The following is a 72,089-nucleotide window of genomic DNA, read 5'->3' as shown; positions in this document are numbered from 1 at the left end:
ATTCAGAGAAAAGCAGGTGTAGCTATTCTGATATCAGGTGAAACAGACTTCAGGATAAAAAAGGTAACAAGAGACAAAGATGGACATTTCATAGTGATAAAGGAGACTTTACAAAAAGAGACGAGACAATACTTCCTAACTCATTTTATGAGGCCAACATTACCCTGATACCAAAATCTGGTAAGAATAACACAAAAAAAAGAAAACTACGGACCAGTATTTCTTATGAACACAGATGTAAAATTCCTAAACAAAATTCTAGCAAATTGAATGCAACAATACATTAAAATTACTATACATCACGACCAAGTGGGGTTCATCCAAGGGGCCTAAGGATGGTTCAACATAGGGAAATTGATCAATGTGATACACCGCAAAAACAAAATAAAGGAAAAAGATCATATGACAATATCAATAGATGCAGGAAAAGGGTTTGACAAGATACAACATCCATTTATGATTAAAACACTTATTAAAATAGATACAGAAGGAAAATACCTTGACATAAGAAAGACCATATATGACAAACCCACAGCTAATATCATAATTAATGGTGAAAAACTAAAGCACTTTGCTCTATGTTCAGGAACATGACAGGGCTGTCCCGTATCACCTCTGCTTTTCAACATAGTATTGGAAGTCCTAGTCAGAGCAATCATGCAAGGGATATAAATAAAGAAATAAAAGGCACCTAAATTGGAACAAAGAAGTTAAATTGTCACTTTTTGCAGACGACATGATGCTATATATGGAAAACCTGAAATACTTCACCAAGAAGTTATTAGAAACAATAAACAAATATAGTAAAGTTGCTGGCTACAAAATCAACCTACAAAATTCTATTGCATTCCTATATACTAAAAATGAAACCTCAGAAAAAGAATGTAAAATAAATTCCTTTTGCAATTGCAACAAAAAATTACAAAACCTAGGTATTAACCAAAAATATGAAAGACCTATATGCTGAAAACCATACAACATTTTTAAAGAAAATGAAAAAGACACAAAGAAATAGAAAAACATTCCATGTTCACGGATTGGAAGAGTCAACATAGTTAAAATGGCTATATCACGCAAAGCAATATACAGATTTAATGCAATCCCCAGTAAAATCCCAAGGGCATTTTTTAAAGAAGTGGAACAAGAGGTCATCAGATTTGTATGGAACCACAAAAGACCCCAAATAGTAAAGCAATCCTAAGAACAAAGAACAATGATGGAGGTATCACACACCCTGACTTCAGCTTCTACTACAGGACAACTATCGTTAAAACAATATGGTGTTGGCAGAAAAACAGACACACAGACCAATGGAATAGAATTGAGGACACAGAAATAAACCCACATGAATATGGACATAGAATTTTTGATAAAAGCCAAAAACATACAATGGAGAAAAGACAGCCTCTTAAATAAATGGTGCTGGCAGAATTGGATAGCCATATGCAAAATAATGAAACTAGACAGCTATCTGTCACCATGTACCAAAATTAACCCAAAATACATTAAAGACCTAAACAAGACCTGAAACAAAATACTGCATAGAAGAAAACATAGACACTAGACTTACGGACCTAGGGTTCAAAGAGCATTTTTTGAATTTTACTCGAAAGGCAAGGAAAGTAAAAGGTAAAATAAATGAATGGAACGATATCAAACTAAAAAGCTCTGCACAGCAAAAGACACTATCAACAAAGCGATGAGTCAACTAACTTAAAGGGAGAATATTTTTGCAAACAATGCCTCCAATAAGGAGCTAATATCCAAAATACATAAGGAACTCATAACTCAAGAAGAAAAACGAAACAATCCAATTAAAAAATGAGCCTGAAGAGACATTTCTTCAAAGAGGACATACACATGGCCAAGAGACATTTGAAAATATGGTCAATATAACTAATCATCAGAGAAATGCAAATAAAAACCAGAATGAGGTTTCACCTCACCCCAGATAGAATGGCTATCATCAACATGACAAATTGTAACAAGTGTTGGAGAGGCTGTGGAGAAAAAGGAACACTCATAAACTGTTGGTGGGAATGCAGACTGGTGCAGCTGTTATGGAAGGCAGTATGGAGGTTCCTCAAAAAATTACGAACATAATTACCAGATGACCCAGCAATTCCTCTCTTGGGTATCTCCCCAGAAAATCTGAAAACATTTTTACATAAAGATATATGTGCTCTAATGTTCATTGCAGCTTTATTTACAGTGGCCAACACATGGAAACAACCAAAGTGTCCTTCGATAGATGAATGGATAAAGAAGTTGTGGTACATATATACCCAATGGAATACTATTCTGCCATAACCAAAGTTGAAATAGCGCCATTTGCAACAACATGGATGGATCTTGAGATTTTTATACTGAGCGAAATAAGTCAGACAGAAAAAGTCGAGAACCATACGATTTCACTGATATGTGGTATATAAAACTGAAAACAACAAAAGAACAAGACAAACAACTGAAGAAACAAAAACTCATAGATGTAGACAGTGGTTTAGTGGTTACCAGAGGTTAAGAGGGGATGAGCATGGTAGATGAGAGTAAAGGGAATCCAATGTGTGGTGATGGAAAGAGAACTCACTCTGGGTGGTGAACACACTATGTGAGGTATAGATGATGTATTACACAATTGTATACCCGAAATCCATGTAACTTTACTAACAATTGTCACCCCAACAAACTTTAATTAGAAGAAAAAGTCACTAAAAATAGAAGGAACAGGTTGATAAACAGCATGTATAATATAATCCATGTTGATGAATATATCTATGTATATATGTAAAGAACAAAGCAAAAAAGGCCATACACATAAATGTTAAGAGTGGGTTAATTCAGCATGGTGGGATCACAGATGATTTTTTATTGATTTTATTTTTGCTTAGTGATATTTTGTAGTTTCATAACTAAAATAAAAGAAAGTCACTTCAGAAATTAAAAAAACAATTTAAATTCATTTACACTGAAATGTTAGTGATTTCTCCAATTCACTTTTCTTTAAGTAGTTGAAACTTAGTCAGCATAAGAAGAGAAGTACTGGATGTCTGGACAGCAGTAAAGAAAGAAAAAAAGAGATCTGTAATTAAAAGACAAGTCAAGAGGGACTCACTTCATTTATTCTCTAATTTTCTTCAAGGCTGACACTGCTAGACTGACAAGTTTAGTGTCAATTTTACATGTTTGGCAGATAAACCATTCTCCCAAGAAAACATACACAGTGTGGAAAGGGCTTTCTAGATTTCTAGTTCCTGACTGGCTCTCCTGAGTACCTACTAAATACAACAAGACTGTCTGACACACTCTTAAAATTTGAAAGGAGGCAACAGTTATGCAAAGTGGAGTACTTATTTATATATTATGCTATCAGTAATTCCTGCTTAAAACACGAAGAAAAGGACTGACAGTTTACCCAAAATGAGTAAAATGAGGAGGACTCCTTATCTCAGAAAAAAAAAGACAGACTACATCTACCATTTTGACTGTTCCTGATGACTGTTTTACTTTGCTTTTTTGTTTGTTTGTTTGTTTGTTTGTTTGTTTGAAGAATACTGGACTCAAGGCAGCTTGGGGATTGAATAGTTATCAGGTTCCAAAATGTGCTTCATGTAGTTATCAAAGTGAACGTTAGAATCATTTCAGAGAAGGGAGGACACCAATCATATCTTTATACAAAAGAGAAAGTTCAACATTCTCCAACACAAGCATTTGAAAACCAACACTAAGCTAATAATAAGTAATGATCTCAGACATTTTTAATGCATTCCCATTTTCTCTGTTTTTTTATTATTAAATTTATTGGGGTGACAATTGTTAGTAAATTTACATAGATTTCAGGTGTACAATTCTGTATTACATCATCTATAAATCCCATTGTGTGTTCACCAGACAGAGTCAGTTCTCCTTCCATCACCATATATTTGATCCCCCTTACCCTCATCACCCACCCCCCACCCCCTTACCCTCTGGTAACCACTAAATTATTGTCTGTGTCTATGAGTTTTTCTTTCTCATTTGTTTGTCTTGTTCTTTTGTTGTTTTTAGTTTATATACCACATATCAGTGAAATCATAGGGTTCTCTGCTTTCTTTGTCTGACTTATTTCACTTAGCATTATACTCTCAAGATCCATCCATGTTGTCACAAATGCTCCTATATCATCTTTCCTAAACGCCGAATAGTATTCCATTGTGTATATATACCACAACTTCTTTATCCATTCATCTATCGAGGGACATTTTGGTTGTTTCCATGTCTTGGCCACCGTAAACAAAGCTGCAATGAACATTGGAGTACACGTGTCTTTATAGAGAAATGTTTTCAGGTTTTTGGGGTAGATACCCAGGAGACCGATTGCTGGGTCCTATGGTAATTCTATTCGTAATTTCTTGAGGAACCTCTACACTGCCTTCCATAAAGGCTGAACCAGTCTGCATTCCCACCAACAGTGTATGAGGGTTCCTTTTTCTCCACAGCCTCTCCAACACTTGTTACTATTTGTCTTGTTGATGAAAGCCATTCTGACTGGGGTGAGGTGATATCTCATTGTGGTTTTTATTTGCATTTCTCTGATGATTAGCGATGTTGAGCATTTTTTCATATGTCTATTTGCCATTTGTATGTCCTCTTTGGAGAAATGTCTCTTCAGGTCCTCTGTCCATTTTTCAATTGGGATGTTTGTTTTTTTGTTGTTGAGTTTCATGAGTTCCTTGTATATTTTGGATATTAGCCCCTTATCAGAGGCGCTGTTTGCAAAAATCTTCTCCCTTTCAGTTGGTTGTCTCATTATTTTGTCAATATTTCTTTTGCTGTGCAGAAGCTTTTAAGTTTCATATAATCCCATTCGTTTATTTTAGTTTTTACTTCCATTGCCTTTGGAGTCAAATTCATAAAATGCTCTTTGAACCCAAGGTCCATAAATTTAGTACCTATTTTAGTACCTGTTTTCTTCGATGCAGTTTATCGTGTCAGGCCTTATGCTTAAGTCTTTGATCCATTTTGAATTAATTTTGGTACATGGTGACAGATAGCAGTCCAGTTTCATTCTTTTGCACATAGCTATCCAATTCTGCCAGCACCATTTATTGAAGAGGATGTCTTTCCTCCATTGCATGTTTTTAGCTTCTTTGTCAATAATTATCTGTCCATATTTATGTGGTTGTATTTCTAGGTTCTCAATTCTATTCCATTGGTCTATGTGTCTGTTTTTCCGCCAATACCAAGCTGTTTTCATTATTGTAGCCGTGTAGTACAAGCAAAAATCAGGGAGTGTGATACCTCCAGTATTGTTCTTTTTTTTTTTTTTTTTAATATTGCTTTGGCTCTTCGGGGTCTTTTGTGGTTCCAAACAAATCTGATGATTTTTTGTTCTTTTTCTTTAAAACATGCCATTGGGATTTTGATGAGGATTGCATTATACCTGTATATGGCTTTCGGTAATATGGCCATTTTAACTATGTTGATTCTTCCAATCCATGAGCACGGAATGTCTTTCCATTTCTTTGTGTCTTCTTCAATTTCTTTCAAAAATGTCTTATAGTTTTCAGCATATAAATCCGTCACATCCTTGGTTAAGTTTATTCCTAGGTATTTTACTCTTTTTGCTGCAATTGCAAAAGGTATTGTTTTTTCTATTTCTTTTTCTGAGATTTCATTGTTGGTATATAGGAAAGCAATGGATTTTTGTACATTGATTTTGTAGCCAGCAAATTTACTGTATTCATTGATTGTTTCTAATAGCTTTTCGTTGGAGTCTTTAGGGTTTTCTATATGTAGCATCATGTCATCTGCAAAGATTGATAATTTAACTTCTTCATTCCCAATTTGGATGCCTTTTATTTCTTTCTCTTGCCTGATGGTTCTGGCAAGGACTTCCAACACTATGTTGAAAAGCAGAGGTGATAGGGGACAACCTTGTCGTGTTCCTGAACGTAGAGCAAAGGGCTTCAGCTTTTCACCATTAATTATGAGATTAGCTGAGGGTTTGTAGTATATGGCCTTTATTATGTTGAGGTATTTTCCTTCTATACCAATTTTAGTAAGTGTTTTAATCATAAATGGATGTTGTATCTTATCAAATGCTTTTTCTGCGTCAATTGATAGAATCATATGATTTTTGTTTTTTATTTTGTTTATGTGATGTATCACATTGATGTATTTGTGAATGTTGAACCATCCTTGTGCCCCGGGGATGAACCCCACTTGGTCGTGATGAATAATCTTTTTAATGCATTGTTGTATTCCATTTGCTAGAATTTTGTTTAGGATTTTGGTATCTGTATTCATCAGAGATATAGGTCTGTAGTTTTTTTTTTTTTTGTGTTGTCCTTACCAGGTTTTGGTATCAGGGTAATGTTGGCCTCATAAAATGAGTTAGGGAGTACTGACTCTTCTTCAATTTTTTGGAAGAGTTTGAGCAGGATTGGTATTAGATACTCTTTGAAGGTTTGGTAGAATTCACTAGTGAAGCCAACTGACCTGGACTTTTGATTTAGGGAAGGTTTTTGATGACTGATTCAATTTCGTTACTGGTGATCGGCCTGTTTAGATTTTCCAGTTCTTCATGATTCAGCCTTGGAAGGCTATACGTTTCTAAGAACTTGTCCATTTCTTCTAAGTTATTAAATTTGGTGGTATATAGTCCTTCATAGTATTCTTGGATAATCCTTTGTATTTCTGTGGTGTCCGTGATAACTTCCCCTTTTTCACTTCGGATTTTGTTAATTAGTGTCTTCTCTCTTTTTATCTTAGTGAGTCTAGCCAAGGGTTTGTCAATTTTGTTAATCTTTTCAAAGAACCAGCTCTTTGTCACATTAATTTTTTCTGTTGTCTTTTTGTTCTCTATTTCATTTAGTTCTGCTCTGATTTTGTTATTTCCTTTCTTCTGCTGACCTTGGGTTTCGCTTGTTCTTCTTTTTCTAGTTCTTTAAGGTGTAACATGAGGTTATTTATTTGGGATTTTTCTTGTTTCTTGAGATAGGCCTGTAATGATATAAATTTCCCTATTAAAACTGCTTTTGCGGCATCCCCCAAATTTTGGTAGGATGTATTTTCATTCTCATTTGTTTCTATGTATCTTTTGAGCACTCCTCTAATTTCTTCTTTGACCCAGTCGTTCTTTAAAAGTATGTTGTTTAATCTCCATGTATTTGTGTTTTTTCCTGCTTTCTTTTTGCAGTTGATATCCAATTTCAAAGCTTTGTGATCAGAGAATATGCTTGGTATGATTTCAATCTTCTTAAATTTGCTGAGGCTGATTTTGTGTCCCAATATATGGTCTATCATTGAGAATATTCCATGTACACTAGGAAAGAATGTATATAGCCAAAGAAATATTAAAGAAAAAGAACAATACTGGAGGTATCACACTCCCTGATTTTTGCTTGTACTACACGGCTACAATAATGAAAACAGCTTGGTATTGGCGGAAAAACAGACACTTAGACCAATGGAATAGAATTGAGAACCCAGAAATAAAACCACATAAATATGGACAGATAATTATTGACAAAGAAGCTAAAAAATACAATGGAGGAAAGACAGCCTCTTCAATAAATGGTGCTGGCAGAATTGGATAGCTACGTGCAAAAGAATGAAACTGGAGTGCTATCTGTCACCATGTACCAAAATTAATTCAAAATGGATCAAAGACTTTAGCATAAGACCGGACACAATAAACTGCATAGAAGAAAACATAGGTACTAAACTTATGGACCTTGGGTTCAAAGAGCATTTTATGAATTTGACTCCAAAGGCAATGGAAGTAAAAACTAAAATAAACGAATGGGATTATATGAAACTGAAAAGCTTCTGCACAGCAAAAGAAACTATTGACAAAATAATGGGGCAACCAACTGAATGGGAGAAGATTTTTGCAAACAGCGCCTCTGATAAGGGGCTAATATCCAAAATATACAAGGAACTCATGAAACTCAACAACAAAAAAACAAACAACCCAATTGAAAAATGGACAGAGGACCTGAAGAGACATTTCTCCAAAGAGGATATACAAATGGCAAATAGACATATGAAAAAATGCTCAACATCGCTAATCATCAGAGAAATGCAAATGAAAACCACAATGAGATATCACCTCACCCCAGGCAGAATGGCTTTCATCAATAAGACAAACAGTAACAAGTGTTGGAGAGGCTGTGGAGAAAAAGGAACCCTCATACACTGTTGGTGGGAATGCAGACTGGTGCAGCCGTTATGGAAGGCAGTGTGGAGGTTTCTCAAGAAATTACGAATAGAATTACCATATGACCCAGCAATCGCTCTCCTGGGTATCTACCCAAAAAATCTGAAAGCATTCCTCTATAGAGACACGTGTACTCCAATGTTCATTGCAGCTTTGTTTACGGTGGCCAAGACATGGAAACAACCAAAATGTCCTTCGATAGATGAATGGATAAAGAAGTTGTGGTATATATACACAATGTAATACTATTCGGCGTTTAGGAAAGATGATATAGGAGCATTTGTGACAACATGGATGGATCTTGAGAGTATAATGCTAAGTGAAATAAGTCAGACATACAAAGCAGAGAACCCTATGATTTCACTGATATGTGGTATATAAACCAAAAAGAAGAAGACAAACAAATGAGAAAGAAAAACTCATAGACACAGACAATAATTTAGTGGTTACTAGAGGGTAAGGGGGTGGGGGGTGGGAGATGAGGGTAAACGGGATCAAATATATGGTGATGGAAGGAGAACTGACTCTGGGTGGTGAACACACAATGGGATTTATAGATGATGTAATACAGAATTGTACACCTGAAATCTATGTAAATTTACTAACAATTGTCACCCCAATAAATTTAATAAAAAAAAAAGAATGTATAGTCTGATGTTTTAGGATGAAGTGCTCTATATATGTCAATTATTTCCATTTCATCTAATGTGTCCTTTAGGGCTGCTATTTTGTTATTTATCTTCTGTTTGGATGATCTATCCATAGCTGTCAATGATGTATTTAAGTCCCCTAGTATAATTGTGTTTTGGTCAATTTCTCCCTTTAGTTCTGTTAGTAGTTGCTTGGTATATTTCGGTGCTCCCTGATTGGGGGATAAATATTGATGACTGTTATGTCTTCTTGTTGTATAGTCCTCTTTACCATTATGAAATGTCCATCTTTGTCTCTTGTTATCTTTTTCACCCTGAAGTCTGTTTCATCGGAAATCATTATGGCTACACCTGATTTTCTCTGGGTACCATTTGCTTGGAGTGTCAATTTTCACCCTTTCACTTTGAGTCTATGCTTGTCCTTGTAGCTGAGATGTGTCTCTTGTTGACAGCTTATGGTTGGGTTTGATTTTTTGATCCAATCTGGTACTCTGTGTCTGTTTATTGGTGAGTTCAGTCCATTTACATTTAGGGTGATTATTGATATGTGAGGAATTCCTGTCATTCTATCTTTAGTTTTCTGGTAAGGCTGTGTCTCCATTGTTTCTTTGCCTTTTTGTTGTTGTCTATTATTTCTGTGTGTTGTTATTCTATGATGTTTCCCTCTGTTTCTTCTTTTATTACAGTATTTATTTCAGTTCTGGATGATTTTTGAGTAGTTATCATTAAGTTTATGTAAAAGAAAGTTTGATATTTAGAGTATTCCTGTTTCTTCAGTACGCTTACTTTCTCTATTCCCATATTCCAGTTCAGGCCTTTATGCTCCCCCTTTTTATGTTTCGGTTGCCACAAGTTGTCCCTGTTGATGGTGGTCTAATAGCCTCCTTTAGTATGTATGTTGTTCTTAGATCGTGTTTCTGAGTTCATTAAACTGCCTTTCTGTGTTTTCTTGCGTCTCGTTTTTTCAGAACTGCAATATTGAATTCTCTCTAATTTAAGTCACATATTTCCATATCTTTAATTCCTTTTCTGGAGACTTTTCATTTTCTTTCTGAGTTGTCTTGTTGTCTTGGTTATTCATTGCAATTATTGATTTATTATTTCTCTTCCTGGACATCTGCAGGAGTGGCTTCTGCAACAGGTTGGTAGGAAGAGATCTTTCTTTTGTTTTCCAGTACTTGTTGGTAGATGTTTTATTTTCTCTCCGACTGTAGCCTTTTTTTCTCTCTCACAATGTAGTGCTATGTGTTCTCTGCACTATTCCAGCTTCTCACACAATGGGGGGATTTCCTGGGGATGGGCTTCTCCTCTGTTAATAGTTCTCCTGGGTGACAAGGTGCAGTGTCTGTGTGGGTATTTGGAAAGCTTCTGAATTTCCAAAGTTCTTCCTGCACCATATTCTGAGCCCGTGAGTTTCAGCAGTTGTGTTAGTCCTGCCGTGTCCTCCCAGATATGTGGGGCCAGGAGTGGGGTGATTTGTGAGAGGTAGCCCAGAGCAATGGCAGCAACCACCACCACAACTAGTCCTGCTTCCACAGCTCCCTCCTCTTTGCTGAAAGTAGTTGGGCTGCAAATCTGTGTCTGCGGTCCATAGTTCTTAGAACAGCAAATATTCTGTTCTTTTGGTCTGACACTGCTACTGTTCCATTTCTGGCACTAGTCAGGTTGAGGCGGGGTGAGCTCTGGGAGGGTAGGGAGAGGGCAGCTAGTCTCACTGCCTAAGGCTTCCCTTCTCTGCAGTGGTGAGGCCTTAAATCACCATTTTCAGTCTTCTTTTTTCAGTCTTTTCCCTGAGGTCTCTGCCATGAGCGTTGGGTTCAGCCGTGTTATATGCTGTCTCCTCAGCCCTGTGGGCCATAAACGGAGCCTTAGGAGTCCAAGTTCTTCCCTGTTCCACAGCTGCAGTACCTCCAGGATGCAGCAAGCGCACTAAGAGCACTGAGCTAGGTCTGAGTCCTGAGCCCATGTCGCTCCATCTTTGTACTTCTCCCTTCCCTCGTCCCCCACTTGCCTGATTCACCCACCTTTAGGTTAATTTAGTAGTGGGCCTCTGCGTCTTACCTGTCTGCTGTGCAGGGAGTCCTTTGTGGAGTTATAGTTGTTCTATTTGTGTAAATTCAAGGGGAGTTTTACAGAGGGTCACCTCACGCTGCCATTTTGATCAACAGAGTCCCCAGACACTTCTGATTATGGCAGAAGTGTCAAACTACTGCTTGAACAACGTTGACCAAAGTGTCCCCTTGCATACTTTTTTTGGCACGTCCTGTATTTTCCTCGTATAAAGAAAATATTCTTGAGCTGTTACCTCACACCAGTTAGAATGGCAATCATCAACAAGACAAATAATAACATGTGTTGGAGAGGCTGTGGAGAAGATCCCTCATACACTGTTGGTGGAAATGCAGGTTGGTGCAGCTGCTATGCAAAACAGTATAGATAATCCTGAAAAATTAAGAATAGATGTACGATATGACCCAGCAATCTCTCTGCTGAGTATGTACCCCCAAAATCTGGAAACATTTATCCGTAAAGATGTATGTCCTCTGTGCGATGTTCATTGCCATTTTATTTAGCATGGTCAAGACACGGAAATAACCAGTGTCCTTTGATGATTGGATAAAGAAGTTGTGGTATATATACACAATGGAATACTACTCTGTCATCAGAAAAGATGAAATGCTGCCATTTGTTACAACATGGATGGATCTTGAGATTATTATGCTAAGCGAAATGTCACGTAGAAAGGGTCAAGAGCCATATGACTTTACTCAAATGTGGGATATAAAACTGAAAGAAACAATGTACAAGACAAACAAAGAAACAAAAAGTCATTGACACAGAGAATAGTTTAGTGATTACCATAGAGTATGGGGGGAGGGAGGATTGTAGCAGAAGTAAAGGGGTCAAATATATGGTGATGGAAGAACTGACTCTGGGTGGTGAGCACACAAGGTTATATATAGATGATGTATTGTAGAATTATACACTTGAAACCTATGTAGTTTTACTAGCCATTGTCACCCCAATAAATTTAATTTGAAAAATTAAAAAATAAAAAATAAACAAAAAGAAAAAATAGTTGAGTCGCCTTTTTATTGGCATGTTAGTGGGTAGGATTGACCCTCAGGCTGAGTGTCTGTGAGGTTTGGCCAAGTCCACAGCTTACGGACTGCTGCATGGGGGGAGTGGGGCTTACCTCACTGATTAGGGTTCATCCCAGTGGTCTTTGGTGCTTGTTGAGACTGTCCTTTGGGTGTGCCACAAATGGTTTTATTTGGGCAGTGCTCTGTTGTGGTCTGAAAGCAACCTCCAAGTATGTCAGTTCTGGGACCTCTTGTTAGGGTTTCTGGTGCAGACCCAGTTCACCCACTGCCTGTGACCAGCTGGAGACTACCTGGTAAAATTTATAAGGTGATTGGCTGTTATTCAATGCCTGTGCTATTCCTGGAGGCGGGTGGGAGAGGCCAGGCTGTGAACCAAGGAAGTCTGCCACCAGTTTTGTGCCTGGGGTAGCTCTGCAAAAGTTCAGGGCATCCTGAGGCCTGCTGCCACCTGCCAGTTTTCTTAAGGTTCAGCCACTGGTAAAGCCTTGTGCAGTATGGAAGTGGGTGAGGCAGTCTCAGGGAGTCAGTATAGTGGGAAGAGTTATGGCCACCAGGTTAATGTAAATTCTTGTTTGGTGCCAGTGCTAAGCCTGAAGCTACTCAGCAAATGTGTCAGAGTACACTGAGGCCAGTCCCCACTCGCATGTTATTTGTTTTCCAAGGAAGCGTGCATGGGGCTGGATGCTCTTGGAGAAAGTTCCTCTATCATTGGGGGAGTTGGGTGTGGTAGGGCTGCAGTGAGTCAGCAGGGTGGAGCTGCAGAGCTCACCAGACCAATCAGATTCAGATTTTGCCATAAGTGTAGGGGGCGGGCTCAACACAGGAAAGATGGGCTCAACACAGGAAATATGGCACCAGCCTACCTGCTGCACTGGAGAAGGACTCCTCATAGAGCCAATGCCAACTGTCCTCCAGCCCTCATTTTGAAGCCACACATTTCAGTCTGCCCCCATGTATGTCTGTGACACTCCCCAAGTTACTCTCTCTCCGCTGGAGCCCAAGGTGATTGTTTGGGTGTTAGAGAGTCTGTTTGCAGGCCCTTTAAGAGGATGCTTGGGATTCCCGCAGTCTTCCATCCTACCCAGATTGTCAGAATCCCCAGTTTTTCACAGCCAGATGTTGTGTGGGGTCCTCTTCCTGGCACAAGTATTCTGGGCTGGGGAGATCAGTGTTGGGCTGGGGTTTCTCACTCTTCTGGGGGGAATGTCTGTGGCCAAGATATCCCTCCTAGTTCTCAACCACCACAGGGAGGATTGGGGTTAGCCAGTTCCATGTCTGCACCCTTCCTACAAGTCTCAACATGGCTTCTTCTTTATATCCTTAGTTCAAAAACTTCTGTCCAGCCAGACTTCAGATGGTTCTCCAGGTTGATTGTTCTATAATTTAGTTATAATTTTAATTTGTTCTTGGAAGGAATCAGGCACAGAGTTTATCTACTCCGCCATCTTGGATTCCCTTAGACATTATTTATTTATTTTTAAATTTTTATTTATTTATTTTTTTGGTCACTGCAACAACACTTTTTTTTTAATTAGTTTCAGGTGCACAAGATAAAGTAATACTTAGACATTTATCATTTATATCCCTCACACTGTGTGAACCCCCTCCCCCATCCAATATCCATCTGAAATCGCACCGAGCCATCACATTTCCACTGTCTCCACTCCCAATGCTGTACTCAGCCTCTTGTAAGTATATACATACATATGTATACATATATGTATATAAAATTATAGCTGGCATTCATTATTGTTCAGCTTCAGGTATATAGTGCAGTGATCAAGCATCTACATCGTCCCTGAGGTGGTCTCCCAAATGGGACACGCGTCCATCGGATACCCTACACAATCTTTACAACATTTTTGATTACGTTCCTCAAATTAATTTTCAAAACCCTGTGGCTATCTTGTGGTTACCGACTGTTTTCTAATCCCCTCACCTTCCCCCTTATCCCCACCCCCCGCCCATCTAACAACCCTCAGTTTTTCTTCTTTGTCTCCAAAACTGTTTCTGATTAGTTCATTCACTTATTCTCTTCTTTAGATTCTGCATATAAGTGAGATCATATGGTACTTGTCTTTCTCCGTCTGACTTATTTCACTTAACATAATGTTCTCTAGGTCCATCCATGTTCTTGCAAATGGTAAGATTTCTTTCTTCTTTATGGCTGTGTAATACTCCATTGTATAAATGTACCACAATCTCTTAATCCAGTTATCTACCGATGGGCATTTCGGTTGTTTCCAAACCTTGGCTATTGTGTCTAGTGCTGTAATAAACATAGGAATGCATAAAGATTTTTGAATTGGAGTTTTGGGTGTCTCCCAATAGATACCTAGGAGTGGAATTACTGGATCATAGGGTAGTTCCATTTTCAGATTTTTGAGATACCTCCATACTGTTTTCCATAGTGGCAGCACCAATCTGCAATCCCACCAACAATGCACAAGCATTCCTTTTTCTCCACATCCGCGCCAGCACTTGTTGTTTGTTGATTTATTGATGATAGCCATTTTGACTGGGGTGAGATGGTATCTCATTGTGGTTTTTATTTGCATTTCTCTGATGGTTAGTGAGGTTGAGCATTTCTTCATATAGACATTATTTTTTAATCTTTAATTTTCATGTTTGTCAGTTTCTTTCAAGTTAGCAAGGTGAAAAAAAGCCACCACACCAAAACAAAAGTAGTTATGTTTAGGAGGACTGAAAATTGTCATTTTTCTCTACGTAGAGGGCAATGAGACAAATGAGAAAATAGAAAACCTTTATTTACCATTTTGTATAGTTAATAATACACTTTCTTTGCCAAAGGACAGTTTTCCATAAGGATAATTTAGTTGTGTTAAATTTTAAAGATAGTGCTAGTGAGATGCAAAACATTTCCTAGATTAAGTAACTAATTATCAAGAGAAACTGTAAAGGTCAGATGCTTGGGAATACCAATTTAAATGTCAATTGAGCAAACATTTACAATTTACATGTAAATGTTTGATAAAATTTAAGTTATGCTTTTGTAATTTAGAATAGGAATATATTCTGGGATTCAATAAAATTATCATGAAGGAGATTATATCAAGGAATTATGTATAGTTCAGAAAAAAAGAGATGTAGTGAACAGATGAATGAGGAGTTAGAATTTGTCTTTTGATTTATCTGGGGTAACAGAGCTCTAGGATGGATCAAAGAAAATGTTTTAGATTTGGCCTTTCAGAAATATTTTGCTGTTTTTGATCAAGAAAAGGCAATCTAACACAGGTTGTGCCCATGAAGTAGAATAGAATAAGTGAGCTTTGCTTCCTAACTCTTTACTAAAAAAGGCCCAGAAATTTAATCTGTTTTGAGATCTAATCTCACCTTTCAAGCTTCTGAACTTTCCATCACTAGAGTCACAAGGGTTATAAGAGGAAAATACAGAGATATATATTTAATAATCTCAAAAGGCCATTCAAAAGTCAATTAAACATACAAAGTCATGTCACTAGAGTGAAAAGCCAGGAGATTTTGACAATAACAACAAAAAACCCAAAGTTTATATTCTGAGATGAGTTCAGAAAGCAATTTGTTTAATCTGCAGACTAAAATACAAAGCATTGCTTTAAGATCTGAAGTTATTTTTTGAGATACAGAAACCACATTGACTGAACAAAATAAAAAGCCAATTGTATAATGAAAGAGAGCTTTCATAGTTAATGCAATTTGAAAGGATTGTTAAAGACTGGAGGAATGTGTATGATGACTGTGGCATGTTAATGCCACAGGTTACTATACAGTTATTAGGAATTGTAAACATGAAGGATTTTCTAACGTCAACGTTCTAGGATAGTGTATAATATTCATAAGTTGTTCTTCCAAATAAAATCGTAAGGTTTATGTCATGATTCATGTGTTCATTAAAAACTTTAAGCATGTAGTTTAAATAAACCTGGTTTTTAAAGTGAAAAAATAAACGATTTTAAAAAATCTTTGCCTCTACTCCTTATATTTTGAAGATGGAAAATGGTCCAGAAGGACAGCATAGCAAATTAAGAAATTTCGTTCTGGAGTCGGATTGCCTAAATTGGAACCCTGGTTCTCATGCTTGACATTTGACAAATTACTTAATTTCCTTGCACCTCAGTTTTTAAATCAGCAAAACAGGGATAATAATGATACCTACCTCACAGGGCAATTTTAAGCATTAAATGAATTGATACAGATAAAGCCCTTAAAACAGAGTAAAAGCTCAATAGATATTAGGCAAATATATACTTAAAAATTTAAATGTAGTCCCATTTGTTTATTTTAGCTTTTACTTCCATTGCCTTTGGAGTCAAGTTCATAAAATGCTCTTTGAACCCAAGGTCCATAAGTTTAGTACCTATGTTTTCTTCTATGCAGTTTATTGTGTCCGGTCTTATGCTTAAGTCTTTGATCCATTTTGAATTAATTTTGGTACATGGTGACAGATAGCAGTCCAGTTTCATTCTTTTGCACGTGGCTATCCAATTCTCCCAGCACCATTTATTGAAGAGGCTGTCTTTCCTCCATTGTATGTTTTTAGCTTCTTTGTCAAAAATTATCTTTCCATATTTATGTGGTTTTATTTTGGGGTTCTCGATTCTATTCCATTGGTCTATGTGTCTGTTTTTCTGCCAATACCATGCTGTTTTGATTTTTGTAGCCCTGTAGTACAAGCTAAAGTCAGGCAGTGTGATACTTCCAGCATTGTTCTTTTTTCTTAAGATTGCTTTGGCTATTCGGGGTCTTTTGCGGTTCCAAACAAAAAAGTTTCTGCACAGCAAAAGAAACCATCGGCAAAATAAAGAGGCAATCGATTGAATGGGAGAAGATATTTGCAAACAGTTCCTCCAATAAGGGTCTAATATCCAAAATATACAAGGAACTCATGAAACTGAACAACAAAAAAACAAACAACCCAATTGAAAAATGGGCAGAGGACCCGAAGAGACATTTCTCCAAAGAGGACTTATAAATGGCAAGTAGATATATGAAAAAATGCTCAACATCACTAATCATCAGAGAAATGCAAATAAAAACCACAATGAGATATCACCTCACCCCAGTCAGAATGGCTATCATCAACAAGACAAATAGCAAAAAGTGTTGGAGAGGCTGTGGAGAAAAAGGAACCCTCATACACTGTTGGTGGGAATGCAGACTGGTGCAGCCGTTATGGAAGGCAGTGTGGAGGTTCCTCAAAAAATTACAAATAGAATTACCATATGACCCAGCAATCCCTCTCCTGGGTATCTACCCAAAGAATTTGAAAACATTTATACATAAAGACACGTGTGCTCCAATGTTCATTGCAGCTTTGTTTACGGTAGCCAAGACATGGAAACAACCAAAATGTCCTTCGATAGATGAATGGATAAAGAAGTTGTGGTATATATACACAATGGAATACTATTCGGCGCTAAGGAAAGATGATATAGGAGCATTTGTGACAACATGGATGGATCTTGAGAGTATAATCCTAAGCGAAATAAGTCAGACAGAAAAAGCAGAGAACCCTATGATTTCACTGATATGTGGTATATAAACCAAAAACAACGAAAGAACAAGACAAACAAATGAGAAACAAAAACTCATAGACACAGACAGTAATTTAGTGGTTACCAGAGGGTAAGGTGGGTGGGAGGAGGGAGGTGAGGGTAAGGGGGATCAAATATATGGTGATGGAAGGAGATCTGACTCTGGGTGGTGAACACACAATGGGATTTATAGATGATGTAATACAGAATTGTACACCTGAAATTATGTAATTTCATTAACAATTGTCACCCCAATAAATAAATTTAAAAAAAAATTAAATGTATACTTTTCAACAAGAAATTCTGCGAAGTAATGATTCCACTTTGGGAGAAAAATACTAACACATATAGAAAAGTTGGGGAAAAAAATTAAGAACTAACCAGTGTGGTATTGGTCATAAATTCATGTGACATTAAAGAACAACTCCATGGTGAGCTTATAGGTGATTGAAGTATGGTATGTTTCTGTGTTGGAAGAAGTGGGATTGTCAGTGAAAGTGAGAATGTAGGCAAAATTCTGGGGGTAAGAATAAATAAGCAACGAGATTCTTTACTGTGGAATAGAATTTAATTATAGCCATATTTTGTTCTAATTCTTTCAAAATTGAAAATTCATGTAGTAAATATGAAGCAGTATATTTAAGTACAAATTCATCTCTAAATACTTTAAAATTATTCACATACATTTTAAGGTAAAAATTTAACATATGTATGTTAACATATTTATGTATATTATGATCACATTTGAATTTCAAAAATGCCCTGTAAGAAAGGCAGGACAAGTATTATTATTACCATTTTACAAATAGAAGCTGAGGATCAGAGTTTATGTCACATGCTTAAAGTTATACCGCTAATAAATAATAGAGACTAGATTAGCATCCAGGTCTTCTGGCTCTTCTACCACACGATTCTTATTGAATAGCAGAAAGCTTAGTAAATGAGAAATTAGGACTGACTTTTATGATGAATATTCCATTTGATCTTCGTCTCAAGCAAGGAAAAAATGGATAGGGTAAAAGTATAGGTACTGCCAAATTTTAGGTATGTTAAAAATAAATGGACGTCAGTTATTACTAGGCCTTAGAAGTCCTCTCTCTTTATGTTCTGAGTATTTTCCCCCTAAAGGTTTGCAACATTTGAGGTGAAATAGAAATAACATACACATGGCAGATTCAGAAATAACTTCTTTCATAACTTTCCTTTTTCTTTTCTATTATTATTTGTTTCCTCTGAGGTAATGTGCCTTTTGAAATACAGAATTAAGGAGCAGACCACACTTCAGCAAAAGCTTTTCCATGAATATCATATTTTAGCCATAATCAAGTTGTTTTTGTTGGTTTAAGAACAAAGCTAACACTGTAATATATAATCCATTGTAAACATTTCTTTGATATTCCTGTCAACATGCCAATACAAAAGTACAAAGTATAAAACAATAAAAAAGTTTATAAGTAACTTCCATTCATAAATGCATATCATAGAGCAAAATATCTTACATATAGTTATACACATATGCATAAATATAAGTACTTTTTGAAACAATTTTTAATATCAATATTCAATTTTTTATTTAGAAACTCATTTTAATTAATTTTGATCCCAGTAATAAGCATGTAGAAAAGTGGACCCCTTTTTATCTTCTTTAGATTAATTTTTAATTACTTCTGTTCAAATATAGGAATGCCAGTTGTCTGGTTTCCTAAGGAAGGTCTGTGTGTCGTGTAGGGAGAGAATTCCCTACAAGAACCTCAATAAGCAAGAAAAATTCCACCATTCTCCTTTGGGGGCCTGAGTCAGAAGCAGAAGAAAATTGGACACAAACTGAACTTTGACCAGGGTTATCTTCCTCAGTTTCCAGACTGTACATTGCATGGAGCCTTTAGGGCCATTTGGCTGAATGCTAGGCTGTTCTGGCACTTGCACATTCTCTTCTGGAAGAAATAGCCCTATTTCGCCTAGCCAGTCAATACTACAAAGGAATAGGGTAATGGTACATTTTATGTAGTTCCTGGGTCATTCTAGTTCTCATCTGATGACATGTATACAAAGGGATATGCTTGTATGATTGAGAACTATTTACTAATTTTATGTCTTAAAAGGCTAGTTCTTATCCTTTTATAGCTTTTGTTTCAGGGTGAAAACCTTGATCTTGGACCCATTTTTTTTACAGTGACAATACACAATTATTCTCCACCTTTTGGTGAATGGTCAAAAAACATTTATAATTTATTTAATAGTTGTGGACTGAATTTTTAACACTTAAAAATATCTTTAGGACCTCTAATAATGTGGATGCATAAATAAGATAGATTTGTAAGCACACCTTCAGTTAAGTACTTATAAATTATTAATGGAAATTCTTATTTTTGTTGTGAATGATTTGAGATAATGCTTGGGAAACTTTCATTGATTTACATTGGAGATGGGTTTACACTATTCTTTTAATATTTCCTCTCCTTTTTCTGGCAAAGAGGTCTTCTTCTTGGGTACATAAGTCATGCTGGACAATGAATGCTTTCTAAATGTAGACAGCCTTCTCCTAAAGTTTCCCCCTGAAAAGAAGTATAAGAGAGGATCAAAGCAACAATTTGATGCAGCCAGAGACAAGGTTATGACCACTGACTTTTGCATTCTAAGGACAGAATCACAGGGTTTAGTTTCATTGTGTAAAAAGTGAAGGTGGATGGTGCGTTGAATATGATATGGCATGAAGCTGATCAAAAAGGCAGCTGTCACGACTATAATCATCCCTATCGCCTTTTTACGACTTGACAGATTTTTCTTCATTGAATTTTTTAGTAAGGTCAAAATGATCATTGTGTAACAGACAATTATAATAATAAAAGGGATGATAAATCCGACAAACAATGAAACATAATGCAAGATTAAAACATGATTTTTAGCTTGATTGTCCTGTGGAGGCTCAAAGCACTTGGTGTTGTTTCTCTCATCTTTGTAAGATGTGGACATTAAAAATGGAGAACTGGTCAAAATCACAAAAATCCAAATGCCAGCACACACAAATCTGGCTTTTTTCTGTGTAACCGCATTAATGTTCTGGACTGGGAAAACAATTGCAATGCACCGGAAAAAGCTCATGGCTGTCATAAAGAAGATGCTACAATAGAGGTTGACATACAAGGCATAGGTGCTGAGGCGGCACAAAAAGTCACCAAAGAACCAAATGCCTTTGTGAACATAGTAGACCACGCGGAGAGGCAGTGTACACACGCACAGTAGATCTGCAACTGCTAAATTAATCATGTATATTTGGAAGGCTGACTTCTCATGATATGTTTTTATGAGGACATAGAGCACAAAGCCATTACCAAAGAAACCCACAACAGAGATCATAGAGTACAAGGTGGAATATACTTGATTGCGGAAGTCATCGATAGTGTCATTGCATATGTTATTACTGGCAGAAGATACTGTCAGATTTCCAACTCCATCCATGTTTCTCTAGGAATGTCTGCTTGGTGCCTACAATATATATTAAAAAATTTTGTCAATTTTTACCAGACCATAAATTACAGGAGGTACTAAGGTTTCATTTTATAGTGTCACTATGTATACTTTTTTGACCACAGCAGGAAGCAAGGATGGTGTGGCAATGAGGAGGGATTCAGGTGCACCTTGTCTCTAGAAGGGTTTGGGTCCTACAGGCACTCTTTTATCCCTCCTTTTCCACCCATGTTTGCTGATAGACTTTCTTTTAATTTTTAAGACCTAGCTAAAACAGCTTTGCCTTATTTTAAGTCAAATCTCTCCAGTACTGTTCTGTAAATCTTCCTTTTAATTGAGTTTGTTTTTTGATGAGAGAAAAGCTCTAAAGATGATAGTGGTTTTTGTTTTTGAAGAAAAAAATGTTTCTAATAATGAAAAATATAACAAAAAATGATTTAAAAAGGTCTAATGAATTAAATTGAAGGGAAATAGCCAGAAAAAGAAAGCCAATCTGTGTAACCAAAATGATATAGATTTATACAATTTATACTTTTATATGAATTTTCCTGAAATTGTCCCAGATCCTCTTCTTTGTCATTTAAACCATTGTTACTGTTAAGATAGTAGTTTCATAAATGTGAATCAATCAATCTATCTATCTATCTATCTATCTATCTATCTATCTATCATCTATCTATCTATTGGCAGAAAACTGAATTCTCTTGGAAAATAAAATCTGGGTGAGAATGCATGGTTTCCCCAAAAAGAGGGCCTCCTAGGTAACGTTTGTTGGATGATACTCCTACCTAGGGAAAATAATCGGATTTGTTATCAATGGAACTCACTCCCCTGGGAGATAATCTTAATCTAGAACATGGTTGACTTTATTTAGAACCACAGAACACCAAGGCTGGACTAATTATAGAAGTCATCCAGTTATTTTAATGAGGAAAATAGTATAAACAGGTGAAATGCATTTCTAAAATCTGTGCCATAAGTTAAGGCTCTGAGGAAAAATGCAGCATAACTAGTTGGAATATACTTTCTGGGAGAAGATATTGTAGCTGTTCATCCTTGTTCTCTTCCTAGACTCATACTCAAAGGCTTACTGTTCAACACTACATGTCCATTTCTCTTATAGCAAGAAGGTGTCACTTGGTCTAGCCTAGTTCAACTATATCAGGTCAGTCAATTAGGGCACCCAACAAGCTCTGATCAGAGAGAAATGGGGATAAGATAGTGTGAAAGTAGTGATATCTTTAGTGTTCCTCCAAATTCTTTTCCTTTATTCTTTAAGAAGGTGGGAGCAACTCATCCATATATAATATGAGGAACAACCCTTGATTGAAGTCTGAATTTTTTGCCCTTTAACACAGCTCTTGTTCCCTAGTAAGAGAGGAGTTGGGATTTGTAAAGTGAGAAGACTGAACATGCAACAACTGTCAGAAATGGAGGAGACACATCTTGTCTCTGCCTTTGAGACATAGAAACAGATAGCTACGATAGTGATTGTAGTTGGGATGTAACTTCCTAGGCTTAGTACTACTAGCAGTTATATTTGCTGTGAAAAGGTTTCATCCATCCATCCTGGCTAGTTGTTCCATTTTTTCCCTTTCATTGAAAAAATGCCATTATTTTCGTAAGAACTGTTGGTATATGATAAAAAAAAATTGAAGATGAATCATTCTGAGGGTATATCTAGGATCATAGAGAAAAATTAGTTCACTATTCCCAATCTCTGCATTATTTCTTAGTTTGCTTTCCTGTTACCTGCCTCTTTCACCATTTGTTCTCTGAATGCAGGTGAAATTGCGCAAGAAAGAGAAACCACCTAAACTTAATCTAGTCTTTTTTGTTAGCCTTGTCTTGGGTTTTCCCCAAATCGGGCAGTGTTATGTTGTGAGGCACTAGATGGTGCTGTTGAGATTTTTGATACAGCCTTTGTTTTAAGACCTACACTTGAAAGGTATTAGGTAATTACCACCTGTCCTGCTTACCATCACCAACTCTCACTATACCCTGCCACAAACTCTTTCCAGAATAATTTTCCATACATTATAGCTTCCAATTATGTCATGTCCTTGCTCTAAAACCTTCAGTGTTTCCTGAATGCCTTCAGAATAAAATCCAGATTTCTTGGCTTGATATTTAAGGCTCTCTACAGTCTGGTTGCAGCTGAAGTTTCCTAGCTTCTTTCTCATTTCTCCTCTTTGCACACCTTAAAGTTCAATGAAACAACTATTTTACTATACCAGGGGCTTGTTTTCCCACCTGCCTGTCTTTTAAAATGGATTTCCTCTTCCTGAAATACCCTTTCCTCCATCTATGTGCGAAAACTATCCATCCTTCAGCCTTCTCAGCCTCCATCCAAAGTAATTTCTATTGTTTTCACTTCTAGGAAACTTTAAATATATCTTGCAGATAAATAATTTGTATGTATATGTTATCTTCCCTCACAGACTATCTGGTTGATATATAAGAAGGTGTCACACACAGGGATAACACATATGTACCTTGCCTATAAATACTCATAAATGTTAATTGAATCAATGAGTAAATGAATAATGGAAAAAATTTATCATTTGAAAGTATTATTTATCATTTAAAATCACTTAGAGTTATTTTTCCATTCCGATATAATTAAAAACCTTTCCAGGGGCAGCTGAATGGCTCAGTTGGATAGAGCGTGAGCTCTGAACAAGAGTTGCCAGTTTGATTCCCACATGGGCCAGTGAGCTGAGCCCTCCATTACTAGATTGAAGACAACAAGCTGCCACTGAGCTTCTGGAGGCGTGGCCGGATGGCTCAGTCAGAGCGTAAGCTCGCAACAACAAGGTTGCCAGTTCAATTCCCTCATGGGATGGTGAGCTGTGCCCCTTGCAACTAACTAAAGAATGAAGATGGCAACTGGACTTGGAGCTGAGCTGCGCCCTCCACAACTAGATTGAAGGACTACTACTTGGAGCTGATGGGCCCTGGAGAAACACACTGTCCCCCAATGTTCCCCAATAAAATTAAACAAAACAAAACAAACAAACAAACAAACAAAAAACCTTTCCAGATTCAGAACCTAAAGTGGCTCTGTTAAAGTGGCTCTGTTAAGTTGCTTCCCAAAGTATTAAGGAATGCACTAAATCAACCTTAAGATTGTCAGATTTAAAAAATCTGTATCTTGACACACATTAATCATTTATTTATTTGTCTGTTAAATACCATAAATTAAATAAACTTGAAATTCCCATATCTCTGAGTGAAAGATGTCAAATAAAACTGATAATAAAAACAGACAAAAACAAACAAACAAAACAAAACAGATGATCTTTAGTCCCATTAATAAGTTACCAGTCCTTCCAGACCAAAATAAGCCTTCCTAGTAATTTCTGTATTTAGGTTCAATTGTTTATTTATAACTAAGTCAAGTCAATGATCTATATTAGGCTATTAAAAACAAGACTGTAAGACTTTCAAACAAATAGTAAATCCTGGGGTAGGGATCATTTAGTTCAGCCAGTCATTTTACAGATGATGGCTTTGCTTATCTCAAACAGCATTTAATTAATTTTTATAGAATTTACTGTGATCTTCCAATAATGAGACCCATGCTATATGGAGATGGCTAAGATCTCATTCCTGTGTTTAAGCAGCTCACAGTCTGGTGGGGGAAGGAATGATGTCTCAGAAGTGTGGAGAGGTTACAATACAATATGGTAAGAGCCATCTTAACCCAAAACAAATGGTCATTAATTGATTAATATAAAGAAGCAATAAACATAAATGAAATTAATTTTTAGTGCAGATGATGAAGAAAGTTAATCTGTTAAGATAATTTGCAAGTTGATAAAAATAAGAATCATTTAGAAAATGGAGCCATACCTCCTTGTGATGCTGCAGTACTCTTCACAAATGTTCTGGTTAGTGGTCAGTTCCTCTTATGATACACTGGCAGAAGAAGCCTAAGCTGAAATCATAAGATTGAAAAGGAAGTTAATGACCTTAGAAGCAGTCCAGAAGGGTCATGGGAGCTTAACAGCCTTCAGCACAGATCCAGGGTGTGTGATGGAATATCAAAGCTCTACTGACAGACTGAGGAATAGTTATTGCATTCTGTGCCTCATTCTTTTCTCTCCATTCATGTTTACATCCCCAGGGGCGAAACTTGGAATACAGAACAGAGCTGATCACAGATGTTTGCTGCTGTGTGCACATAGCTTCTGTATCTAAAGAGGAAAACATTATTATAAAAATACTTCTTTCTCTATGAAACCATATTTTCCATTTTCTCTTCTAAACAGTTTGTTACAAAGTTCAAAGGTAAAATAATTTGGAAAATCATATCCAAGGATCTAGTTTACTAGGAAGAAGAGTTACAACATTAAAAATATCAAGTATATCTGTCTGGGATAGATTAGGAACAGTTTTCCCTGAAGGAAGGATGGCTTAGAGGACCTTGGACTCTTCTCCCTAAAAATTCATAGTAGCAGTTATTGTTTACATCACTAATTTGGCATACATACCCTTGGAGATCAACTGTTTTGTAGTTTGTATAGTTAACTTTTCATGACTGTATATCTCTTCTCTTCAATTAAACTATATCAGAAAAATCTACCAAAGTATAACAAATCTTCAAGAAATGAGCGAAGAAGAGCTTTCTCGGACCAGTAGCAACTTGAACACTTTTGTTCTAAATTTGTGTTGCCCTATGGCAACTTTCATCCCTGTCTGCAAGGATCCCAGAGGCTTGCCACTTTTCATTTATCTGTGGTCTAAGTGCCAACAAAATAAACATCTTCTTCCAGGTTTTTCTTAACAAGTATAAATAGGCTGGAACTTTCCAAAGGAACTCTACTGAAAAAAAAATAAACAAGAAAATGCAAAAAATATAAAACAGACAAGTTTTAAAAGTAAGACCTGAACCTACAGCTACGATATTGCTGTTTCCGTCCACCCTGTATTCACATAATCATTTTTCAGATCTTCTTCAATTTATTCTCGCTCTCTAAATTTCCCCTTTTTCTACAGGTAAGGAGTTGATATAGATAACCTATTACGAGCAGTCTGGGTGAAGTATGCGTTGCAGGTGGGGAATTACTCAGACAGACTTGGTTTTTATATTTTGTTATTCAAGCAGTAAACTTTTTTTTTCTTGGTTTAGCTTGTCCTAGGTCTCTAATCAATAAAGATATTCTAACTGAATACTGAACGAAAAAAGTCCTTTCTTTTTACCACTTTACACAATAATATTGTTTTTATTTTAAAATAATTATAGATTTATTGGAAGTTAGTATGGAGGGAGATTCCACTCAGTTCTTCCCAATTGTAGTATATTACATAACTGTAGTACACTATTAAAATTAGGAAATTGATTGGTACAATCCATAGACGTTATTCAGATTTCAACACTTCTGCATGCAGTCGAAAAGAATCTGTTCTAATATTGAAATTATGATCATACTCATCTTATATATGGATAAAATTAACTTTGGCTCTTTCACAGTTTTGTGCTTAGACAAAACTTACATTTCTCCCTCATGTGGAAAGAGAAAGCAAGTTAATGAATTTCTAAGACCCATCTATGAAAAGTTTAATATTATCAGACTAATATACTAGTTATCCATTTCCACGGTAGCTGTGTAATTAAAATTTAGCCCACTTGTTACATGCACAAGTGAGTAAATGTTGCATTGGCTGTGTAACAGTGTAGTGTGTTCTCAAGTTTGGGATTCTGAGGTGTCTTCTATGCTTGCTTTAGTGACATGAACTTTTTACCTAGTAAGTAATCAAAACTTTTACTCCTTGCCTCTCTTTCCTTTTCAGTTTGAGAACTCTTGTCTCTGACAGCAGCTTCAGTAGGATTCCACTATTCTTATATCGGTGATTGGGTGGGTGAAGGAGAAGTGTTAAACTGAAAGTGTAGATATATGCATATGACTTTTTACTTCAATTATTTAATTCAGGAGTTACTCAGAACTTTTATTTGATTATATATGTGGCGACAAAGCCCCAAAAAGCAGTTTCCAGGCTCTCGGCCTCACATAGAAAGGTGCTGGCTCGGGTAGTAAATGGCCATCAACTGTGATCAGACGGCCAGCAGCTGTGGCTAGTTGGCTGTCAGCTGTAACCCGTAGGCCATTGGCCACTAATATAACGGCTGTGGCTACGCTAGCAGAAAGGAATGGGGGCTAGCAAGAAGATGGTGGCTGGCAAGCGCGGACTGCTGTTAGGCAGATTATGTAGATCCTGCTTCCTGTGTCTCCAGCCCAGCAGCCAGCGAGAATATATTGGTTTGACTCCCCTATCTATGGCTCCGTGGGTGTTCCTTTTTGGCCTTACCGTGTCCTGCATTCTTATGAGGGGAGCGGGACCAGGGACCCCACCGGACGCCCCGCACGACAAATGGCACAGCGAGCAGGGTCCCCCGCCCGACAATATATATCATATCATATTACAGTACAATATAATATAACACTACCATGTTTCCCCGAAAATAAGACCAGGTCTTTTTTTTTTTTGCTTTGTGTACGTCATTTAATTCTCGTAAAAATACCATGAGATATACACTGTTATCAATTCCCATTTACCAATTGAGAATCTGAGGTACAGAGAGATTGAATAACTTCCCCAGGATCACTAAATTAACAGGTGAAGACCAGGTCTTATATTAAGTTGTGCTCCAAAATAAGCACATTAGGGCTTATGTTCAAGGGAAGTCATCCTGAAAAATCATGCTAGGTCTTATTTTCTGGTTAGGTCTTATTTTCAGGGAAACAGCATATATAATTATATAATGCATTGCATTGTATCATATTGTATCATATTATATATATTCTCTTATATATATTATTATATATATTCTCTTTCCCTCAGCCCTTAGCCTCCATTGAACATGTAACCTGGTATGGGTTGAACCTGGTTTGGATTCCAGTGAACGAGGTAACTGAGAGCCCTGAAACAATCTAAGAATATAACGTCCCAGTTCTTATACAGTGCTCTTTATTCTTGCTGCACTAGAATTACCTATGAACGCGAATGACTGTTGTGCTCTCTAAGTAGAGCTGATGACCTACAAGTGACCCAAGGTAGTCCCCAGGCCATGTTTTCTATTAAGTGAAGATAGCAGTGCCTCTTGTGTGCTTTTTTTGTTTGTTTCTAGTCAAACAAAAAGCCATTCCTGAGCCACTCAACCTAATTTAATATGCCTCTCCTTTGAAGTCCAGTAGGATTTTGTTTGTACTTTCCTTTTTTAAAAATGAATTATTTATTTATTTCAGTTACAATTAAATATTGTTTTATGTTAGTTTCAGGTGTATAGCATAGTGGTTAGACAATTATACAATTTATGTAGTGATCCACACGATTAGTCTAGGACCCACCTGGCACTATGCATAGCTGTTGCAACATTATTGACTATGTTCTCTATGCTGTACTTTACATCCCTGTGACTGTTCTGTAACTACCAATTTGTATTTCTTAATCCCGTTCACCTTTTTCACCCAGTCCTCAAGCCCTCCTACACTCTGGCCACCATCAATTTGTTTTCTGTATCTGTGAGTCTGTTTCTGTTGTGTGTGTTTGTTTATTTTGTTCTTTAGATTTCAAATGTAAATGAGATCATATGGTATTTGTCTTTCTCTGTCTGACTTATTTCACTTAGCACAATACCCTCTAGGTCCATCCATGTTGTGGCAAATGGGAAGATTTCATTCTTTTTTATGGTTGAGTAATATTCCATTGTATATATGTACCACCTCTTCTTTATCGAATTGTCTGTTGCTGGGTACTCAGGTTGCTTCTGTATCTTGGCTATTGTAAATGGCACTGCAGTGAAGATAGGCATGCATATATCTTTTCAAATTAGTTTTTTGGATTCCAAAAGATAAATAACAAGAAGTGGAATTGCCGGGTCATAAAGTGGTTTTATTTTCAGTTTTTTAAGGAACCTCCAAACTGTTTTCCATAGTGGCTGTACCAATTTGCAATCCCACCAACAGTTCATGAGGTTTCTCTTTTCTCCACATCCTCGCCAACCTTTGTTGATTTATTGATGATAGCCATTCTGACAGTTGTGAGATGATATCTCATTGTGGTTTTAATTTGCATTTTTTGATGATTAGTGACATTGAATATCTTTTCGTATGTCTATTTGCCATCTGTATGTCCTCTTTGGAGAAATGTCTCATCAGGTTCTCTGCCCATATTTTTATATTGGATTGTTTGTTTTTTTGGTGTTGAGTTGTATGAGTTCTTCATACATTTTGGATATTAATCCTTTATCAGATGTATCATTGGTGAATATCTTTTCCTTTTCAGGAGGCTCTCTTTTCTTTTGTTGGTGGTTTTCTTTGCTGTGCAAAAACTTGATAGTTTTACATAGTCCCATTTGTTTATTTTTTCTTTTGTTTTCTTTCCCCACGAAGGTAGGTCAGAAAAAAAATATTACTAAGATCAATGTCAGAGAGTTCACTGCCTATGTTTTATTCTAGGAGTCCTGTGGTTTTGGGTCTTACATTTAAGATTTTAATCCATTGTGAGTATATTCTTGTATATGGTGTAAGAAGGTGGTGCCATTTCATTGTTTTTGTTTGTTTGTTTTTGTTTTTGCATGTATCTGTCCAGTTTCCCCAACACTGTTTATTGAATAGACTGTGTCATGCAGGGTGGCATGAGGGATCTCTAGTCCCGCCCCCCACATAAGAATGCACGATATGGTGAGGCCAAAAAGGAATACCCACGGATACCCAAAAAGGAATTCCCCATAGATAGGGGAGTCACTATACTCTCGCTGGCGGATGGGTTGGAGACACAGGAAGCAGGAGCCACACTATCCATAACCTGCTGTCCACTTCTCTCTGCCAACCCACCTCACTTGTTAGCTGTAGTCCACCATGTTAACTGCAATCCACTCTTGCTAGCTCAGCCACCAACTTCTTGCTAACTCCCATTTTCTGCTAGCATAGCCACAGCAGTTATATTAGTGGCCAATGGCTCACTGGTTACAGCTGACAGCCAACAAGCCACAGCTGATGGCCATCCAACCATAGTTGATGGCCATTTACTACGTGAGCCAGCACCTTTCCACGTGAGGCTGAGAACCTGGAAACTGCACTCCTGGCTCTGTCCCTACAGACTGTTTTTATCCCACTGTGTATTCCTGTTTCCTTTGTCATAGATGAAATGATCATATAGGCATGGATTTACTTTTGAGTTCTCTATTCTGTTGCTCTATGTGTCTGTTTTTATGCCAGTACCATGCTTTTTTGATTACGATAGCCTTGTAGTATAGTTTTCTATCAGGTAGTGTGATACCTCTAATTTTGTTCTTCCTTTTCAATATTGCTGTGGCTATTTGTGGTCTTTTGTGATTCCATATAAATTTTAAGATTATTTGTTCGATGAAAAATGCCATTGGTATTTTGATAGGGATTGCATTGAATCTACAGATTTCTTTGGGTGGTATGGACTTTTAAATGATGTTAATTCTTCCTATCCACAAGCACAGTATATGCTTCCATTTATGTTATCTTTAATTTCTTTCTTCAGTGTCTCATAGTTTTCCAAATACAGGTCTTTTACCTCTTTGATTAAATTTATTCCTAGGTATTTTATTTTTTGATTCAATTGTAAATGGGATTGTTTTCTTAATTTCTTACTCTGATAGTTCATTATTCATGTATAAAAATGCAACTGATTTCTGAATATTATTTTTGTATTCCTCTACTGAATTCATTTATCATTTCTAATAGTTTTTTTGGTGGAACTTTTAGGGTTCTGTTTATATAGCATCATGTCATCGGCAAATAATGACAGTTTTGTTTCTTCCTTTCTAATTTGGATGCCTTTTAATTAATTTTCTCAATTGTTGTGGCTAGGGCTTCCAATACTATGTTGAACATTGCTGGTGAAAATGGGCATCCTTGACTTGTTCCTGATATTAAAGAGGACACTTTTAGCCCTTCTCTGTTGAGTGTGATGTTAGCTGTGGGTTTGTCATATATGGCCTTTATTATGTTGAGATACATTCCCTCTTTTCCCACTTTGCTGAGTTTTTATCATAAATCGATGCTGAATTTTGTCAAATGCTTTTTCTGCATCTGTTGATATGACCATAAGATTTTTATTTTTCATTTTGTTTATGTGGTCTATCATGTTAATTCATTTGCAGATATTGAAACAACATTGCATCCTAGGAATAAATCCAACTTGATCATAGTGTATAGTCTTTTTCATGTATTACTGAACTCCATTTGTTAATATTTTGTTGAGGATTTTTGGATTTATGTTAATCAGGGATATTGGTTCATAATTTAATTTTTTGTAACGTCCTTTTCTGGTTTTGAAATCAGGGTATGTCAAAATGGTGGTGTGAGGTGAGCCTCTGTAAATTTTCCCTAGAATTTACAACTAATCGAACAACTATAATTCCACAAAGGACTCACTGCACAGCAGACAGGCAAGACGAAAAACTCACTACTGAATTCACCTAAAGGTGGACAAATTGCGTGAGCGGGGAAAGAGGGAAGGGAGAAGTGTGGAGACAGAGCCGTGCGGGTGCAGGACCCAAACCTAGCTCAGTGCTCTGAGCTCACTGCATCCCAGACTACTGCAGCTGCGGGAGAGGGAAGAACTCGGAATGCTAGGCTCCATTTATGGTACACAGGGCTGAAGGGACAGCATATAACACGGCTGAGCACAGCGCTCACAGCAGAGACCTCGGAGAAAAGACTGAGGGAAGAAGGCTATAAACGGTGGTTTAAGCCCTCTCTGCTGAGTGGAGAACGGAAGCCTCGGGCACTGAGACTAGCCGCCTCCTCCCTATGCTCCCAGAACTTGCCCAGTCCCCACCTGTCTGGTGCTAGAAGCAGAAGAGTAGCAGTGTCAGATCAAAGAACACAATCTTTAATGTTCTGAGAACTGTGGACTGCAGACAAAGATTTGCAGCCCAACTAGTTCCGGCAAAGGGAAGGGAGCTGTGGAAGCAGGACCGGCTGTGGTGGTGGTTGGCGCCATTGGTCTGGGCCACCTATCACAACTCACCCTGCCCCTGGTCCAAAATATCTGGGTGGATCCCTGCAGGAGGAAACAGAACTGTTGAAACATACAGGCTCTGAATCTGGTGCAAGAAGAGCTTTGGAACTTCAAAAGCTCTCCACATACGCACACGAACACTAGGCCCTGTGAACCAGGTGAACTATTAACAGAGGAGAAGCCCATCTCTCAGGGAATCCCCCCATTGTGTGAGAAGCTGGAATAGTGCAGAGAAAATATAGCACTACCGTGTGAGAGAGAAAAATAGGCTGCAGTCGGAGACAAAATAAAACATTCTACCAACAAGTACTGGAAAACGAAAGACCTCTTCCTATGACCTTGTTGCAGAAGCCACGCCTGCAGATGTCTAGGAAGGGAGAAAACAAATCAGTAATTGTCATTAATAACGAAGGCAACAAGACAGTTCAGAAAGAAAGTGAAAAGTCTCCAGAAAAAGAACTTAAAGATATGGAAATACATGACTTAAATGACAGAGAATTCAAGATTGCAGTTCTGAAAAAACTCAATGAGATGCAAGAAAACACAGAGAGGGAGTTTAATAATCTCAGAAACACAATCAAAGAACATGAGCATTTTACGAAGGAGATTGAAAATTTTAAAAAGAACCAAATAGAATTTCTGGAGATTAAAAACTCAATAGAAGAAATTAAGAATGAAATAGCCAGCTTAGGTAACAGAGTTGACCAGATGGAGGAAAGAATCACTGACATCGAAGATAGAAACCTGGAAATAACATGGATGGAAGAAGAAAGAAAATTGAGACTTATAAGAAATGAAAGAACTCTACAAGAACTTTCTGATTACATCAGAAAGAGCAATACAAGAATAATGGGCATACCAGAAGGAGAAGAAAGAGAGAAGGGAACAGAGAATATATTCAAACAAATTGTTGATGAGAACTTCCCAAACTTGTGGACAGAACTGGATCCTTGAATCCAAGAAGCAAATAGAACACCTAATTACCTCAATCCCAATAGGCCTTCTCCAAGGCACATTGTATTGAAGCTGTCTAAAATCAGACAAAAAAAAAGAATCCTCAAGGCAGCCAGGGAAAAAAAGACGGTAACCTACAAAGGAAAGCCCATTAGATTATCATCAGATTTCTCAGCAGAAACTCTACAAACCAGGAGGGATCGGAACCAAATATTCAAACTATTGAAAAGAGAAATGATGCGCCAAGAATAATATATCTAGAAAAGATATCCTTTAGATATGAAGGAAGAATAAAGACCTTTGCAGACATAAGAAGCTGAGGGAATTTCATAATACACGACCTGCACTACAAGAAATACTAAAGGAGGCTATTTGACCACCATCAACAGGGACCATTGGTGGCAATCAAAACATAAAAATGGGGAGAGTAAAGGCCAGAACAGGAATATGGGAATGGAGAAAGTAAGCGTGCTGAAGAAAATGGAATACTCTAAATATCAAACTTTCTTTACATTAACTTAAGGGTAACCACTCAAAAAAAGTCTGGAACTTAAATATGTACTGTAATAAAAGAAGAAACAGAGGAAAAACATCATAGAATATCACTACACAGAAATAATAGACAACAACAAGAAGGCAAAGAAACAATGGAGACACAGCCTTACCAGAAAACTAAAGATAGAATGATAGGATATCCCCACATATCAATAATCACCCTAAATGTAAATGGACTGAGCTCACCAATAAAAAAGCATGGAGTAGCAGATTGGATTAAAAAAATAACCCAACCATATGCTGTCTACAAGAGACACATCTCAGCTATAAGGACAAGCATAGACTCAAAGTGAAAGGTTGGAAATTGACACTCCAAGCAAATGATACCCAGAGAATATCAGCTGTAGCCATGATGATATCAGATGAAACAGACTTCAGTGTGTAGAAGGTAATAAGAGAGAAAGATGGACACTTCATAATGGTAAAGGGGACTATACAGCAAAAAGACATAACAGTCACCAATATTTATGCCCCCTATCAGGGAGCACTGAAATATACCAAGCAACTATTATCAGAATTAAAGGAAGAAATTGAACAAAACACAATTACACCAGGGGACTTAAATATGTCATTGACAGCTATGGATAGATCATCCAAACAGAAAATAAATAACGAAATAGCAGCCCTAAATGACACAATAGATGAAATGGACATTATTTACATATATAGAGCACTTCATCATAAAACATGAGACTATACATTCTTTTCGAGTGTACATGGAACATTCTCAAGGATAGACCATATATTGGGAGATAAAATCAACCTAAGGAAGTTTAAGAAGACTGAAATCATACCAAGCATATTCTCTAATCACAAGGCTTTGAAATTTCATATCAACTGCAGAAAGAAAGCAGGAAAAAACACAAATTCATGGAAATTTAACAACATACTTTTAAAAAACATCCAGGTCAAAGAAGAAATTTGAGGAGAGATCAAAAGATACATAGAAACAAATGACAATGAAAATACATCCTACCAGAATTTTTGGGATGCAGCAAAAGCAGTTTTAAGAGGGAAATTTATATCATTACAGGCCTATCTCAAGAAACAAGAAAAATGCCACATAAACAACCTCATGTTACACCTTAAAGAACTAGAAAAATTAAAACAAATGAAATCGAAGATCAGCAGGACAAAGGAAATAACAAAAATCAGAGTAGAACTAAATGAAATAGAGAACAAAAAGACAATAAAAAAAATTAATGTGACAAAGAGCTGGTTCTTTGAAAAGATTAACAAAATTGGCAAACCCTTGCCTAGACCCACTGAGATAAAAAGAGAGAAGACACTAATTAACAAAATCAGAAAGGAAAAAGGGGACTTTATCACGGACACCATAGAAATACAAAGATCATCGAAGAATACTATGAAAAACTATATGGCACCAAATTCAATAACCTAGAAGAAATGGACAAGTTCTTAGAAACATATAGCCTTCCTAGGCTGAACATGAAGAACTGGAAAATCTAAACAGACTGATCACCAGTAAGGAAATTGAATCAGTCATCCAAAACCTTCCCAAAAGCAAAGTCCTGGACGAGATGGCTTCATTAGTGAATTCTACAAAACCTTCAAAGACGATCTAATACCAATCCTGTTCAAAGTCTTACAAAAAGTTGGAGAAAAGACAGTAGTCCCTAACAAATTTTATGAGGCCAACATTACCCTGATACCAATTCCTGGTAAGAACAACACAAAAAAATAAAACTATAGACCAATATCTCTGGTGAATACGGATGCAAAAATCCTAAAGAAAATTCTAGCAAATAAAATACAACAATGCATTAAAAAGATTATTCATTATGATCAACTGGGGTTCATCCCCGTGGCACAAGGATGGTTCAACGCCCACAAATCCATCAATGTGATACATCACATAAACAAAATAAAGGACAAAAATCATGATTATATCAATTAATGCAGAAAAAGCATTTGACAATATACAACATTCAATTACGATTCAAACCCTTAATAAAATAGGTATAGGAGGAAAATACCTTAATATAATAAAGGCCATATATGACAAACTCTCAGCTAATCTCATAATTAATGGTGAAAAACTGAAGCCCTTTGGTCTACGTTCAGCAACACGACAGGGCTCTTCTCTATCACCTCTGCTGTTCAACATAGTGTTGGAAGTCCTTGCCAGAGCCATCAGGCAAGAGAAAGAAATAAAAGGCATGCAAATTGGGAATGAAGAAGTTAAATTGTCAGTTTTGCAGATGACATGATACTACATATAGAAAACCCTAAAGACTCCACCAAAAAGCTATTAGAAACAATCAACGAATACAGTAAAGTTGCTGGCCACAAAATCAACGTACAAAAGTCCATTGCATTCCTATATACTAACAATGAAATCTCAGAAAAAGAAATACAAAAAAGAATTTCTTTTGCAATTGCAGCAAAAAGAATAAAATACCTAGGAATAAACTTAACCAAGGATGTGAAGGACCTATATGCTGAAAATTATAAGACATTTTAAAAAGAAATTGAAGAAGACACAAAGAAACGTAAAAACATTCCGTGCTCATGGATTGGAAGAATCAGCATAGTTAAAATGGCCATATTACCCAAAGCAATATACAGATTTAATGCAATCCCCCTCAAAATCCCAATGGCATTTTTTAAAGAAATAGAAGAAAACCCATCAGATTTGTTTGGAACCACAAAAGACCTCGAAAGCCAAAGCAATCTTAAGAATAAAGAACCATGCTGGAAGTATCACACTCCCTGACTTTAGCTTGTGCTACAGCACTCCAATAATCGAAACAACATTGTATTGGCTGAAAACGAGACACATAGACCAATGGAATGGAATTGAGAACCCATAAGTAAAACCACATAAATATGGACAGATGATTTTTGACAAAGAAGGTAAAAACATACAATGGAGGAAAGACAGCCTCTTCAATAAATGGTGCTGGGAGAATTGGATAGCCACGTGCAAAGTGGATGAAAGACTTAAGCATAAGACCTGAAACAGTAAACTGCATAGAAGAAAACATAGGTACTAAAATTATGCATCTTAGGTTCAAAGAGCATTTTATGAATTTGACTCCAAACGCAGGGGAATTCAAAGCTAAAATAAACAATTGGGACTATATGAAACTTGAAAGCTTTTGCACAGCAAAAGAAACCATCGACAAAGGAAAGAGGCAACCAACTGAATGGGAGAAGATTTTGCAAACAGTGCCTCCGATAAGGGGCTAATATCCAAAATATACAAGGAAGTCATGACACTCAACAACAAAAAAACAAACAACCCAATTGAAATATGGGTAGACAACCTGAAGAGACCTTTCTCCAAAGAGGACATACAAATGGCAATTGGACATATGAAAAAATGCTCAACATCACTAATCATCAGAGAAGTGCAAATAAAAACCACAATGAGATATCACCTCACCCCAGTCAGAATGGCTATCATCAACAAGACAAATAGCAACAAGTGTTGGAGAGGCTGTGGAGAAAAAGGAACCGTGATACACTGTTGGTGGGAATGCAGACTGGTGCAGCCATTATGGAAGGCAGTGTGGAGGTTTCTCAAGAAATTACGAATAGAATTACCATATGACCCAGCAATCGCTCTCCTGGGTACCTACCCAAAAAATCTGAAAGCATTCCTCTATAGAGACACATGTACTCCAATTTTCATTGCAGCTTTGTTTACGTGGCCAAGACATGAAAACAACCAAAATGTCTTTCAATAGATGAATGGATAAAGAAGTTGTGGTATATATACACAATGGAATACTATTCGGCGTTAAGGAAAGATGATATAGGAGCATTTGTGACAACATGGATGGATCTTGAGAGTATAATGCTAAGTGAAATAAGTCAGACAGATAAAGCAGAGAACCGTATGATTTCACTGATATGTGGTATATAAACCAAAAAGAACAAGACAAACAAATGAGAAAGAAAAACTCATAGACACAGACAATAATTTAGTGGTTACTAGAGGGTAAGGGGGTGGGGGGTGGGAGATGAGGGTAAAGGGGATCAAATATATGGTGATGGAAGGAGAACTTACTCTGGGTGGTGAACACACAATGGGATTTATAGATGATGTAATACAGAATTGTACACCTGAAATCTATGTAAATTTACTAACAATTGTCACCCCAATAAATTTAATAAAAAAAAAGGAAAAAAAAAAGATTTTGAATAGAGCATATGAAAGATATGGTCATATGAACATTAAAGAGTCTTGCCAACAGCGTTAAGTAATATAGATTCAAAAAGGGTAAGACTAGACGCAGAAAAAAACAATAAAAAATAAACTGTATTTCTTTGAAAAAAAAATCAGAGGGAATCTTTGCAAGGAGAAAGACAATGGACATGGTGGAAAATTCATAGGACTGGTAGGCACAAGACCTGGATCATACCTCAGGCTCTGGCGGATGATTGTGTGATCTTGAGTAAATCACTCCCTCCCTATGATCTGTTCACTTATCTGCAATTTAATAGGATTGTATTATATGATCCCTGAATTCCCTTCCAGTTTGCCATTCTGTAAATCTTTGAAGCTCTGGGTGTGATTTTCCCCCTTGATTTAGTTTTTATCTTAGGAAAAAAAAAGAAAAGAGAGAAGGTATGATAAGAGATCGATGGCTTCAATAAAACGTAAAGTTGCCTCACTTTCCATGGCTCACAGGTATTTCTCCCTGGCCTTATCTCTTATTTTACAAGTTACAGCATCTCTGATTCTGGCAGTATGATCACCATTCTTCAGATCTTTTAAGAGAGAAACTCATAAAGTCATCTTTGTTGGTTCCTTTTTATCATCTCTTGTATAGGTTGCTCATCCTACTTGATCGTACGGCTTTAGGGTTTCATAAAGATGGTATGGCTTTACCTTCCTTTCATTTCTGATTTTGTTTATTAGTGTCTTTTCCCTTTTTATCTTAGTGAGTCTAGCCAAGGTTTTGTCAATTTTATTAATCTTTTCAAAGAACCAGCTCTTTTTCACTCCAGGACCAAAAATCTATCCATACACATCTTAGCTGATCTCTGAAATCTACTCTGCAGAGTTTCTAACAGGCTTTGATTCCTGCCACAAAGAAATAAAATGGCAGATTGTGTTCAGCAGTTTTAAATGGCTACCTGTTAAATTTCTTGTGTGCATTAAGGTAATAGAGAATTAAGTCTACAATACACATAAAGGTGTATAGTATGCAGATACATTTCATATAGGTAATAGTTATTTCTTAGTAAAGCCAGTATAAAAACAGTGTGAGTTAAGTTTGTATTCAGCAAATATCATTTCTCCATCCCTGTTCCCAAACCTGGTAAAACGACACTGTCTTTAGGATGGTCAAGCCCCAAATTTGTCAGACCATTTCATCTTCGTTAGATGGAAAGACTCAGGGAGGGTTTTATTAAAGCTGACGAGGGCAAGAGGAAAGAGCAGAAAGGCACTGAATATTTTAGACCTGAAGACACTGAAGTTAAAATTACAGGTGGGGAAAACAGCACACATCTGGGAAGCTGGGAATGAAGGGAGGAGGGATATGACTCCTTCTCAGTTTTGCTCCAGTTCCAGCTAAGTTTGATACTAAGTCTTGATCTTTTTCATCTCCACTTATCTTCATACCTGTTGCTGCTTCTTTTGTTCTTGCTCTCATTACCTCAGACATAGATGACTTATGACAATCTCCTACTTTTCACATGCACCTTGTATTTTAACTATGCTGAACTATTTGTAATTCCTGAAGATATCATCATGCCCCTTAATTTCAATCTCTTTTCCCTCAAAATCATCTGGCACAGCACTGCCAGACTAGTCATTTTTTTTAAAATTAAAGTTTATTGGGGTGACAATTTTTAGGAAAGTTACATAGATTTGAGGTGTACAATTCTGTAATATATTATCTATATCTCACATTGTGTGTTCACCACCCAGAGTCAGTTCTATTTGATCACCATATATTAGACCCTGTTTACTCTCTTCTAGAGCCCCCGTGCCCCTTTACCCTCTGACAACCCCTAAACTATTGTCTATGTCTATGAGTTTTTGTACCTTCATTTGTTTGTCTTGTTCTTTTGTTGTTCTCAGTTTTATGTACCACATATCAGTGAAATCATATGGTTCTCTACTTTTTCTGTCTGACTTATTTCGCTTAGCATTATAATCTCAAGATCCAGCCATGTTGTCACAAATGGTACTATTTCATCTTTTCTTACCTCCGAATAGAATTCCATTGTGTATATACACCACATCTTTATCCATTCATCCATCAAAGGATATTTTGGTTATTTTCGTGTCTTGGCTACAATGAAAAAAGCTGCAATGAACATTGGATCACACATGTCTTTATGTATAAATGTTTTCAGATTTTTTGGGTAGATACCCAGGAGAGCGATTGTTGGGTCATATGGTAATTTTATTTGTAATTTTTTGAGGAACCTCCACACTGCCTTCCATAGGGGCTGCACCAATCTGCATTCCCAACATGAGTGTATGACGGTGTCTTTTTCTCTACAGCCCCTCCAACACATTTTATTATTTCTCTACTTGATGATAGCCATTCTGACTGGGGTGAGGTGATATCTCATTGTGGTTTTTATTTGCATTTCTCTGATGATTAGTGATGTTGAGCATTTTTTCATATGTCTATTTGCCATTTGTATGTCCTCTTTGGAGAAATGTTTCTTCAGGTCTTCTGCCCATTTTTCAATTGGGTTGTTTGTTTTTTTGTTGTTGAGCTTCATGAGTTCCTTGTGTATTTTGGATATTAGCCCCTTATCGGACATACTGATTGCAAAAATCTTCTCCCATTCAGTTGGTTGCCTCTTTATTTTGTCGATGGTTTCTTTTCCTGTGCAGAAGATTTTACGTTTCATATAGTCCCATTCATTTATTTTAGCTTTCACTTCCGTTGCATTTGGAGTCAAATTCATAAAATGCTCTTTGACTCCAAGGTCCATAAGTTTAGTACGTATGTTTTCTTCTATGCAGTTTATTGTGTCAGGACTTATGCTGATGTCTTTGATCCATTTTGAATTAATTTTGGTGCATGGTGACAGATAGCAGTCCAGTTTCATTCTTTTGCACGTGACTATCCAATTCTCCCAGCACCATTTATTGAAGAGGCTGTCTTTCCTCCTTTGTATGTATTTAGCTTCATTGTCAAAAGTTATCTGTCTTATTTATGTGGTTTTATTTTGGGTTTCTCAATTCTATTCCATTGGTCTATGTATCTGTTTTTCTGACAATACCATGCTGTTTGGATTATTGTAGCCCTGTAGTACAAGCTAAAGTCAGGGAGTGCGATACCTCCAGTATTGTTCTTTTTTCTTAAGATTGCTTTGGCTATTCGGACTCTTTTGTGGTTCCAAACAAATCTGATGATTTTTTTTTTGTTCTATTTCTTTAAAAAATGCCATTGGGATTTTGATGGGGATTGCATTAAATCTGTGTATTGCTTTGGGTAACATGGCCATTTTAACTATGTTGATTCTTCCAATCCATGAGCATGGAATGTCTTTCCATTTCTTTGTGTCTTCTTCAATTTCTTTCAAAGATGTCTTATAGTTTTCACATATAAATCATTCACATTCTTCGTTAAGTTTATTCCTAGGTCATTTATTATATTTGCTGCAATTGCAAAGGGAATTGTTTTTTGTATTTCTTTTTCTAAGATTTCATTGTTAGTATATAGGAATGCAATGGACTTTTATACGTTGGTTTTGTAGCCAGGAAGTTTACTGTATTCGTTGATTGTTTCTAACAGGTTTTTGGTGGAGTCCTTAGGGTTTTCTATATATAGCATTATGTCATCTGCAAAGAGTGATAATTTAACTTCTTCATTCCCAATTTGCATGCCTTTTATTTCTTTCTCTTGCCTTATTGCTCTGGCAAGGACTTCCCACACTACGTTGAAAAGTAGAGGTGAGATGGGAATGGCGGCAGCGGGGTGCTCTTTTTGAATCCTCCCCGAGATTTTCTAGCAATCGGGACATATAGAACACCTGAGGAGTCCTTTGCTCATCACGCAGAACAGCAGCGAGACTCGTAGAGCAATTACCTGAAGATGTGCACTGATTGCGAGCAGAGGAGGAGGCAGGACAGCAAAGTGGAAGCGCGCCACCCCCCTCACTGCGGAGCCGAAGCCGGTCGGCGACAGCCTTGCGGCTACCAGGACGTAGCGTAGACTTGTGGAAGGTTTGCTTTGGGGTGCGCTAGTTGGGCAAGCAGTGGTGGAGAGAGGGGCACGAAGTGGAAACGCACCCCCGCCATGGTGGAGCCCAGGCCGGACGGCAACCGCTGCGCTGCGCGGCTCCCAGGACGGAACAGAGACTCGTGGAAGGTTTGCTTTGGGGTGCGCTAGTTGGCCGAGAGGGGGAGAAGCGAGGAGGGCAAGAGGAAACGCGCTGAGCTCTCCCCACCCCCCACGGTAGAGCTGCGGCCCTGCAGCATGCCCATAGCAGCAGCGGCAGGCAGCACCCGGAGCTCTAGAGTCCCACAGGAGCCCAGGGTACAGTGGAGAGTGCAGGGTCCAGGAGGTGGGCTCTTTCCCTGCACCCCACAGCTGATCGCTCCCGCTGGGGCGGGCAGCTTGTGGGCCCTAGGGCAGACAAAGAACTCAGACTCCACACCTCGGTCCCTCACCCCAATTTTCGAATCCTCCCCCCGCCCTTCCAGAGACTTAAACTGACCCCTGAACTGAGGAGTAGTGTCAGATTACAGAGGGGCGTCTGTGCTCAGGCACTGGGAAGATTGGCAGCCAGCTCTGACATTTGCAAGAGGCTGGGAGGAGGGGATTTTGGCTGATCGAGGAGAGAGGAGACCCCCCACACCCCCAGACACCACCTTTTCAGGCCTGCGGGAGGAGTGTGACATGGCTGGCCTGGGAGAGAGAAGACCCCTCCATCCCCAGTCCCCACCCTTTCTGGCTGGCCTGGGGCGGGGCAAGGGCAGCCTCGGAAGCACTCCCTGAGTTCAGCAGTAACCGGCAGACGCAGCTCCCGGATTTCAGCAGCTTAGAGATCTCCCGCCCACCCCCTCCCACACACTCACGGAAGGAGGGCCCTAAGACTCAGGAGTACTGGGCACAGGGCTGGTTGTGTTATTCTCAGCGTGCATTTGTGCAGGAAAAAACAGAAACTGCACGGTCTCTCTGAAAACTGTCATCCAGACCCCTCAGCCCCTAGCATTTAAATCTAAACTCCCAAATTCACTCTGGGCACCAGCTGATCAGCGCTGCCTGCGCAACAGGCAGGGAACTCTTTGGCACAGCGGAGGACAACCTGGAGATTACTTGGTGGGCTTAAGCCAAGACTGGTGCTGCCTTCTGTTTTGCTTTGCTTGGTGTTCTTTTTTTCTTTTTTCTGCTTGTTGTGATTTGCTTTGTTCTGTCTTTATTTCTTTGATATCTTTGCCTATGTTGAGTGGGGATTGTCGGTTGTACTTTACATGTGAATGTACTTGATTTGTTTTCTTTGTTGTTGTTGTTGTTGTTGTACTTGGTAACTTGATTTGTGCTGAAACTGCCCTAACAGGGCCCAGCTTAAGAGGCACAAGATTCAACATATCCAGAAGGCAACTCTGGACCAAACAAGAGTACTACCGGGTATGACCTACAAGTCACACACCAAGAGGGAATTTTCTGAAGGCACAAGAGCCCATAGAGGCCAAACCTCATTTAAGTGGCCAACCCTCACCCAGCAGAACACCCTGCGGTGGGCAGAGCCAAGTTTCACAACTAGACGGCCTACGAGTTAAACCCACCTACTCACAAGCAAAAAGCAATTAAAGTTCTTCTTGAGCAGGACAATATACTAAACACATGAGCCACCTGTGGAGCACATGCAGAGGAGAAGAACAAAGTAGTCCAAGTCAAATATAAAGGACACATACTACATAAGATAACCCAGCAAGAACTAAGAGCTCTAGGGGATCTTCCTAATACATCAAAGCAAACACAGAGAGTCACTCAGAATGGGGAGACAAACAAACATGTACTAAATAAAAGAACAGAAGAAACCTCCACAGCTGGAACCAAATGAAGCAGAGGTAACCAACCTGTCAGAGACAGAGTTCAGAACACTGGTAATAAAAACGTTTAAGGACCTTACAGAAGACATAAAGAAGGATATAGAAATCATAAAGAACAACCAGTTAGAACTAAAAAAGGATGTAGAAATCTTAATGAACAACCAGCTAGAACTAAAGAACACAATTACCGAAATTAAAAACTCACTTGAACGAATGACCAGCAGGTTAGATGAAGCAGAGGATCAAATCAGCGACTTACAAGACAAGTTAGCAGAGATCACTCAAACTGAACAACAGAAAGAAAAAAGAATAAAAAACAATGAAGATGGGTTAAGAGACCTCTGGGATAACATCAAGCGCAACAACATGCACATCATAGGAATACCAGATGGCGAAGAGAGGAAGCAAGGGATTGAGAACATACTTGAGGTAATAATGTCCGAAAACTTCCCTAACCTGATCAAGGAAACCAACATACACGCCTAGGAAGTGCACAGAGTTCCAACCAGGATAAACCCAAACAGGCCCACACCAAGACACATTATAGTTAAAATGGCAAAGCTTAAAGACAAAGAGAGAATCTTAAAAGCAGCAAGAGAAAGGCAGAAGGTTACATACAACGGAACTCCCATAAGACTATCAAATGACTTTTCTACAGAAACATTGAAGGCCAGGAGGGAGTGGCAGGAGATACTTAAAGTGATGGAACACAAAGGCCTACAAACTACATTGCTTTATCCAGCAAGGCTATCATTTAAAGTTGATGGAGAGATAAAGAGCTTCCCAGAAAAGAACAAACTGAAAGAATTTATTACAACCAAGCCAGAATTGCAAGAAATACTAAAAGGACTTTTGTAAATAGAAGAAAGATGAAAACAATTTACTACAAATTTAAATATGTCAATAACTATATGCCTATCAATTATCACTTTAAATGTAAACGGATTAAATGCTCCCATCAAGAGACATAGGGTGGCTGAATGGATAAGGAAGCAAGACCCTTGTATATGCTGTATACCAGAGACTCATTTCAGATCAAAAGACACACACAGGCTGAAAGTGAAGGGTTGGAGTAACATATTTCATGCAAATGGAAGCGAAAACACAGCTGGAGTTGTAATACTTACATCTGACAAAATAGACTTTAAAATGAAGAACATATTAAAAGACAAAGATGGGCACTATATAATAATAAAGGGATCAATCTGACAAGATGACATAACCCTAGTAAACATCTATGCACCTAACATAGGAGCCCCTAAATATATAAAACAGGTACTGATGGACATAAAGACAGAGATCAACAGCAACACTATCATAGTAGGGGACTTCAACACACCTCTGACAACAAGGGACAGATCCTCCAGACAGAAAATCAATATGGAAACAACAGCCTTAAATGGTCCTTTGGAACACTTTGATTTAATCGATATTTTCAGAGCATTTCACCCCAATGCTGCAGAATACACATTCTTCTCAAGTGCACATGGAACATTTTCCAAGATAGATCATATGTTAGGACTCTAAACAACCCTTGATAAATTTAAGAAAATTGAACTCATAACAATTGTCTTCTCTGACCACAGTGCTATGAAATTAGAAATGAAGTACAGGAAAAAAAACCCAGGAAGACACACCAATTCATGGAGGCTGAATAACATGTTACTAAATAATGAATGGGTCAAGCAGCAGATCAAAGAAGAAATCAAAAGATATCTCGAGACAAATGAGAATGAGAACACGACGACCCAAAATCTATAGGATGCTGCGAAAGCAGTCCTAAGAGGGAAGTTCATAGCACTGCAGGCCTACCTAAAGAAACAAGAAACATCACTAATTGACAGTTTATCTTCACACTTAAGGGACCAGGAAAAAGAACAGCAAAATAAGCCCAAAGGGATCACAAGGAAGGAGATAATAAGGATCAGAGCAGAAATAAATGAAAAAGAAACCAGAAAAACAATACAAAAGATCAATGAATCCAAGAGTTGGTTCTTAGAGAAGATAAACAAAATTGACAAACCTTCAGCCAGACTCATTAAAAAAAGGAGAGAGAGGACCCAAATTAATAAAATCAGAAATGAAAGAGGAGAAGTGACAACAGACACCACAGAAATACAAAAAATTTTAAGAAATTACTATGAGCAACTATATGCCAACAAATTTGACAACCTTGAAGAAATGGACAATTTTCTAGAGGCGCACAACCTTCCAAGGCTAACTCAAGAAGAAACAGAAAGCCTGAACAGTCTGATTACCACCAGGGAAATTGAATCAGTAATCAATAATCTCCCAACAAACAAAAGCCCTGGACCAGATGGCTTTACAGGTGAATTTTTCAAACCGTTCAAAAAAGAATTATCACCTATTCTCCTCAAGCTCTTCCAAAAAATCCAGAAAAAAGGAAGACTCCCAAACACTTTTTACGAAGCCACTATCACCCTGATCCCAAAAGCAGACAAAGACACCACAAAAAAAGAAAACTACATGCCGACATCTCTAATGAACATAGATGCAAAAATTCTCAACAAAATGTTAGCAAACAGAATTCAGCAATACATTAAAAAGATCATACACCATGATCAAGTGGGATTCATCCCTGGTATGCAGGGGTGGTTCAACATCCGCAAATCAATTAATGTGATACACCACATTAACAAAATGAAAAATAAAAATCACATGATCATATCAATAGATGCAGAAAAAGCATTTGATAAAATACAACAACCTTTTATGATGAAAACCCTTAAGTAAGTGGGAATAAAGGGATCATATCTTAGTATAATAAAGGCCATATATTACAAACCCACAGCTAACATCATACTCAATGGGGAAAAGCTAAAACTATTCCCCCTAAGATCAGGAACAAGACATGGTTGCCCACTTTCTCCACTTCTATTTAACATAGTGCTGGAAGTTCTAGCCACAGCAATCAGACAAGACAAAGAAATAAAAGGCATCCAAATTGGTAAGGAGGAAGTAAAATTATCGCTATATGCAGATGACATGATACTATATATAGAGAACCCTAAAGACTCCACCAAGAAACTATTAGAACTGATAGATGAATTTAGTAAAGTAGCAGGATATAAAATTAATATTCGGAAATCAGTTGCATTTGTATATACCAATGATAAAATATCAGAAGGAGAAATTAAAAAAACAATTCCATTTACAATTGCTCCAAAGACTATAAAATATCTGGGAATAAATCTAACCAAAGATGTAAAAGATCTGTATTCAGAAAATTATACGACACTGAAGAAAGAAATGAAAGAAGACATAAAGAGATGGAAACACATATCATGTTCCTGGATAGGAAGTATTAATATAGTTAAAATGTCCATACTGCCTAAGGCAATATACATATTCAACGCAATTCCTATCAAACTACCAAAGACATTTTTCACAGAAATAGAACATATAATCTTAAAATTTATATGGGACCATAAAAGACCCCGGATAACCTCAGCAATCTTGAGAAATAAGAACAAAGTGGGAGGTATAACGATACCTGATTTCAAACTATACTACAAGGCTACAGTAATCAAAACAGCATGGTACTGGCATAAAAATAGACACATAGATCAATGGAACAGAATAGAGAGTCCCGAAGTAAATCCATGCCTATATGCCCATCTAATCTACGACAATGGAAGCAAGAATGTACGATGGGGTAAAGACAGTCTGTTCAATAAGTGGTGTTGGGAAACCTGGACAGACACATGCAAGAAAATGAAGCTGGACCACCTCCTTACACCATATACAAAAATAAATTCAAAATGGCTTAAAGACTTAAATGTAAGATCTGAAACCATAAAATATCTAGAAGAAAATATAGGAAGAAACTTCATGGACATTACCCGGAATAAGATATTCACTGATATATCCCCACGCGCGAGGGAAGTAAGAGAAAAAATAAACATGTGGGATTACATCAAACTAAAAAGTTTTTTCACAGCAAAGGAAACCATCAATAAAACAAAAAGGGATCCTACCTAATGGGAAAAGTTATTTGCCAATGACATATCTGATAAGGGATTAATATCACAAATCTATAAAAAACTTACTCAACTCAACTTCAAAAAAACAAACAACCCAATTAAAAAATGGGAAGAGGACTAGAGGAGACATTTATCTAAAAAGGACATACAGAAGGCAAGAAGACATGAAGAAATGCTCAACCTCACTAATCATCAGAGAAATGCAAATAAAAACCACAATGAGATACGACCTCACTCCAGTGAAAATGGCTATCATCAATAAATCAACAAACAACAAATGCTGGCGCGGATGTGGAGAAAAGGGAACGCTAGTGCACTGTTGGTGGGATTGCAGATTAGTGCAGCCACTATGGAAAACAGTATGGAGGTATCTCGGGAATCTGAGAATGGAAATACCCTATGATCCAGTAATTCCACTCCTAGGCATCTACCTGGAGAAATCCAAAACTTCAATTCAAAAATCTGTATGCAGTCCTATGTTTATTGCAGCACTTTACACAATAGCCAAGATATGGAAACAACCAAAATGCTCATCGGTAGATGAGTGGATTAGGAAGCTGTGGTATATTTATAGAATGGAGTATTACGCAGCCATAAAGAAGAAAGAAATCTTATCATTTTCAACAACATGGATGGATCTAGAAAACATTATGTTAAGTGAAATAAGTCAGAAAGAGAAAGACAAGTACCATATGATCTCACTTATATGCGGAATCTAAAGAAAAGATTATGTGAATGAACTAATCAGAAACAGTTTTGGGGACACAAAGGAAAAACCGAGAGTTTTTAGATGGGTGGAGTGGGGGGTTGGGGATAAGGGGAAAGGTGAAGGGATTAGGAAGCATCTGGTAACCACAAGATGTCCTCAGGGTTTTTTGAAAATTAATTTAGGGAACATATTCAATAATGTTGTCAAGATTTTGTTGGGTATCCGATGGACATGCGTCCTATTTGGGAGACCACTTGAGAGATACTGTGGATGCCTGATCATGGCATTGTAAACCAGAAGCTAAACATTAATGAATGCCAAGTATAATTTTATATATGTGATGCGTTGGCTCAGTGTGAGGTCAGAGGGATAGTGGATGGGGGGAGCGATGTTCACAGTATGAGGGATAGAAATCATGACCGTCTATGTATTACCACATCTTGTACACCTGAAACTAATAAATTAAAAAAAAAAATTAAAAAAAAACAAGAAAAAAAACGAAGTCTTAAAATAACAACAACAACAACAACAACAACAACAACAACAAAAAATCCAAAGGAGAACAAAAAAAAAAAAAAAGGAAAAGTAGAGGTGATAGGGGAGAGCTCTGTCGTGTTCCTGAACGTAGAGCAAAGTGCTTCAGTTTTTCACCATTAATTATGAGATTAGCTGAGGGCTTGTCATATATGGCCTTTATTATGTTAAGGTGTTTTCCTTCTATACCTATTTTATTAAGTGTTTTAAACATAAATGGATGTTGTATCCTGTCAAATGCTTTTTCTGCATCAATTGATATAATCATATGATTTTTGACCTTTATTTTGTTTATGTGATGTATAACATTGATGGATTTGTGGATGTTGAACCATCCTTGTTCTCCGGTGATGAACCCCACTGGGTCGTGATGAATAATCTTTTTAATGCATTGTTTTACTCGATTTCCTAGAATGTTGTTTAGGATTTTTTCATCAGTATTCATCACAGATATTGGTCTGTATTTTGCTTTTTTTGTGTTGTCCTTACCAGGTTTTGGTATCAGGGTAATGCTGACCTGATAAAATGAGTCAGGGAGTACTGTCTCTTCTTGAGTTTTTTGGAAGAGTTTGAGAAGGATTGGTATTAGATACTGTTAGAAGGTTTGGTAGAATTCACTAGTGAAGCCATCTGGTCCTGGACTTTTGCTTTTCAGAAGGTTTTGGATGACTGATTGATTCAATTTCGTTACTGGTGATCAGTCTGTTTAGATTTTCTAGTTCTTCATGGTTCAGCCTTGGAAGGCTATATGTTTCTAAGAACTTGTTTATTTCTTCTAGGTTATTGAATTTGGTGGCATATAATCCGTCATAGTATTCTTACATGATCCTTTTTATTTCTGTGGTGTCTGTGATATCTTCCCCTTTTTCATTTCTGACTTTGTTAATTAGTGTCTTCTCTCTTTTTATCTTAGTGAATCTAGCCAAGGGTTAGTCAATTTGTTTTCATCTTTTCAATGATCCAGCTCTTTGTCACATTAATTTTTTCTATTGTCTTTTTGTTCTCTATTTCATTTAATTCTGCTCTGATTTTTGTTATTTCCTTTCTTCTGCTGACCTTGGGTTTCACTTGTTCTTTTTTTTCTAGTTCTTTAAGGCATCACATGAGGTTATTTATTTGGGATTTTTCTTGTTTCTTGAGATAGGCCTCTAATGATATAAATTTCCCTTTTAAAACGGCTTTCGCTGCATCCCAAAAATTTTGGTAGGATGTATTTTCATTGTCATTTGTTTCTATGTATCCTTTGATCTCTTTTCTAATTTCTTCTTTGACCCAGTCGTTCTTTAAAAGTATGTTGTTTAATCTCCATGTATTTGTGTTTTCCCCTGCTTTCTTTTTGCAGTTGATATCCTATTTCAAAGCCTTGTGATCAGAGAATATGCTTGGTATGATTTCAATATTCTTAAATTTGCTGAGGCTGCTTTTATGTCCCAATATATGGTCTATCCTTGAGAATGTTCCATGTACACTCCAAAAGAATGTATATTCTCATGTTTTATGATGAAGTGCTCTATATATGTCAATAATGTCCATTTCATCTAATGTGTCATTTAGGGCTGCTATTTTGTTATTTATCTTCTGTTTGTATGATCTATCCATAGCTGTCAATGATGTATTTAAGTGCCCTAGAAGAATTGTGCTTTGTCAATTTCTCCCTTTAGTTCTGTTAGTAGTTGCTTGGTATATTTTGGTGCTCTGTGATTGGGGGCATAAATATTGATGACTGTTATGTCTTCTTGTTGTATAGTCCTCTTTACCATGATGAAATGTCCATCTTTTTCTCTTGTTACCATTTACACACTGAAGTCTGTTTCATCTGATATCATTATGGCTACACCTGATTTTCTCTGGGTATCATTTGCTTGGAGTGTCAATTTCCACCCTTTCACTTTGAGTCTGTGGTTGTCTTTGTAGCTGATATGTGTGTCTTGGAGACAGCATATGGTTGGGTTTAGTTTTATGATCCAATCTGCTACTCTGTGTCTGTTTATTGGTGAGTTCAGTCCATTTACATTTAAGGAGATTATTGATACGTGAGGAATTCCTGTCATTCTATCTTCAGTTTTCTGGTAAGGCTGTGTCTCCATTGTTTCTTTACCTTTTTGTTGTTGTCTATTATTTCTGTGTGGTGGTATTCTATGATGTTTCCCTCTGTTTTTTCTTTTATTACAGTATATATTTCGATTCTGGGTTTTGTTTGAGTGGTTACCCTTAAGTTTATGTAAAAGAAAGTTTGATATTTAGAGTATACCCTTTTCTTCAGCACTCTTACTTTCTCCATTCCCATATTCAGATTCAGGCCTTTACTCTCCCCCTTTTTATGTTGCCACAAATTGTCCCTGTTGATGGTGGTCGATAGCCTTTTTTAGTATTTCTTGTAGTGCAGGTCGTGTAGTAGAAAATTCCCTCAGCTTCTGTATGTCTGGAAAGGTCTTTATTCCTCCTTCAGATCTAAAGGATATCTTTGCTGAACATATTATTATTGGCTCATAATTTCTCTCTTTCAATAGTTTGAATATTTGGTTCCACTCCTTCCTGGCTTGTAGAGTTTTTGCTGAGAAATCTGATGATAATCTAATGGGCTTTCCTTTGTAGGTTACAGTCTTCTTTTTCCTGGCTGCCTTGAGGATTCTTTCTTTGGCATTGATTTTAGACAGCTTCAATATAATGTGCCTTGGAGAAGGCCTGTTGGGTTTGAGGTAATTAGGGTTTTTTTTGCTTCTTGGGTTCAAGGATCCAGTTCTGTCCACAAGTTTGGGAAGTTCTCATCAACAATTTGTTTGAATATATTCTCTGTTCCCTTCTGTCTTTATTTTTCTTCTGGTATGCCCATTATTCTTGTATTGCTCTTTCTGATGGAGTCAGAAAGGTCTTGTAGAGTTCTTTCATTTGTTTTAAGTCTCAAGTCTCTTTCTTCTTCCATCTATGTAATTTCCACGTTTCTATGTTCGATGTCACTGATTCTTTCCTCCGTCTGGTCAACTCTAGTATGTAAGCTGGTTATTTCATTCTTACTTACTTCTATTGAGTTCTTAATCCCCCGAAATTCCATTTGGTTCTTTTTGAAAATTTCAATTTCTTTCGTAAAATGCTCATGTTTTTATTTGATTGTGTTTCTGAATTCATGGAATTGCTTTTCTGTGTTGTCTTGCATCTTGTTGAGTTTTTTCAGAACTGCAATCTTGAAATCTCTGTCATTTAAGTCACATATTTCCGTATCTTTAAGTTCCTTTTCTGGAGACCTTTCACTTTCTTTCTGAGCTGCCTTGTTGCCTTGGTTATTCATGGCAATTACTGACTTATTGTTTATCTCTCTAGACATCTACAGGAGTTGCTTTTCTAACAGGTTGATAGGAAGAGGTCTTTCTTTTGTTTTCCAGTACTTGTTGGTAGAATGCAGGCATTTTTTTCTCTCACATGGTAATGCTATGTTTTCTCTGCACTATTCCAGCTTCTCCCACAATTGGGGGGATTCCCTGGGAGATGGGCTTCTCCTCTGTTAGTAGTTCACCTGGGTCACAGGGCGCAGTGTCTGTGTGGGTATGCGGAGAGCTTTTGACATTCCAAAGCTCTTCCTGCACCCGATTCAGAGCCCGTATGTTTCAGTTGTTCTGTTTCCTCCTGCAGGAATCCGCCCAGATAGGTGAGGCCAGGGGAGGGGTGAGTTGTGAGAGGTGGACCAGAGCAATGGCGGCGACCACCACCACAGGCAGTGGTCCTGCTTCCACAGCTCCCTCCCCTTTGGCAGAACTATTTGGGCTGTGAGTCCGTTGCTCCGAACCACAGTTCTCCGAACTGCAAATATTCGGTTTTTTTAATCTGACACTGCTACTGTTCAACTTGTAGCACTGTGGTGGCAGGGTGAGTTCTGGGAGGGCAGGCTCAATGCCTAAGGCTATCGTTCTCTGCTCGGTAGTGATGGCTTAAACCAGCATTTTCAGCTTTCTTCCCTCTGTCTTTGCTCCGAGGTCTGTGCCGTGAGTCTTTGGTTAATCCGTGTTATATGCTGTCCCCTCAGCCCTGTGGGCCATCAGCAGAGCTCCAACAGTCCGAATTCTTCCCTCTTCCTTAGCTGTGTTAGTTCCCCAATATAGCGATTTCGGACCACCAAGGTAGGTCTGTGTACTGAGCCTATGCATCCCCTTCTTTGCACTTCTCCCTTCCCTCCTCCCCTGCCTGTGTTATTTTCCCACCTTTACATGATTTCAATAGTGTGCTTCTTAGTCTTGACTTTCTGCTGTGCAGGGAGTTCTTTGTGGAATTATAGTTGTTCAATTTGTTGTAAATTCCAGGGGAGATTTCAAGAAGCTCACCTCTCGCTGTCATTTTTATGACGTCATCTATCCCAGACTAATATTCTTAACCCTGGTTTTCACTGTCTTTTTGTTGATCAAGAGCAAATACTTGTCTGTAATCAAGTCCCAACTTTATATTTCAGGGAATCCCCTCCACAATCTAGCCCTAGCCTTTTATCTAACCTTCTGTCTCACCAAGAAAAGTGATCATGGCAGACACCAATGAAGTGTTACTACTTGGAGAAAGAAGGAATCCATTAGTAAATACTAAGAAGAGCTGAGGGTTCTCTGAAAGAGAGCTTTGAAAGAATTTGTGGAATTTTTTTTGATGTCTAATTATGTCTAAGATATGTTCTAGATTGAATATTACAGCTTATTTATTGGAATAGTGACTCCTGGGAAAACTTGGTCCAGCGACCCAGTTACCCTGATAAGCTAGTTTTCAATTCTGATTGTCTTCAGAGGCATATCCCTTGAGTGTATCATAGTGACTCACCAAAATAAGCTAATACTTTTGCTCTTCATATCAGTGACTTTTTTCCTGAGACCATTTCTTGTAGTACCAAAGTTTAACTTCTTTTAATGTTATCCTGCCATCATTTAAAATTATCCTTGGTTTCCACTCAACCCATCACTCCCAGGCCCACTTCCAGCCTCGCCCACTTGTGTCATCTTTTGAATAATGAAACATCTATTTTGATATTGTTATATGTCCAATCTAAAAGAATGATAAACATTTTTTTTCTTTAAAAGTAAGATCTTAAGAGGTAGTCAAGTATATCTGATGTCTCTAACAATTCTAATCAGGGGAGATGCCAGGGCCAACTTTGATCAGCAGGGCTGGAGGTGGGAGTTTGTTTGCTTCTAACATTTGGACACTAAGCTTATCTTAGGGGATAACCTTAATTTGGAAGTCGGTTCCCAGGTGATTGTGAGAAAATTTCCAGAAATATGCAAATAAGAACAGCTGCATTAGTCCAAATTTGGGGAGTTCACATTACTGATTGCACTTTGTTGGAGTAAAACAAATTAGAGATATTTTTACTTGGGGAAAAGGACTCACTTATGCACATTATTAAGGGTGCAAGGAACCAAAACACTCCACATAGGGGAGAAATATACTTTCTACAAGAAGCAAGGAAATAAGTGAAAATTTACAGTGAGCCTACTTTGTTTCCTAAAATATAGGAAGATAGGGGAAAAATTCATAATTGGAAGAAAAGGAACATGGTTTATTTTAAGGTCAGTTTGATGGTTGTAAAAAATGTACAGTTTTGAAAGGTAGATATGGGTTGTGGTGTTGAGGGAGTGGCAGAAAAATCTCTTTTGTTTACACCCAAAGTTCTGGTAAGATTGTAAACTTTAGTTATTTTAAAGTTTGGGATTTGCAATGACCTCTACAACTTATAAGTTTTTGGTTTCCACTGCTTTAAAAGTTCACCTGTGATATCACCATTTCAAACACTAGGATAAACTAGAAACTAATGCAAAGAGTTGGGGAGGGAGTAACAGGGTGAAGGGGGTTGGAATGGGAGGAAGACTTCTTTGAGAATACCTTTTGACTTTTGAAAAATGCAAATGTCCTACACATTCAAAATTAAAAGAAAAGCAAAAATAAATAAAGTTTAGGATTTGAAAAAAAGTGTACAAATAGAAAATCCTTATTTTAAGTTTTTAATATGGGAATGAGACCCATGTAAGTTGAAGAAGACATATTATATCTTAAGTCAAATTGCTTCTGTAATATATTGCAAAGAGAAATAGAGCTTGTTTTTTTGTCCTGTTTATTGACTGTCTGTCTAATATTTGTGATTGCCTGTGCTCTTTCATTTCTCTTAATTCTTGCAAGTCATTTAAATTTTTTAATCTGAGAGATCCATATAGACTGAGGTATTCTGAAACAAGCTCTCATTGAGTGGTGATAGAGAAAAACTTAAGAATGGCCTTGTATGGGGATGGGAGGACTTGATAAAGAATGAAGTCAAACAACTCTGCTTTCCCCGATGGGCCCATAATCCCTGTATTTAACTTGGAGATTAATTTTAGTTCTAGTCTATGCCATCTTTTATTTACAGCAATTTCTTTGTTTTACAGATAAAGACTTTTTGGTTATATTAAACTACTCCTTCTTCAAGAGAGGAGAAACACTGAGCTTAACTTTCTACTGAGAGAAGGTCAATGTGGATATAGTGGCAAAAACACAATAGCTTTTGAGTCAGGACAAGTCTGAGTTTGAATCATGGTTTCTTCACTTACTAGCTGTGTGACCTTGGGCATTAGTTAACTTTGCTGATGCTCAATTTTCTTATCTGTAAAATGAAGACGATAAAGGAAAGGATACGGCAAAAGAGTACCAAAGAGAGACAAGAAGAAAACAAAATTTAAAAATCTGTAGTATTGTATAAGTCAAAAGAGCAGTTTTAGGAAAGAATGTGGTTGTCACTGATCTCAAAGTTTTCCAAAAGACCAAAGAGAAGGAAGTTTATATAAATGGCAATTGGATTTGGTAATTAGGAGGCCAGTGGTGACCTTGGAGAAAACATTTTCAATAAAATATTGAGTTTATAACTAAAATAGAAGTGTTAGTGTGTGTGTGTGTGTGTGTGTGTGTGTCTACAAGTATGCCAGCTTCTATTCTACACCACGTGGGCTCAGACAATCTTCCTGGTTCCCATTTAGCTAGGAGGGCAGATCTACATGCTTCTTATTTTATAATACTAGGAAGGGGGAACGTTATCCAGCCAGATACAGTGTCCATCCACATAACATAATCATGTAACAAAGATGCAACCACTTCACATAAAGTCTGTTCAAATATACCAATCCCCCTACAAACTTATACTGTAATTCCATAAACCTTTACATTCCTAAATGTAGCCTCTACTAGGACTTCATCCATAGGTATTGGTTTCACAATAGTAGGTAGGGAAACTGTCCCCAGCCAGACATAATAATATCCATTCTACAAGCATTGATATTTTTAATCAATCTTTTTTGGTATCCATTTAGACAGTCATCATCAATAAGAAGAGACAAAGGATGAAAGAAGGTATATTAATTTTCTATTTTTTGTGTAACAAATTATCCCAAACTTAAAATAACACCCACTTATTTTCTCATAGTTTCCATGGGTCAGGAGTTCAGGTACAAGTCAGCTGGGTCCTCTGTTTAGCGTCTCACAGGGATGCAAAAAAGTCAGCCAGAACTGTGACTGCATCTGAGGCTAGGGATCCTCTTCCAAGATCACTGGTTGTTAGCAGAATTGATTCCTTGTGGCTGTGTGATGGAGGTCCCATTTTCTTGCTGGCTGTTGGCCAGGAACCACTTTTAGCTCCTATAAGCCACCCTCAGGCACTTAACACACGACCCCATTCTCTCACATCATGACTGTTTGCTTTTTCCCAAGCCATCAGGAGAGAGATCTTTCTCTTCAAATCTTTTTGACTTCTTTCTGACTTCTAGACCTTCTTTTAAAGGGCTCACCTGATTCAGTAGCCCTGCCCCAAATAATATTCTGTTTGGTTAACTGCCAACCAACTGATTAGTACCCTAACACAGAAATGAAACCCCCTCACCTCCACAAGTTCCACCTACACTCAAGGGGAAGAGATAACTCAGGACAGGTACACAAGGAGATAAGAATCCTGAGAGCCACCTTTGAATTCCACCTATCAAAAAAGGGATTTTTCTAGGGAGGAAATATGGTGCAAAGCCAAGCTAGAAAAATATGCAAAAATGTAGCAGTGGTGGAAATGTGGACTTAGAAATGCAAGGATCATTGATTAAGGTGCTTCAGGTGGATGTTCATTTCATCTGAGACATTTTTTGGCAACATGGAAGTGAAATAGTGTATTTGGCATATAAATGCTCCAACAGAAAGGGATTGTCAGAAATCTTTGCTTTAAGTCCAGGTGAGATCTCCTGGCTAAATTATAGCAAAAGCTGGGATTGCAGCTGAAGGTTTCCAGGGAAAGGCAGAGTTTTGCAATGCTGAAAGAAGCTCTTTAAAAAGGCACACGAGGCCATTAAAGAAGGACCCAAAGGAGAAACAGAAGACCATCCATTTGCCTGATATTGAGTATCCTTTAATGTGGAGGAGCAAACTACGCTTTATTTCTCTGAGTGTTACAAAAAACAGTATTCTTCTCAGGAATACATACATTTTTGATACTTTGACAAATACCTCCCCAGGTATCTATTGTTAGTGAATGGAGTGAATTGGAAGTGACCTATGACTATGTAAATAAATGGCACATGAAATTAACTTAATTTAATTGAACAAACCTCTTCTGGTTTTGATTACATGAATAATGGTTTATTATATTGTCATAAATAGAATAAAATGAAATGTTTGCTGAGCATTGTCTAAATTACCTAAAATTAGTAAATATTCATCTAAACTTACTGAGGTTAAAACTGAAAATTTATAAGGATAAGGCTGAAAAATGAATCTCTAAGTTTAACTTATATATCTAGAAAGATATTGGTAAAGATACAAGATCAGTTTATATTAAGTACTAAGAAGTATTGAGAAGAAATTAAATTGTCTTTGTAAAGGGAAGAGCCCACCAGCCTGATTTAAAAATTTAAATTCTACCCTTCATAACATACTCAATAATAAAGCAGAAAAATATGGTATAACTATGGAATTTACTAATTTATACCTAGTATTATATTCATTTATTCAAAAAATGTTTTCTAAGACTCTATTATTTTTATTTATGTACTGGCCTTAACTCTTTTCACCTAACGCTCCATAGGGCAGGTAGCATGTCTCGTTCATCTTTGTGTTCTCAGCAAGCTTAGGCCCAGGCGTGAGACATAGTAAGCCCTTAAAGATGTTACTGACTGGTAGGGTTTCCAGGCGGGAATTCTTGCCCATTCTCAGGAATTTTTTTCGCTCTCCCCTTCCCAAATCCTGAGATATATATAAACTGTCTTCTGTTCTCCATGATGAATAGTTTCCACAAAGTGACAACCGATCCTACCAATACCTGGCTTCAAGGAGCCGATTTTCCGGATTTCCTGACTAACTTTTCTCAGGATTCAGGAAGGGGAAAGCGAAAAAAAATTCCTGAGAACAGGCGGGAATTCCCGCCTGGAATCCCTACTGACTGGCATTGACTTGGTGACAGGCTTATGTTTGAGAATGGTAACTGATCTGTGTTGGTCTGGTACTGATATAGCATATTTCACAGTGTTGGTATTGGCTTTCCACTGCTATTAGTAACTTCGATAATAGGCAAGGAAACAGAATTATTATTTTATGCAGATGTTACCAACTGGTGGGTGTGGATTGCCATTCTGAATAACTTTGGAAAATTAAATGAGTTGGGAGATGTAATGTGAATGCTCAGTAAGTTTGTTAAATACTAGTCAGAAAAACGTATGGTTTTGTTGTAATTAGAGCTAAAAAGAAAGAAAGAAAGGAAGGAAGAAAGGAAAGAAAAAAGGAAGGAAGGAAGGAAGGAAGGAAGGAAGGAAGGAAGGAAGGAAGGAAGGAAGGAAAAAAGGAAGGAAGGAACTGTTGTTTGTGTCTATGAGTTTTTGTTTGTTTGTTTGCCTTGTTCCTTTGTTACTTTCAGTTTTATGTCCCACACATGGGTGAAGTCATATGGTTTTTGACTTTTTCTGTCTGACTTATTTCACTTAGCAAGATAATCTCAAGATCCATCCATATTGTCACAAATGGCAATATTTCATCAAAAACAATTCTTAAACAGAGCTACTCCATTAAAAAAAGTTACCAGAAGTTGCTATGAAGTCTCTGTTTGGGATTGAATGACCTAGTTTTAAATGTCAGAACCAGAAGAGAACTTAGAAAACATCTAATCCAACCCCACTTCCTTTATGACCCAGAAAGATAAAATGATTGCTGGAAGTAACACACAGAATTAGTGACAGAGCCAGGATGCCTGACTCATAGCCCAGTGCTATTTTCATTATACCATACTATTAAGTTTCAAATTTTACAAGACCTATCTCTAAACACTGACATAAGACAAACTCATACACTGGTATGAATCATGGCAGTTGAACAAACTGTTATGTAGAGGACTGCACTAAAGCCAAGGATTGATCCTTTTATTTGATCTTTATTTGGTTATAATATGGGAGTACTGTTTACTGAATATTAAAAACTACAACTTTGTTTTTAATTTTCTTGTTTCTCTTCTCTTGAGTCTTTCCTTATCGCTTATACTGAACTATTCATCTTAAAGCACAGTTGTGATCTTATCACTTCCCTTTCAAAGGGCTTCAGTGACCTATTAAGCTAAGCTCAAAGCATCATTCAAGACCACAATAATATTTTATCTTAACCTTACAGAGTCACTTTCCATGGTTTACTATATGTATATTATATAAATGTGAACTTATGACCAGTTTCATCCCTTACTTGGTTTCTTCCTTTGCTCAGGCTATTTTGCCATCTGAAATGCCTTTCATCCTCATTGCTATCAGATATAATTCTAACCATCTTTAAGATCTCCTCCATAAAAACTTTCCTGATCCTCTGTATTACTGTGATATGCTAGTTATATTAAAAAATATGTATTAACTACTTACTATGTGTCCATTCTATGCTAGTTCCTTTGGAAAGTAAGACACAAGCCCTGCCCACAAAGGGAGCTGTACTAATGGAGCTGTACTAAACTGTACTAGACGGAGACATAGATGTATTAAGAAGTTAATTCACTGTACCATTACAGCTGCATCAATACAAATACATAAAGAACACAGAAAATGGGAATAGTAAATGGTGTGCGTATGTTAGTAAAGGCTTCATAAAAGATAGAAGGATATGGAAGGTGGAGAAGAGCATTCTAGGCAGAGGTTAGAAAGTAGAATGAACAAAGTGTTGGAGGAGTGAAATAGGCTGACATGTTTAGGGAACAGCTAACAGTGTGATAGAGATGTGAGCGGTGTCTGTGTACAGGTGCATGTGTTTGGACGTATGTATCTGTATGTGACTTGGATTATGGGGCTTAAAAGTGAGAAAATAGGTCAAAAAGAAATGCAGGAACTAGATAACAAAGGGTCTTGTATACCATTCTAGAGAATTTGATTTTATTCTCTAGGGAATGAGGAGCTACTAGAGGGTGCAGATTGAGAAAAGAAAATATTGACATGTAAGGGAAAGAGGAAGTGGAGAAGCAAAGATAATGGTTGTTCATACCTGAGAGGCTTAATTTTTATTAGTTAAATACGAGACAATGTGGTCTGTTGAGAAAAAGAGGGCTACACTTGGGTTCAGGTTTTTTAAAAACTGGTGAAGTTTTGAATGGAGGCTCTGGGAAATTGAAGAGAAATATGACCAAGATGAGACCGAAGGCCTAACTGAGGTTGGAGAATGTGGATTTTTAATGGCCCCAGTCTGCACTATTAGGTGATTTATTTCAATAGTGTTCAGCAGCCTGGGTGCAAGAGAGAAAAAATACAAATGCTTAACTTGGTGTAAGGTTGGGGGTCACAGAACAAATGTTATGGAAAGACACTGGGGTAAGAAAGTTGAAAATGCTACCAAAAGAATGGTTAAAAGTAAAACCATGAAGAAGTTTAACAGATTGGGAGAAAAAGGAGGGACCAAGGGACAAAGATTCATTGAGATTTAAGAACTGGTGTTGTAGCAATAAAGGAATATAGGAGCTTGTGGTTAGAGTAAGGTAGGTACATAGGAGTTTAAAATTTCAGCTGTGTGATGATAAATAAAGCCCCAAGTGTGGCCATGGAATGAATAACCAAGGTAGAATGTGAACGAATGTTGTTCCAGATAAGGTGATCAAGAAAAATTTGAAGTCAGTTTCCTGGATTGGTTGTTCATATGGAAGATGAAGTTACCAAGGTAATAGCAGGATTTGGGGTAGAAAGGAAGATTGCAAGCCAAATGCCAAAATAATCAGTGAATTAGGGAAGAAGTAGGAGGTCAATAGATGATGACATTAATAAGGAGGATTAGAGGGTAGCATAGATAAATGGCTTTTTGCATTATGGCAGAAGAGTAATGGTTTGAAGTGTCACCTGGAACTAGAAGATATAAAACAGACTCTTTTTGGGTCTTAGAGTACATGGGATGCAAAAAAATAAGCAGCTTACTTTTGATGGGGAGGACAAAGTTTCTTTTAAGGCAAGTAGGTGGTGGGAGAATTATTTGAGGAGGTTTAAGATGTAAGGGAACTTATTCATAATGGAAGGGGGTTCCAGAGGGCACAATGAGGAAAGGGTTAGTAGAAAGGTTAGATGTGGAAGGAAGAATTAGAAAGGCGGAAGTACAGGATATTCTCAGGATGTTAGAACCTTGGAGAGCACTTGAACACAGGTTGATGGTTCAATTAGAATTCAGTTTTCTCTTTCTACTTTGTTTCTCTACAAATGCTTCCTTGTTCATGGTTCTATTATCTTACTTATTACAGTGCTGTAATTACTCTTTTTGCTTACATGGCTGTTATATCCATTTAGGTGTTGATCCCATCAATGACAATGAGTCTGCCTTATTCAGATTTGCTCTTTTCCTCTCCTAATTGAGCAACTTTGGAAGAGTAACTGTGTAGTATTAGGTGCTTTTGAGTAATAGAGTATTTAACTCCCAAGGGTGGGGGTCTGGGGGGTGGAGGGAAGGAGCATCTTTTTCATGTGGAAATACAGATGCTATTGTGCAAGAATCTAGATAATGGTGTAAAGTGGAAGTGAAATTTGGACACCTCTAGGAGGATAGAGTCTATTAAAAGGAAAACTTAAAAATCAAAAGGCGTATAGAGGACCATCACTCATGAATTGACACTTCACAAATCACTGGTGAAGAAAGGAATGGAGGTGGGGCAGATGAATCCACACATTTAAGAAAAAACAGAAGGGAAAGACCTTAAAACAAACTAAAACAAAAAGGCAAAAGTGTTCTGCTGGGGCTGAAGGAGAGTTCAAATGTGGCCTAGGTCGGAGATTGATGAGACTCCAACCACCCAACCCAAGGATGTGTCTGACTATAAGGTCTGGGTGAAACTGATGATGGGTATTTTTGAATTTAGCCAAAAGGAGAGACTGAAAGATTAAATCAGTATTTGGGTATAGTTTTATGATTTTAATAGTTCAATGCCTCCCCAGGATGTCCTTTACCTTTCCAGTAAATGTTAGTACTTTACCGGATGGTCTACATGTATTGGAGGACTGCCAACAGGGGTGGGGTGATGAGGGCAGGGCCAAAGCAGCAGAGGAAGTGGGGGAGGTTGCAACTCAGGGCTCAGCTTTCTAAGGCAGATAGTTCCTCCACTTCTGCTGAGCAGTGGCAAGATGCAGGAAACTTAGTTTTCATTAGGCAGCTCAGTGAGACCCGACTTTTGTTTGGTCAATGCCCTCTTTCCTATTCTCCATATATCCAATTATTGTCAAATGAAAAAAATTACCTGTGCTGTTCATCCTATACAACTGAACTCATGGAGGTGAGGGTCAATGTTTTTCCCCTACAACTTTATTGAGGTATAATCAACATATAAAATTATAAGATATTCAAAGTGTACAATGTGATTTCATATATGTCTACATTGTGAAGGGATTCTCCCCAAGTTAACTAACTGTTAACTTGTTAATAAAATGTTTTATTAATCTTTTGGTACAGCAGGTGTTTGTTGAGTGGATACATGAATTGGAAAATCAGCAAATAGGAGTATTTTGTAAACTATAAAGCACTATACCAATGCAAATATTTACGGTTCTCTTTCCTGCTCGTACTAGGCTGAGCTCAGGTTTCACTTCCTGACACCAACTTTGACCTTTGAACACCCCACCCTCATATCTCTCTTCTTTGAACTTGTATTACGTTTATTGTCTATACCAATAATAAGGCAGTCAGCATCTACGACCTCGTATTGTATCTTTTAATGTATAGGAATCTTGTCCCCCTAGGTAGATTGCAAATTGCCCTAGGGCAGGAGAAAGAAAAAATCTAGCCTTCTTTTTTTTTCTTTTTTTTTAATAAAGAAATTGAATGTTTTATTATTAAACTTTGTTCTCCTGCAAGGCTGTTGCTTCACTGTATAAAAATAGCACCAGCAAACGCAGTATATTGCAAAATTAAGACAGAATTGTTCATCACCTGACACTGTAACAACAAAAGCTTTTCTCCACTGCCAGTTATTTCAAATGTAAAGATCACTAAGTATTCTGACCCAAATCCAGAGATGAGTGTAAGCAAGTTATAATACTATATAGGGCTTAAGGTATGTTATTGTTGAATTACATAAATTTTATAACTGCATTTTACCTCAAATAGTTTCAGGAATTCTGAACATTGAACTGTAGCCTAGCCTAAAAATATCATAGGGTGTTATGAAGATGTATGTTGTGTTTATCTGCAATCATTGGAAAGTTAAAGGGTATTTTTTCCCAGAAACATTGTAGTTTCTTTTCCATTGGTGTTACTAAAGGTTGCTATTTTAAATCTTCTATCCACCACTAATTTAAGACAACTATGCTAGATTAAATTGTTTCACACTGCTTTATTCAGGGAGTTCAATTCTCACTCCTCAATAGACTTTATGTACTTCTCGTAGGCTTCTTCACTCATCAGCCCCTCTAGTTCTGAGGGATTACTGAGCGCCATCTTGATCAGCCAACCATCTTCATAACAAGATTTGTTGACAAGTCCTGGGTTTTCTGCAAGAGCTTCATTAATTTCAGTTACTTCTCCTGATAGAGGATAATAGAGTTCACTAGCAGCGTTCACTAGCAGCTTTCACACTTTCCAAAGCACCAAACTCATCTTGTTTGTTCAATTTTGTCCCAACTTCAGGCAAACTACAGTAAACAACATCTCCCAAAGCTTCCTGTGCAAAATTGCTGATTCCCACTGTTCCAATACCATTTTCTGTTGTTATCCATTCATGTTTCTCTGTGAATTTACGCACCGAAAGCAAGTTGGGGCCGGTGCGCAGCGTCCGGACGGCGCCCACCCTCAGGCCCCAGGGCTGTGGCGCAGGGCGCGATGGGCGCCGAGGCGGCGGCGCAGGCTGCAGGCCGCTGCCCGCAAACTCCGCGCCGATCGCAGCGCCATGTTCGCCCGAGTGCAGAGGGTAGAGGGTCGTGGTGCACCTCCTCCGGCCACCGCGCAGTCGGGGTCGGGGTCGAGGTGGAGCGGGGGCGGGCCTTTTTTTTTTCTTAAACTCTGTGAACCCAAAGCCTAATCTACCACAATATTTGGCACATGGAAAAATGTGCAATAAATGTTAACTGAATGATTGGTTGTTGATCGAGTGGAGCAAAGCTACACATCCTCCATGGGGTTTTAATCTATAAACAGCCAGGCTTGTGTTAATGATCCCAGTGGCTTTCCTCTACGGTAATAAAAAATCTCAGGGAAATGAGTAGAAAGATCCTCCTGTCATCACTGTAGCCTTATTATCACAATAAATAGCTTTTTTACTTGGTATTTTCAGAGATATGCTTAGCAGCATTCTCACTGGTATTAGAAACTATGGGGGAGTTGATACTGTATTGCTGACAGCTCTAAGATGTTTCTTCTCCAGAAGCTTATTTGTCCTTAGAGGAGAACGGCACACTAATCAAATTGGGCCACTCTGTTGTCAGACAGTTGAATTCCAAACACAGAACAGTGTCAAGTCCAAAAGGAACTTAGACTGTGGTATTCAGAGCAAATAGCACATTCTGCCCCTTGCATAGTACTGTGACACAGATGTTTATCCTGTGTAATTAGAATAAAGTGATTCATAAGAACACACCTGAAGGGAAATGCAAGTCACAAAATGGCAAGAGGGATCCTGAGTAGTGCATGAATGTGGGTGGGGGTGCACAGTGGGAGAAGAGCTCTACCCTTGGTCTGGGTGGTAGAAACATTTTACAGACAGATTACCTACATTTGAACTTGTTGTGAAGCACTAATTAGAGGTACTACATTTTCACAGGGATATCTGTATAAGTTTCTACCTAATTACCAGAAACTCAGAAACCCTTTAAATTCTGAGGCCAATGCTCACAGCTGACTCTGAATTCGGCCTCTAACTTCTTGATCCAGGTATTTAGATGCCTGGATCCTGGAAGCAAGATAGTTATTCTCTAGGAGATTGCTTTCTATTGAAGTCCTTCATCTTAAATAAGAATTCAAATTTAGGTTAAACACAATGGGTAACCAATCTGGAATGAAAAGAACCTTTTAATATCTTCTGAGGCGTGAACTTCCTAGGAACTTTGGAATAAGTACTAGAGATGTGTCAGAGATATTTGAGCTTTGTAACTGTTAGCTTAATTCCATGTATAATGTTGAATCCATGACAACACAAAGACAACCCTATGTAAAAACAAAGGCTGTTCATATGAAATAGATGAGATTTTTTTTTTTTTAGAATAGCAGGAATGACTTTTTTGAAGAGTTCTAAAAGACTGAAAACTTAGGAGATATGAAGTTACCTAGGGAAAAATTTTTAAATCTTTTTTTTAAAAATTAAAGTTTATTGGGGTGAGAATTGTTAGTAAAGTTACATAGGTTTCGGGTGTACAATTCTGTAATACATTATCTATATATCACATTGTGGGTTCACCACCCAGAGTTTCACAAGTCATATGTTAGACATCTCAAGATGTGATTTCAAACTGGATTTTTCTTTTTCCTTTTTAGGGAAAAAGGATTGATGGAAAATAGAAGAAAGCCTGGATTTTCAAGTGGACACATTCTATATCTCAGCTCCTTTTCCTTTTCTATCAGCTACATTTCAGTAGGAGCTCAAATGTTAGGGATGTATTGATTCCATAAACATTCTAAATAAGATAATGACATTTTATTAATCAAAAGGAAAATTAACTCTGTGTTTAAGTGTTCAAGGGTCTATGTCTAGTCTTCTGTTTTGTCTCTTTCCCCCTATCTATTTCTACCAGGGCCCCTCTCTAGCTTCTCCCAAATGTTTAAAGATTTTTCTTTCTCTTTTCTCTCATATGTACTCTTCCCCTAAATCCAGAAGCAAAACTTGTGGGGCACAAAGAAGGGAGGAATCATGGTAGGATAGGATGGAATGAGGAAGCAAGATAGAAGAGTTTTGTGGTGCACAACTTATATTTAAACAGTGGTCTTCTCTAAAAACCTATGAAGAATCCTCAATTGAGGGTAAAAGTAATTGTCAGTTGCTAGTGTTTTAGCACCAGTATTGTGACATGAATTAATGGACCTAAGGTATCTGGATTTATAATCTGGTTAAATGGCTTTCTTTCTTGCCTTTTCTGTAAGGATAAGGATGGGCCACTACCTGCTATGAGTCTATCAGACTTCTTAACAGTTGTATTTCCTCAATGCAAATCAACAAATTGGTATTCTGACTCATGAATTGCTTTTGTAGGGTTAGTCAGCATGAATCTGTCTCCCTGGAGTTTGCTCATGCCTGATTGAACTGGAAAAGCTGTTTCTCACTGGCTTTTAAATCATTACCATGTAGACATCTCTGTAGCCTGAAACCCAAATAACATTGGTGTGAGAGATAAAAATGACTTAGGTCTTTGTATTTTATGGAGAGACACATGCACTATACCTACTTATATATTTTGGGAGCATGGTTTACATTATAACCAAATCTGTGATTGGAGAACTGGCTTTAGGACAGAATAATGGAAATTTTTTTACATTCAGAATTTGGTGTAAAAAATTGTTTTGATACTTAGCATTTAATCATAAGAACAATGGACTTAATGGAATTAATAGCTAATGAAAAAAGGTAGAAAGTATTTTCACAGAAATATATATTAAATACTACTTAAATATTTTATTTCTTCCAGAATTCACATTGAGGCTCACACAGGTATTATACAGTTAGTGGTAACTAGAAAGCTGGATCTTACTGACAGGTTTTAGGAGTAGGATGAGGATGAGATTACTGATGCTTAGATTAAAGCCCCTGGTCTAGAGGTATAGTATTGGGAGAAGAAAGTAACTGGTCTTACTTCTTCCACATGTAATCAAATTTGTTGTGAATTTTATTTACCTGGAATGGACTTTAAACAAAACCCTTTGGATGGTGGTTTGTATATTCAAGTTGCTTTCATATTTATATTTATTATTTTAACAGATCTGCAAAATAGTCCTATAAGCTCATTACTACATTTGATACATGAGGAAACCAAGAAATACTGATGTTCAGTAACTTGCTAAAGAACAAACAGCTGATTAAAAGGCAAAACTAGGATGACCTCCCAGTTATCCAGGCCCAGTTTCCTTTCCCTTGAAATCCATACATCAAGGTAGTTTAGAGCAGCCACTATTAGGTTGCAGAGTTTATGACAGAGTTCAAACTAGAAGATTGCTCAAAGTAAGAAATCTCTATCCTTGCTTATGTTATAATAACTTAATATTTATTGAGTGTTCATGGTGTGTATGAGGCACTGTGCTGGTTATTGTTAGGCGGGGAAGCTTTAAAAGAACCTGATAACTTCCCTCAAGACTCTTGGTATCTTTTGAGGAGAGGAAGTATATTTCTGTGGCTCTTATTTCTTAAGACCCTCTTCTTTATCGTGCCTGAAAATGTAGGCACTGCACAAGTTTCAGTCCTTGGTCATCTCTTACATTTGCTTTCTTGAAGCTGAGCCATTCTTATGGCCTTGGCTATCTACTACACTCTCCAGATTCAACTTCAGCCTCCACCTCTTATCCAACACTCACATTCAGGGCCATTATTTCTAATCACCCATCAGACATTGCTTCTTGGAATTTTTGCCATCTCCTCAAACTCAATAGGTCAAAAACAGTACTAATCATGTCCTACATTTCCACTTGTATCCCCAAATTACCTATTTCTATGAATAGTAGTAGCATCACTGCCCAAATCTCATAGGTTCAAAATTTTAGAGATGTCTCTGACATTCTTTTCCTATGCTGCCTGTATCTAATCGCTCACCAACTTCTATCTATTTTTCCATTTACATGGCTCTTCTCACTAACCTAGATTACAGCCTCAACTTCTACTCTTTAAGTGGTCTCCCTATTTCCAGTTTTTTCCAAATGTAGTCAGGACTATGAAACTGACAGATTCATCTCCTTAAAATGTTTTTTTTTTCCATCAATGTCCTTGCTTATTCAAAGTTTGTTCATAAGATTTCCCATTAAAATGCCTGGGATTCAATGTCTAATAATCTTGCCTTAAATTTCTATCCAAATTCATTTTCTGTTACTCCTCAACTCAATCCCTTTATCCTAGCCATATCAGGCTCCTTGATGTACCCTGCAGGTTCACCTGTAAGTTCCCCAAGGGCAGGAACTATGTCTTACTTTGCTTCGTTCACATACAATATTGAGTTTAATCACATTTGCTTAACTGGATTACAACATATTTGAGAGATTTTAACAAGAACATAAGAAATAACAAAATGGATCCACGTAGAAGTCCAAGCAGAGTTATGTTATTTAAGAGATTATTATAGTTATCCTTCATGGCATTAAATTCACAAGGCTGGTATGTATGTCTTAAGGATCGGTGCTGTTCCTTTCATCCCTTATTGTCAACTAATGATAAAGCAAAGGCAAATTTATAATTTCTGCACCATGGAAAAGTTTGTGTTTAGCTCAGATAAATAGTTCTTAAACACATCAAAAGTTTGATTAAGGGTAGGGGGGGAAATGTAATAGAAAATGAAATTAATGACTCTGGGTTAGGAAGACACTGAAATGCTGGGTTCAGACTAGATTCAATTGGCCAACTTTCTTTAATCTACCATTCTATTTGGTTTCACTGGTTCCCAGGCTGATTTATTTCATTTACAGGGACTGCTTGGCATACAATGCAGTCCCAAGTCCGGGTTTAGTTACATTTTGTTTTTGAATAATCACCTGATAGATGTATGGTGTCATGGCCTCTCTCTAGGTTTCAAGACAATCAGAACACTGGGAAGGCAGAACAACTGAATTCAAGATTCAAGGATTTTTCTTTTTTTAGCTAGAAATGGAATCCACCAAACCATTTGTTTACCCTTGAAAACAGTTTCTTTGCTGCTAAATAGAAGAATGCTCCTGGCCAAATATTTTGATTAAAATGTATAAAGTGTTGATTCTGTGTAAACCCGGTCTATGACAGATATGTCTAAGTTACTAAATAGATCATGCAATTTCTTTATATTCATTTATAGTTCTGAGAGCTTTCTATTTGCAGTCTCTAGCCATAATTTGCCAATTTCTAGTTGTGTGGTATGTTTCCAGAAAATTTCTTAACCTCTTTGAGTCTATTTCCTTATTTGCAAAACAAGGATATTAACACTTATCCTGTCTAAATTGCAGGATATTGACAGGTTCAAGTGGCATAATGAATGTGAAACTACCTTGTAAAAATACCAGATTATTCTTCACTGGTTTACCTTCAGCAGTCACTATATATTTTCTTTCCATATTGAAGTAAACTGCCACTACAGATTAGAGAAACTACAAGAAGCCCTTAAAATAGGATTTTAAATTATGCCCTATAATTTTAACTTAATTATAAAGGTGCTGGAGGCTTGGGGGAGTGTCCCCTCTGTATTTTGCCACATTGAGCCCTTAGCAGAAGCACTGAGCAATACTTGTTGACAGACTTACTTGCCAACAAATGTAGCAGAAAAAATTCGTACCAGCAACCTAAATTAAAGCAAGTAGGGCAGATCCCCAAACTCCTGAAAATTTGCTAAAATCATCTTAGCATTGAAGCATTGAATCTCCTTACCTGCTACCTTCAAGGCTGGCACTTTAGGGTCCTTTGACATTCACTTTCAGAAGCAAACACCAAGTTTTCTGTAAATCCAATTCCCTGTTTCTTGGAGAGCCAAACCGTTGTTAGTGAGCTGCACAGTAAATCTGAATACTCTGGAGGGTTCTGAAAGTGCACTCCATTCACTGGGTGCTTGCTGTTCAGGCAAGCTTCTTCGAAATGTTGGGTTGCTGCTATTTTTAAGAGGACAGAGGGCAGGGCACATATGCTAGCCAATGTATACAGATTCTTCTTCCTCTTTCAGATTAGTCCTCAAACTGTTTAAAGCACACATAAGTTTGGCTTCTCTGGTGCCAAGTGGGGGAGGGGACAGCAGAGGAATGGAGGAAAAATAGAAACTGGAGACTTGCAGCTTGTTGTGTGTATAAATGAGCTTTGATCTCTAGCTCCAGGAACAAAATCCTAAGGAAATCACACAGCTGCTCTGAGATGGGAAGCAGGAAGGAGTATACTCTGTCCAGCTTAAGTTCTTTCTGATTTTTATGATTTGGGGGTAGTTAGACTATTTGTAGGTGGAGAAAGATAATCCTACCAGTATATGCTAATCTAACTGCCGTTATGTGAAACTTGATCTTAGACAAGATAAACTCTCTCTCTCTCTCTCCTCCTTCCCCGTTTCCCCCCTCTCTTTCCTTTATGACACTTCTGGCTCTAACTACATTCTAAAAAAGCTTTTTATTTCTGGTGCCTTATTTCCTAGAAAATAATTGCCTTAGTTTGAACTTGGTTTCCCCAATCCTCACAACAATATATTGCCTCCACTGGATTAAAAGTGGGTTGTTTTACCTCACACTGAGAATGGTCTGGAATGACTGGGCTTGCTGTCAGTGGTATTTGGAAGCTAAGTGAATGCTCTTGACTTTTGGCTAGGCTTCGCGGTGTTGGGATTATGGGATGGTCTTTCTGGCTTCTGGAGAATAGGGACATTGCAGTCTGCTATGTGCTGATTTGAACATACCTTCATGTTATGAACCAAATGATGAATGAGACTTTGATGTGAGTTGGTTACATCAATTATACTGAGTTATATTAAGATGGTCTATATGGGGATAGGCATATTTACGTTTAATACTTTTAAAAACATAACCCCATGTTATCATTTTGTGAGGTGTGTAAATGTCTAATCGCTATGCTGTTGTTGTACACCTAAAACTAATAATAATGAAAAACATGACCAGTTAACTAATAACTAATTTGGTTGTACTCAGTAAAACATGAGCCCAGCAAAAGCCCTCTGGCCTGTTACCTGCTGCAGGAACAAAGCCATTTACTCAAATTTTGGAGTTGTAGGTACCAAAATTATCTCACAGCCAACCTGGGGCCAGAGCTCTAAAGTTTTTGAAATCTTCATCTTTATTTAGAGAATTCTTGGTTATGGTAGTAGTTTGGGGTAAAAGGCCAACAAACCAAATTAAAGGGGGAGATATCATTTGGACCCAAGACCAGACTCTTTAATCACCCCTGGGGAGTTTTACTTACTAAAGTGACATTATAACTTGAATTTCTTCAACTGAGTTTGGATCCTGGGAGATATAGTGGAAAGTTCATGAAGGAGATAGAAGGTGTGCTGTCACTTCCTTCCCAGTCTGGACTGTTACTGCCATCCTGAGCTATGGTGGAAGAGTAGTGCATACTCAGGTAAGGAAGAAAAGAAAAAGGGGCTAGATTTTTGAGCTTCAAGATGGCACTGCAACAGCGGTGTCAGAGAGGGGATGCCCTGTGGTGTTTCTGTGTCCTTCCATACTCATTTTATTCCTTAGGTGTTTCTCTGCTTCCTAAATGATGGGAAGGACAGTGCCCCACCCATCCCCAATTAGGTCTGTGCCTTGTACAACTGCATCTGTTTATACCATGTTCGCTATAATTGAAAACAGATTATTAAATCTCCTTTCCTTGTGTTTCATCATTTCTTTTCTTTTCTGTACATCTTAATTACCTACTTATCCTCACATTTTCTATGATTTCAGGAAATCGTTAAATGCCCAGGTTGATCCCTCTCTGCTGCCATCTCTACTCTTTCTCATTTTCACAGACTCTTTCACTTGTTATTTTATTATTAGGGTGGAGAGTACCAAGTAAGGAATGGTGAGGGAGAAGGGCGATACCATGTGATTGGATGGGGACTCTGTCTTAGTGAAGTATAGTTTGGGCAGGAGGTTAAAGAATTTTCAGACATACGCCATTCACAACATTAACTATAAGTCATAGGATTCATGACTTACATCAACTCATACAGATGAAAAGGGGACTTGAAAAATCATTTTGTTTAGAATGTTCATTAAGTTGAGTTCCTGAGGGTATGACAGGCTTTCAGATCATTGTGTTTCCAGCTGTTAGCTTATTGCATTATTTGATTT

At 37.5% G+C, this 72,089-nt stretch overlaps 1 protein-coding gene and 1 pseudogene across 3 annotated transcripts; both read right to left on the bottom strand.

The window, feature by feature from the left end:
• Positions 1-18,040: 18,040 nt before the first annotated feature.
• Positions 18,041-70,074, bottom strand: CYSLTR1 (cysteinyl leukotriene receptor 1). Of its 2 annotated transcripts, XR_013992954.1 has the most exons (3): positions 69,688-70,074; positions 24,812-24,896; positions 18,041-20,974 (listed from the first exon to the last, which is right to left on the bottom strand). XR_013992954.1 is itself a non-coding variant. In XM_081042815.1 (2 exons), exon 2 carries the CDS (start codon positions 20,945-20,947, stop codon positions 19,925-19,927), a length of 1,023 nt encoding a protein of 340 aa, XP_080898941.1. In that variant the 5' UTR covers positions 20,948-20,974; positions 24,812-24,883; the 3' UTR covers positions 18,048-19,924. The 2 variants fall into 2 exon arrangements, 1 of the variants encoding a protein (XP_080898941.1); XM_081042815.1 differs by lacking the exon at positions 69,688-70,074 and having other exon boundaries at positions 18,048-20,974; positions 24,812-24,883.
• LOC308494914 (glycine cleavage system H protein, mitochondrial-like) lies at positions 63,208-64,058 on the bottom strand (annotated as a pseudogene). The gene has a single exon. The product of its transcript is annotated as a glycine cleavage system H protein, mitochondrial-like (transcript).
• Positions 70,075-72,089: the final 2,015 nt, after the last annotated feature.

Source organism: Rhinolophus hipposideros (assembly GCF_964194185.1).
Source record: "Rhinolophus hipposideros genome assembly, chromosome: X".
Lineage (NCBI taxonomy): Eukaryota > Metazoa > Chordata > Mammalia > Chiroptera > Rhinolophidae > Rhinolophus > Rhinolophus hipposideros.
The sequence above is the reverse complement of the archived record's forward strand: the minus strand, read 5'-3'. Positions and strand labels throughout refer to the sequence as shown.

Excerpts from the sequence above, each read along its gene's own strand:
- CYSLTR1 (XM_081042815.1), bottom strand. The coding sequence starts at position 20,947 with ATGGATGGAGTTGGAAATCTGACAGTATCTTCTGCCAGTAATAACATA.